Raw genomic sequence first — 72,089 nt, forward strand, 5'->3', positions numbered from 1 at the left:
ATTGGTATTTTAGATTTTTGTTTGCTAATTCATAAAAATGTTTACACTTGCGATAATAGGTGGGGTAAATCCCCACTAAACTGGCAGTACTGGCTGAGTTGTTACATTTGCTGGCTGAGTTGATACATTTTCTCCTGCAGAGACAACTAGTATAAAGGAGGCAGCCCCAGCATCCCTTTACATGTGCATTTTTCTGCCTCTCCTCCTGAATCTGCGCTGAATCTGTCTATTAGTCTTCCTAATCAATCTATTTAATTGCTGCAGCTTAGAAACAGTTCCAGAAATGTTACACATGCAGGCTTTCTGATGTGAAATTTATCTGAAAACAGGTACCCAAGGGGTTAAAAAACACAGCCTTGGTATTCCTGAATGCCTTGTCTGCTCTCCTCTCACTGCAGCTGCCTGGGAGGTCTGTCTCTCCATTAGCTTGCCTGTCATTGCTGGCTTATGCCTTATCTAAACAGCGGGGTTTCTCTGCACACATTCCACCTGCTCTAATCTTTATAAATTAACCTTCAGTGACATGTGTTGTGATAAATATCTCTGCACAAGGCGGTAATTTCCCGTAGTGCACAGAAATGTCAGATTTTCATGCGGAAACAGCCTTTATGAATGCCCACTTTGCTAAATGGTCGGGAAAGTCAGCTGTTTTGAGCGGAAAACTTGCGGTAAAGTTTTATGAATAGAGCCCATTATGAGTTCCCTGCTGTATGAGACAGTCCCACCCCTCAGTTTAGCCAGTTACTGCAACCCAGCCTCAGCCTTTGTCCCTCCCCTTGGCCAATGATCTCTCCAGTTTATTTTTCCCTCCGATTTGGCCCCATGAGGATGTGGTAGCATGAGGATGGTTATGAGAGTGGCTGACTGCAGGAGCATTTCCCAGCATTGCAGAGGCTAGATTGGATGGCTAAGGAAGCCTTTGTATAGACAATGTTCTCTTTGCTGCAACTCACATTTCAATGGCAGCCCTGATAATAGAGAGGCTGCAGCTGGGATATCACACACACAGAACCTGTAAGTTCGGGGGAGGGGGAGGGTGACTTACCTCGGGAGGGGGAAGCCTCTGGATCCTATCGAGGCTCTCCCTGTCCTCCATCCCACAGTGGCTGTGCTGGGCCCCAGAAATCACAAGGAAAGTCGGCTGTGGCAATATTAACCTTCCCCAGTGAAGGCGCAGTAGCGGCTCTCTGCTCGGGATCAGGTGGAAATAGCCGATCCTGATCGGGACCACTCTACTGTGCAAGCAAATTGCGTCTGTGCAGTAGAGCAGATCAGATTGGGATTGACTATTTCCACATGACCCCGAGCTTAGAGCCGCTACTGAGCTGGAGGCGGGAAGGTAAATATTTACATGGCTGCTGTTCGGGGACTGCTAGCACTGCGAACGTGGGATGGAGGAGGATGGGGAAGCCTCAATAGGATCCAGAGGCTTCCCCCTCCCATGGTAAGTACCCCCAGGAAACATTTTTTAAAGTTACAGGTCCTCTTTAAGGTGTCCATACATCAAGCAGTGATGGGCAGATTTGACCAAGGGATAGATCGCTCTCTGATCAGAGAGAGATCCATCAGCTGCCCATAAACCACAGGCCGATTTCCAATCAATTTCATGCTAAAATCTTTTGAAAATGGACCCAGTGCGCAGCCTTGCCGCTGTTCCCTAGTGTGCACGTGTGCATTTATACATTACCTCTGCTGTGTCGCAGTACCATCCAGTGTCCTAATCTGCCGCTGTTCCCTAGTGTGCACGTGTGCCTTTATACATTACCTCTGCTGTGTCGCAGTACAATCCAGTGTCCTAATCTGCCGCTGTTCCCTAGTGTGCACGTGTGCATTTATACATTACCTGTCCTCTGTCGCAGTACCATCCAGTGTCCTAATCTGCCGCTGTTCCCTAGTGTGCACGTGTGCATTTATACATTACCTCTGCTGTGTCGCAGTACCATCCAGTGTCCTAATCTGCCGCTGTTCCCTAGTGTGCACGTGTGCATTTATACATTACCTGTCCTCTGTCGCAGTACCATCCAGTGTCCTAATCTGCCGCTGTTCCCTAGTGTGCACATGTGCATTTATACATTACCTCTGCTGTGTCGCAGTACCATCCAGTGTCCCAATCTGCCGCTGTTCCCTAGTGTGCACGTGTGCATTTATACATTACCTCTGCTGTGTCGCAGTACCATCCAGTGTCCCAATCTGCCGCTGTTCCCTAGTGTGCATGTGTGCATTTATACATTACCTGTCCTCTGTCGCAGTGCCCATCCAGTGTCCTAATCTGCCGCTGTTCCCTAGTGTACACGTGTGCATTTATACATTACCTCTGCTGTGTCGCAGTACCATCCAGTGTCCCAATCCACCGCTCTTCCATCACACATGCTGATGGCATATATGGGGCTGATGGGAAAAGGGGCAGGACACCGTGACACGGGACAGGTAATGTATAAACGTACACGTTTTTACAATGTGGAAACCGCTCCGGGGGTTTCATCGCTCTTTGTTACTGCCGCACACCCGATCGAGGAAGTCGGCCCTACACCTTGCAGCTTGTCTGACCAATTCATGCACCAATTTCAGGACCAAATTAATCGCATCATCGATTGGGCGTGCACTTGGCAGCACCGATTTCCGTCCGATTTGATTATAATTGAATCGGATGATCGATTGGCCACCAAGTCCCCTAATGTATGGCTACCTTTATGGATCGTCGATAAATATATGGTAACATTTGTAACAGTCATGGATCCATTGTTAAAACTGTTGTAGTCACATTGGTTTATTTTGGAGGGAAACCGTTGCCAGATCATGTGTATGTTGGAGGGAATCTGCCAGATTACGTGCATTTTGTGTGAAATGCTGTCAGATTATGTATATTTTGGGGGGAAACACTTTGGCGGTGCTCAAACTTCCTCCGTAGGAGCACTTACATGGCTGCTAAGGTCATGTATGTTTGGTACCACTCATGACCGAGCCCATATTCTTTTGTATTGCCACACCCATTTTACAGCTGCATGGGGTGTCACTCTTCTCCTGTCACTACCTCTAGCTGCAGGTGAGCCGTCACTCCTCTCCTGTGACTACCTCTGGCTGCAGCTGTGCTGTCACTCCTCTCCTGTCACTACCTCTAGCTGCATCTGTGCTGTCACTCCTCTCCTGTCACTACCTCTGGCTGCATCTGTGCTGTCACTCCTCTCCTGTCACTACCTCTAGCTGCAGCTGTGCCATCACTCTGCTGCTGTCACTTCCTCCGGCTGCGAGAGAGCCGTCACTACATCTGACTGCAGGTGTGCTGTCACTCCTCACATGTCAGTACATCTGGCTGCAGCTATGCCGTCACTCCTCTCCTGTCACTACTTCTGGCTGCAGCTGTGCTGTCACTCCTCTCCTGTCACTATCTCTGGCTGCAGCTGTGCTGTCACTCCTCTCCTGTCACTACCTCTAGCTGCAGCTGTGCCATCACACTTCTGCTGTCACTTCCTCTGGCTGCGAGAGAGCTGTCACTACATCTGACTGCAGGTGTGCTGTCACTCCTCTCCTGTCACTACCTCTGGCTGCAGGTGTGCTGTCACTCCTCTCCTGTCACTACCTCTGGCTGCAGCTGTGCCGTCACTCCTCTCCTGTCACTACCTCTGGCTGCAGCTGTGCTGTCACTCCTCTGTCACTACCTCTGGCTGCAGGTGTGCTGTCACTCCTCTCCTGTCACTATATCTGGCTACAGCTGTGCTGTCACTCCTCTCCTGTCACTACCTCTGGCTGCAGGTGTGCTGTCACTCCTCTCCTGTCACTACCTCTGGCTGCAGCTGTGCCATCACTCCTCTCATGTCACTACCTCTGGCTGCAGCTGTGCCGTCACTCCTCTCCTGTCACTGCCTCTGGCTGCAGCTGTGCCGTCACTCCTCTCCTGTCACTACCTCTGGCTGCAGGTGTGCTGTCACTCCTCTCCTGTCAGTATCTCTTGCTCCAGGTGTGCTGTCACTCCTCTCCTGTCACTACCTCTGGCTGCAGCTGTGCTGTCACTCCTCTCCTGTCACTACTTCTGGCTGCAGCTGTGCCGTCACTCCTCTCCTGACACTACCTCTGGCTGCAGCTGTGCTGTCACTCCTCTGTCACTACCTCTGGCTGCAGGTGTGCTGTCACTCCTCTCCTGTCACTATATCTGGCTACAGCTGTACTGTCACTCCTCTCCTGTCACTATATCTGGCTACAGCTGTGCTGTCACTCCTCTCCTGTCACTACCTCTGGCTGCAGGTGTGCTGTCACTCCTCTCCTGTCACTACCTCTGGCTGCATGTGTGCCGTCACTCCTCTCCTGTCACTACATCTGGCTGCAGGTGTGCCGTCACTCCTCTTCTGTCACTACCTCTGGCTGCAGCTGTGCTGTCACTCCTCTTCTGTCACTACCTCTGGCTGCAGCTGTGCCGTCACTCCTCTTCTGTCACTACCTCTGGCTGCAGGTGTGCCGTCACTCCTCTCCTGTCACTACATCTGGCTGCAGGTGTGCCGTCACTCCTCTCCTGTCACTACATCTGGCTGCAGGTGTGCCGTCACTCCTCTTCTGTCACTACCTCTGGCTGCAGCTGTGCTGTCACTCCTCTTCTGTCACTACCTCTGGCTGCAGGTGTGCCGTCACTCCTCTCCTGTGACTACCTCTGGCTGCAGGTAAGCTGTCACTCTTCTCCGGTGACTACCTATGGCTGCAGCAGTGCCGTCACTCCTCTCCTGTCACTACATCTGGCTGCAGGTGTGCTGTCATTCCTCTCCTGTCACTACTTCTGGCTCCAGCTGTGCTCTCACTCCTCTCCTATCACTACCTCTTTGTGCGGCTGTGCCGTCACTCCTCTCCTGTCACTACCTTTGGCTGCAGCTGTGCCGTCACTCCTCTCATGTCACTACCTCTGACTGCAGGTGTGCTGTCACTCCTTTCCTGTCAGTTCCTATGGCTACAGATGTGCTGTCCCTCCTCTCCTGTCTCTACCTCTGGCTGCAGCTGTGCTGTCACTCCTCTCCTGTCACTATATCTGACTAAAGCTGTGCAGTCACTCCTCTCCTGTCAGTACCTCTGGCTGCAGGTGTGCTGTCACACCTCTTCTGTCTCTACCTCTGCTATAACCACTCTCCTGTGACTACCTCTGGCTGCAGCTGTGCTGTCACTCCTCTCCTGTCACTACCTCTGGCTGCAGCTGTGCCGTCACTCCTCTCATGTCACTACCTCTGACTGCAGGTGTGCCGTCACTCCTCTCATGTCAGTACCTCTGGCTGCAGGTGTGCTGTCACTCCTTTCCTGTCAGTTCCTATGGCTACAGATGTGCTGTCCCTCCTCTCCTGTCTCTACCTCTGGCTGCAGGTGTGCTGTCACTCCTCTCCTGTCACTATATCTGACTAAAGCTGTGCAGTCACTCCTCTCCTGTCAGTACTTCTGGCTGCAGGTGTGCTGTCACACCTCTTCTGTCTCTACCTCTGCTATAACTACTCTCCTGTGACTACCTCTGGCTGCAGCTGTGCTGTCACTCCTCTGTCACTACCTCTGGCTGCAGCTGTGCTGTCACTCCTCTCCTGTCACTACCTCTGGCTGCAGCTGTGCTGTCACTCCTCTCCTGTCACTACTTCTGGCTGCAGGTGTGCTGTCACTCCTATCCTGTCACTATAGCTGGCTACAGCTGTGCTGTCACTCCTCTCCTGTCACTACCTCTGGCTGCAGGTTTGCTGTCACTCCTCTCCTGTCACTATATCTGGCTACAGCTGTGCTGTCACTCCTCTCCTGTCACTACCTCTGGCTGCAGCTGTGCTGTCACTCCTCTCCTGTCACTACCTCTGGCTGCAGCTGTGCCGTCACTCCTCTCCTGTCACTACTTCTGGCTGCAGGTGTGCTGTCACTCCTCTCCTGTCACTATAGCTGGCTACAGCTGTGCTGTCACTCCTCTCCTGTCACTACCTCTGGCTGCAGGTTTGCTGTCACTCCTCTCCTGTCACTATATCTGGCTACAGCTGTGCTGTCACTCCTCTCCTGTCACTTAGTGTCGGGCGAACAGTGTTCACCACTGTTCGGGTTCTGCAGAACATCACCCTGTTCGGGTGATGTTCGAGTTCGGCCGAACACCTGATGGTGTTCGGCCTTTTAAGTTCGGGTTCGCCCCGAACTACTGAATGGCCGCCGAACAGGGCCGAACAGGGCCCCTGTTCGGCCGAACATGCCGCAATATGGCCCCCCTATGGGGTCGCAGGCATAAGGGGGGAGCATGCCCCGATCGCGTGGGGGGGGCGGTCGGAAATTCCCCCCACCCCCTCCGCTAGCGCTCCCCCCTCTGCCCGCTTCCCCATAAAAAAAGTTTAAGGCAAGTTAAATAGTACTTGGTGGCTGGCCTGGCACTGTCAGTGGAGTGAGGAGGAGGAGGAGTCCGAGTAGCAGGGTGACGCGTTGAGGCCGGGCAGCGGGCGGTTCAGCGGTAGTACCCTTGTGGTACTTCCGCCCTTTCTCTGACCTCACGTCCTCTACGTGATGACACATACGAGGGTACGCGTGACGCGTACCCTCGTATGCAGAGGACGTGAGGTCAGAGAAAGGGCGGAAGTACCACAAGGGTACTACCGCTGAACCGCCCGCTGCCCGGCCTCAACGCGTCACTCTGCTACTCGGACTCCTCCTCCTCCTCACTCCACTGCCAGTGCCAGTGCCAGGCCAGCCACCAAGTACTATTTAACTTGCCTTAAACTTTTTTTATGGGGAAGCGGGCAGAGGGGAGAGCAGTAGCGGAGGGGGTGGGGGGAATTTCCGACCCCCCCCCCCCCCCCCCCGCGATCGGGGCATGCTCCCCCCTTATGCCTGCGACCCCATAGGGCCCCAAAAATGGGCATGTTCGGGGGTCCCATTGACTTCCATTGAGTTCAGCGTTCGGGCCAAACATGCCGAACATCTGGCCCATGTTCGGCCTGTTTGGCCCGAACCCGAACATCCAGGTGTTCGCCCAACACTACTGTCACTACTTCTGGCTGCAGGTGTGCTGTCACTCCTCTCCTGTCACTATATCTGGCTACAGCTGTGCTGTCACTCCTCTCCTGTCAGTACCTCTGGCTGCAGCTGTGCCATCACTGCTCTCTTGTCACTACCTCTGGCTGCAGCTGTGCTGTCACTCCTCTGTCTCTACCTCTGGCTGCAGCTGTGCTGTTGCTCCTCTCCTGTCACTACCTTTGGCTGCAGCTTTGCTGTCACTCCTCTCCTGTCACTACTTCTGGCTGCAGCTGTGCCGTCACTCCTCTCCTGTCACTACCTCTGGCTGCAGGTGTGCTGTCACTCCTCTCCTGTCACTATATCTGGCTACAGCTGTGCTGTCACTCCTCTCCTGTCACTACCTCTGGCTGCAGGTGTGCTGTCACTCCTCTCCTGTCACTACCTCTGGCTGCAGCTGTGCCGTCACTCCTCTCCTGTCACTACCTCTGGCTGCAGGTGTGCCGTCACTCCTCTTCTGTCACTACCTCTGGCTGCAGGTGTGCTGTCACTCCTCTGTCACTACCTCTGGCTGCAGCTGTGCTGTCACTCCTCTGTCACTACCTCTGGCTGCAGCTGTGCTGTCACTACCTCTGGCTGCAGCTGTGCTGTCACTCCTCTCCTGTCACTACTTCTGGCTGCAGCTGTGCCGTCGATCCTCTCCTGTCACTACCTCTGGCTGCAGGTGTGCTGTCACTCCTCTCCTGTCAGTATCTCTTGCTCCAGGTGTGCTGTCACTCCTCTCCTGTCACTACCTCTGGCTGCAGCTGTGCTGTCAATCCTCTCCTGTCACTACTTCTGGCTGCAGCTGTGCCGTCACTCCTCTCCTGTCACTACCTCTGGCTGCAGCTGTGCTGTCACTCCTCTGTCACTACCTCTGGCTGCAGGTGTGCTGTCACTCCTCTCCTGTCACTATATCTATCTACAGCTGTGCTGTCACTCCTCTTCTGTCACTACTTCTGGCTGCAGGTGTGATGTCACTCCTCTCCTGTCACTACCTCTGGCTGCAGCTGTGCCATCACTCCTCTCCTTTCACTCTTTCTGGCTGCAGGTGTGCTGTCACTCCTCTCCTGTCACTACTTCTGGCTCCAGCTGTGCTCTCACTCCTCTCCTATCACTACCTCTTTCTGTGGCTGGGCCGTCACTCCTCTCCTGTCACTACCTTTGGCTGCAGCTGTGCCATCACTCCTCTCATGTCACTACCTCTGGCTGCAGGTGTGCCGTCACTCCTCTCATGTCAGTACCTCTGGCTGCAGGTGTGCTGTCACTCCTTTCCTGTCACTACCTCTGGCTGCAGGTGTGCTGTCACTCTTCTCCTGTGACTACCTCTGGCTGCAGCTGTGCTGTCATTCCTCTCCTGTCACTACCTATGGCTGAAGCTGTGCCATCACTCCTCTCCTGTCACTACCTCTGGCTGCAGCTGTGCCATCACTCCTCTCCTGTCACTACATCTGGCTGCAGGTGTGCCATCACTCCTCTTCTGTCACTACCTCTGGCTGCAGCTGTGCTGTCACTCCTCTTCTGTCACTACCTCTGGCTGCAGGTGTGCCGTCACTCCTCTCCTGTCACTACCTCTGGCTGCAGGTGTGCTGTCACTCTTCTCCTGTGACTAACTCTGGCTGCAGCTCTGCTGTCATTCCTCTCCTGTCACTACCTATGGCTGCAGCTGTGCTGTCACTCCTCTCCTTTCACTACCTCTGGCTGCAGCTGTGCCATCACTCCTCTCCTGTCCCTACATCTGGCTACAGCTGTGCTGTTACTCCTCTCCTGTCACTACCTCTGGCTGCAGGTGTACTGTCACTCCTCTCCTGTCACTATATCTGGCTACAGCTGTGCTGTCACTCCTCTCCTGTCACTACCTCTGGCTGCAGGTGTGCTGTCACTCCTCTCCTGTCACTATATCTGGCTACAGCTGTGCTGTCACTCCTCTCCTGTCAGTACCTCTAGCTGCAGGTGTGCTGTCACTCCTCTCCTGTCACTATATCTGGCTACAGCTGTGCTGTCACTCCTCTCCTGTCACTACCTCTGGCTGTAGGTGTGCTGTTACTCCTCTCCTGTCACTATATCTGGCTACAGCTGTGCTGTCACTCCTCTGCTGTCACTACCTCTGGCTGCAGGTGTGATGTCACTCCTCTCCTGTCACTATATCAGGCTACAGCTGTGCTGTCACTCCTCTCCTGTCAGTACCTCTGGCTGCAGCTGTGCCGTCACTGCTCTCTTGTCACTACCTCTGGCTGCAGCTGTGCTGTCACTCCTCTGTCTCTACCTCTGGCTGCAGCTGTGCTGTTACTCCTCTCCTGTCACTACCTCTGGCTGCAGCTTTGCTGTCACTCCTCTCCTGTCACTACCTCTGGCTGCAGCTGTGCCGTCACTCCTCTCCTGTCACTACCTCTGGCTGCAGGTGTGCCGTCACTCCTCTTCTGTCACTACCTCTGGCTGCAGGTGTGCTGTCACTCCTCTGTCACTACCTCTGGCTGCAGCTGTGCTGTCACTCCTCTGTCACTACCTCTGGCTGCAGCTGTGCTATCACTCCTCTCCTGTCACTACCTCTGGCTGCAGCTGTGCTGTCACTCCTCTGTCACTACCTCTGGCTGCAGGTGTGCTGTCACTCCTCTCCTGTCACTATATCTATCTACAGCTGTGCTGTCACTCCTCTCCTGTCACTACTTCTGGCTGCAGGTGTGCTGTCACTCCTCTCCTGTCACTACCTCTGGCTGCAGCTGTGCCATCACTCCTCTCCTTTCACTTTTTCTGGCTGCAGGTGTGCTGTCACTCCTCTCCTGTCACTACTTCTGGCTCCAGCTGTGCTCTCACTCCTCTCCTATCACTACCTCTTTCTGCGGCTGGGCCGTCACTCCTCTCCTGTCACTACCTTTGGCTGCAGCTGTGCCATCACTCCTCTCATGTCACTACCTCTGGCTGCAGGTGTGCCGTCACTCCTCTCATGTCAGTACCTCTGGCTGCAGGTGTGCTGTCACTCCTTTCCTGTCACTACCTCTGGCTTCAGGTGTTCTGTCACTCTTCTCCTGTGACTACCTCTGGCTGCAGCTGTGCTGTCATTCCTCTCCTGTCACTACCTATGGCTGCAGCTGTGCCGTCACTCCTCTCCTGTCACTACCTCTGGCTGCAGCTGTGCCATCACTCCTCTCCTGTCACTACATCTGGCTGCAGGTGTGCCATCACTCCTCTTCTGTCACTACCTCTGGCTGCAGCTGTGCTGTCACTCCTCTTCTGTCACTACCTCTGGCTGCAGGTGTGCTGTCACTCTTCTCCTGTGACTACCTCTGGCTGCAGCTGTGCTGTCATTCCTCTCCTGTCACTACCTATGGCTGCAGCTGTGCCGTCACTCCTCTCCTTTCACTACCTCTGGCTGCAGCTGTGCCATCACTCCTCTCCTGTCCCTACATCTGGCTACAGCTATGCTGTCACTCCTCTCCTGTCACTACCTCTGGCTGCAGGTGTGCTGTCACTCCTCTCCTGTCACTATATCTGGCTACAGCTGTGCTGTCACTCCTCTCCTGTCACTACCTCTGGCTGTAGGTGTGCTGTCACTCCTCTCCTGTCACTATATCTGGCTACAGCTGTGCTGTCACTCCTCTCCTGTCACTACTACTGGCTGCAGGTGTGCTGTCACTCCTCTCCTGTCACTATATCTGGCTACAGCAAGCAGAGAAAGTCCAGGTTAGCACACCATTGGAAGATTCAGGTTTCTTCAATTTATTGCTTCATAAGCACATAGATATGACAATTGTTTCGGGGCCAACAACGGGTCCCCTTCTTCAGATAGTGCAAACAAACAATACACCCATTGTGCACATCAAATATATACTCTATGAGGTGGAGATCCACCTATGACAATCAAAGCAATAGCCCCTCCCATCATTTCTGCTTCAGATGTAAACAAACAATGCTGCACATCCCAATCCAAACAATCAAAAGTGTCATAGCATTGTAACACAAATGTCATCAGAAGTTATCTATACCTGCACAGGCCTCACATGTTCAATATCCCAATTCTATGCAATATTGCTGCCAGTTAGTGGTTAAAGCCAGAGTCACGCTTACTTACCCATATGTGTCAATCAATGTCTATCAGGGTGGGAATCCATTCCCCTTCAAACCTGATAGGTTCCTAATTCGCGCCACGGCCGCTGTAGCCGTTACCGAGCGCTCTGAATATTCTCCGTTGGGGGAATGCATCCCTTCCGCAATGTGCGATGTCTCCATGATGCAGCTTCCGCTGTACATCAGAGGCATCGCGTAAGACGTTGCCATGGCCGCCGCTGTGAGTCCCAGATGCAGTGCGCCGTGACCACGGCAACCAAGGGGCGGGCCTGTCCCGTGCGCCCTGGACGTCACCACGGACGTCGCTAAGGGAAATCCCAGCCCATCCCACTATGCGAACTCCGTCACACAGTATATATATATCTGGCTACAGCTGTGCTGTCACTCCTCTCCTGTCAGTACCTCTGGCTGCAGGTGTGCTGTCACTCCTCTCCTGTCACTATATCTGGCTACAGCTGTGCTGTCACTCCTCTCCTGTCACTACCTCTGGCTGTAGGTGTGCTGTCACTCCTCTCCTGTCACTATATCTGGCTACAGCTGTGCTGTCACTCCTCTCCTGTCACTATATCTGGCTGCAGGTGTGCTGTCACTCCTCTCCTGTCACTATATCTGGCTACAGCTGTGCTGTCACTCCTCTCCTGTCAGTACTTCTGGCTGCAGCTGTGCCGTCACTGCTCTCTTGTCACTACCTCTGGCTGCAGCTGTGCTGTCACTCCTCTGTCTCTACAACTGGCTGCAGCTGTGCTGTTACTCCTTTCCTGTCACTACCTCTGGCTGCACCTTTGCTGTCACTCCTCTCCTGTCACTACTTCTGGCTGCAGCTGTGACGTCACTACTCTTCTGTGACTACCTCTGGCTGCAGGTGTGCTGTCACTCCTCTCCTGTCACTATATCTGGCTACAGCTGTGCTGTCACTCCTCTCCTGTCACTACCTCTGGCTGCAGGTGTGCTGTCACTCCTCTCCTGTCACTACCTCTGGCTGCAGCTGTGCCGTCACTCCTCTCCTGTCACTACCTCTGGCTGCAGGTGTGCCGTCACTCCTCTTCTGTCACTACCTCTGGCTGCAGGTGTGCTGTCACTCCTCTGTCACTACCTCTGGCTGCAGCTGTGCTGTCACTCCTCTGTCACTACCTCTGGCTGCAGCTGTGCTGTCACTCCTCTCCTGTCACTATATCTGACTACAGCTGTGCAGTCACTCCTCTCATGTCAGTACCTCTGGCTGCAGGTGTGCTGTCACACCTCTTCTGTCTCTACCTCTGCTATAACTACTCTCCTGTGACTACCTCTGGCTGCAGCTGTGCTGTCACTCCTCTGTAACTACCTCTGGCTGCAGCTGTGCTGTCACTCCTCTCCTGTCACTACTTCTGGCTGCAGCTGTGCCGTCACTACTCTCCTGTCACTACTTCTGGCTGCAGGTGTGCTGTCACTCCTCTCCTGTCACTATATCTGGCTACAGCTGTGCTGTCACTCCACTCCTGTCACTACCTCTGGCTGCAGGTGTGCTGTCACTCCTCTCCTGTCACTATTTCTGGCTACAGCTGTGCTGTCACTCCTCTCCTGTCACTACCTCTGGCTGTAGGTGTGCTGTCACTCTTCTCCTGTGACTACCTCTGGCTGCAGCTGTGCTGTCATTCCTATCCTGTGACTACCTATGGCTGCAGCTGTGCCATCACTCCTCTCCTGTCACTACCTCTGGCTGCAGCTGTGCCATCACTCCTCTCCTGTCCCTACATCTGGCTGCAGGTGTGCTGTCACTCCTCTCCTGTTACTATATCTGGCTACAGCTGTGCTGTCACTCCTCTCCTGTCACTACCTCTGGCTGCAGCTGTGGTTTGGCACAGTGGGAAACATAGTGGCACAAGAGGTGGTAGAGTGGGAAACATAGGGGCACAAGAGGTGACCAGGGGGAAACATAAGGGTACAAGACGTGAGCGATATGAGATATGATGTTATTTATTTGTTATTTTGGGGACATTTGCTCTAATGCTGGGAATACACAGTTCGTTTCTGCCGTGCGTTTCTGCTCTCAAACGTTTTTGCCACTCGATTCTGCGGTAGAGTCTCTTATCTTCCGCTCGTTTTTCGTACTTTTTTTCCAGTTACTTCTAACAGAAAACGAGCAGCCATTTCATCGAAAGGGAGATCGGACGTGTCGGAAATTATCTATTGAACCATCTAATCAGCTAAAAAATGAACCGTGTATTCCCAGCATAAGAGGTATACTTCACAGGCATAATACACCAGAACCAAAGGCCTCATGGCAAACTTAGTACACAGAGGACCAATTCTCTGGGCCATACAATAGAACAAAAACAGCCTAATCCAATTTGGGAATGTAAATAGAGACAAGCCAAAGACATAATACACAAATAGTGGCCCAATAGGCAACAAAATTGAATCACATCAGCCTAATCTAAGTGTTTGGGAGTGTCTGTATTTATATGTCCATATAGGATTAGGCTGAATTTGTTCTATTGTGTTGCCTAGACAATTGGTCTGGGAGTGTATGAAGAGGTAGGCAATAACTATACTAAAGCTGGCCATACACTGGCCCGATTTGCCGCCGTTTCGACAGCAGATTCGATCACTGGGATTGAATCTGCTGCCAATCGTTTGCGCTACACGCCGTATTTCGATCCATTTCGTCCGGTCCCGTCGATCGTTCCGTGCGGAAAATTACCGTCGATCGCCCGCGGGTAGGGAGCGCGTCGCTAGCGGCGTTTGAGTGCACGATGACCGACGCAATAGAGCGGCAATACATTACCTGCTCCGCCGGCGCGACTACCCCCGGTCACCGCTGCTCCGTGTCCGCGCTGGTCTCCGGTATGCTTCAGTTCCTCAGGAAGTTTAAACAGTAGAGGGCGCTCTACTGTTTAAACTTCCTGACGGGCAGGAAGAAGTAAAGCATGCTGGACCTGGATACCAGAGCGGAGAAGACAGCGGAGACCTGGGGACTGGAGTCGCGGCGGCGGAGCAGGTAATGTATGCGGGCATGCGGGCGGGGGAAGCGGCGGCAGCACCACCACCACCACAGATTGTGAACGGTTTCAGGCTGAAATCGGTTCACAATCTGTTTGCAGTAAAGGTAGCCATACGATCCCTCTCTGATCAGATTCGATCAGAGAGGGATCTATCTGTTGGTCGAATCTGATGGCAAACCGACCAGTGTATGGCTACCTTAAGTGGCAAAAAATAGTTTATGAATGATTCTTCATATGGAAATAATGCTTTGTGACCAGTAGTTGACAAAAAAACTCCAAACAATTCAAATGGGGTTTATGAGAGTGAACAAATAAAACATCAATTAAATTAATTGGATAGGAGTGTATAGAACAGGGCTGCCCAATGCCTCGATCAACATCTACCAGTAGGTCATGAAGGACTGCTAGGTAGATTGCGGTTGGCTCTCCTATCACTGTGCTCTGCTCCTCCGGCAGCAGGTGTGCCATCACTCCTCTGCTGTCACTTCCTCTGGCTGCAGCTGTGCCGTCACTCCTCTCCTATCACTCCTCTCCTGTCAGTACCTCGGGCTGCAGGTGTGCCGTCACTCCTTTCCCGTCACTATATCTGGCTACAGCTGTGCCGTCACTCTCCTGTCACTACCTCTGGCTGCGGTTGTGCTGTCACTCCTCTCCTGTCACTATATCTGGCTACAGCTGTGCTGTCACTCCTCTCCTGTCACTACCTCTGGCTGCAGGTGTGCTGTCACTCCTCTCCTGTCTCCACCTCTGGCTGCAGGTGTGCTATCACTCTCCTCGTGTCAGTACCTCTGGCTGCAGGTGCGCTATAACTACTCTCCTGTCACTACTTCTGGCTGCAGCTGTGCTGTCACTCCTCTCCTGTCTACCTCTGGCTGCAGCTGTGCTGTCACTCCTCTCCTGTCTCTACCTCTGGCTGCAGGTGTGCTGTCACTCCTCTCCTGTCACTACCTCTGGCTGCAGCTGTGCCGTCACTCCTCTCCTGTCACTACCTCTGGCTGCAGCTGTGCCGTCACTCCTCTCCTGTCACTACCTCTGGCTGCAGGTGTGCTGTCACTCCTCTGTCACTAAGTATGGCTGCAGCTGTGCTGTCACTCCTCTGTCACTACCTCTGGCTGCAGCTGTGCTGTCACTCCTCTCCTGTCACTACCTCTGGCTGCAGCTGTGCCGTCACTCCTCTCCTGTCACTACCTCTGGGTGCAGGTGTGCTGTCACTCCTCTCCTGTCAGTATCTCTTGCTCCAGGTGTGCTGTCACTCCTCTCCTGTCACTACCTCTGGCTGCAGCTGTGCTGTCACTCCTCTTCTGTCACTACCTCTGGCTCCAGCTGTGCTCTCACTCCTCTCCTTTCACTACCACTTATCACTACCTCTTTCTGTGGCTGTGCCGTCACTCCTCTTCTGTCACTACCTTTGGCTGCAGGTGTGGTGTCACTCCTCTCCTGTCACTACCTCTGGCTGCAGCTGTGCCATCACTCCTCTCCTTTCACTTCCTCTGGCTGCAGGTGTGCTGTCACTCCTCTCCTGTCACTACTTCTGGCTGCAGCTGTGCTGTCACTCCTCTCCTGTCACTACATCGGGCTGCAGCTGTGCCATAACTCATCTCCTGTCACTACCTCTGGCTGCAGATTTGCTGTCATTCCTCTCCTGTCACTACCTATGGCTGCAGCTATGCCGTCACACCACTCCTGTCACTACCTCTGGCTGCAGCTGTGCTGTCACTCCTCTGTCACTACCTCTGGCTGCAGCTGTGCCGTCACTCCTCTCCTGTCACTACCTCTGGCTGCAGCTGTGCCGTCACTCCTCTCCTGTCACTACCTCTGGCTGCAGGTTTGCTGTCATTTCTCTCCTGTCACTACCTATTGCTGCAGCTATGCCGTCACTCCTCTCCTGTCACTACCTCTGGCTGCAGCTGTGCCATCGATCCTCTCCTGTCACTACCTCTGGCTGCAGGTGTGCTGTCACTCCTCTCCTGTCAATATCTCTTGCTCCAGGTGTGCTGTCACTACTCTCCTGTCACTACCTCTGGCTGCCGCTGTGCTGTCACTCCTCTCCTGTCACTACTTCTGGCTCCAGTTGTGCTCTCACTCCTCTCCTATCACTACCTCTTATCACTACCTCTTTCTGCGTCTGTGCCGTCACTCCTCTCCTGTCACTACCTCTGGCTGCAGCTGTGCCATCACTCCTCTCCTTTCACTTCCTCTGGCTGCAGGTGTGCTGTCACTCCTCTCCTGTCGCTACTTCTGGCTCCAGATGTGCTCTCACTCCTCTCCTATCACTACCTCTTTCTGCGTCTGTGCCGTCACTCCTCTCCTGTCACTACCTTTGGCTGCAGCTGTGCCGTCACTCCTCTCATGTCAGTACCTCTGGCTGCAGGTGTGCTGTCACTCCTTTCCTGTCAGTTCCTATGGCTACAGATGTGCTGTCCCTCCTCTCCTTTCTCTACCTCTGGCTGCTGGTGTGCTGTCACTCCTCTCCTGTCACTATATCTGGCTGCAGCTGTGCTGTCACTCCTCTCCTGTCATTACCTCTAGCTGCAGCTGTGCTGTCACTCCTCTCCTGTCACTACCTCTGGCTGCAGGGGTGCTGTCACTCCTCTCCTGTCAGTATCTCTTGCTCCAGGTGTGCTGTCACTCCTCTCCTGTCACTACCTCTGGCTGCAGGGGTGCTGTCACTCCTCTCCTGTCAGTATCTCTTGCTCCAGGTGTGCTGTCACTCCTCTCCTGTCACTACCTCTGGCTGCAGCTGTGCCATCACTCCTCTCCTTTCACTTCCTCTGGCTGCAGGTGTGCTGTCACTCCTCTCCTGTCACTACTTCTGGCTTCAGCTGTGCTCTCACTCCTCTCCTATCACTACCTCTTTCTGCGGCTGTGCCGTCACTCCTCTCCTGTCACTACCTCTGGCTGCAGCTTTGCTGTCACTCCTCTCCTGTCACTACTTCTGGCTGCAGCTGTGCCGTCACTCCTCTCCTGTCACTACCTCTGGCTGCAGGTGTGCTGTCACTCCTCTCCTGTCACTATATCTGGCTACAGCTGTGCTGTCACTCCTCTCCTGTCACTACCTCTGGCTGCAGGTGTGCTGTCACTCCTCTCCTGTCACTATATCTGGCTACAGCTGTGCTGTCACTCCTCTCCTGTCACTACCTCTGGCTTTAGGTGTGCTGTCACTCCTCTCCTGTCTCTACCTCTGGCTGCAGCTGTGCTGTCACTCCTCTCCTGTCAGTACCTCTGGCTGCAGCTTTGCCGTCAGTCCTCTCATGTCACTACCTCTGGCTGCAGCTGTGCCGTCACTCCTCTCCTGTCACTGCCTCTGGCTGCAGGTGTGCTGTCACTCCTCTCCTGTCACTACTTCTGGCTCCAGCTGTGCTCTCACTCCTCTCCTATCACTACCTCCTTCTGCGGCTGTGCCGTCACTCCTCTCCTGTCACTACCTTTACCTGCAGCTGTGCCGTCACTCCTCTCATGTCACTACCTCTGGCTGCAGGTGTGCCGTCACTCCTTTCCTGTCAGTTCCTATGGCTACAGATGTGCTGTCCCTCCTCTCCTGTCTCTACCTCTGGCTGCTGGTGTGCTGTCACTCCTCTCCTGTCACTATATCTGGCTGCAGCTGTGCTGTCACTCCTCTCCTGTCACTACCTCTGGCTGCAGCTGTGCTGTCACTCCTCTCCTGTCACTACCTCTGGCTGCAGGGGTGCTGTCACTCCTCTCCTGTCAGTATCTCTTGCTCCAGGTGTGCTGTCACTCCTCTCCTGTCACTACCTCTGGCTGCAGCTGTGCTGTCACTCCTCTCCTGTCACTACTTCTGGCTCCAGCTGTGCTCTCACTCCTCTCCTTTCACTACCTCTTATCACTACCTCTTTCTGCGGCTGTGCAGTCACTCCTCTTCTGTCACTACCTCTGGCTGCAGCTGTGCCGTCACTCCTACCCTGTCAGTACCTCTGGCTGCAGCTGTGCCGTCACTCCTCTCCTGTCACTACCCCTGGCTGCAGCTGTGCTGTCACTCCTCTGTCACTACCTCTGGCTGCAGCTGTGCTGTCACTCCTCTCCTGTCACTACCTCTGGCTACAGCTGTGCTGTCACTCCTCTCCTGTCACTACCTCTGGCTGCAGGTGTGCTGTCATTCCTCTCCTGTCTCTACCTCTGGCTGCAGGTGTGCCTTCACTCCTCTCCTGTCAGTACCTCTGGCTGCAGCTGTGCCATCACTCCTCTCCTGTCACTAACCCTGGCTGCAGCTGTGCTGTCACTCCTCTGTCACTACCTCTGGCTGCAGCTGTGCTGTCAATCCTCTCCTGTCACTACCTCTGGCTGCAGCTTTGCTGTCACTCCTCTCCTGTCACTACTTCTAGCTGCAGGTGTGCAGTCACTCCTCTCCTGTCACTATATCTGGCTACAGCTGTGCTTTCACTCCTCTCCTGTCACTACCTCTGGCTGCAGGTGTGCTGTCACTCCTCTCCTGTCACTACCTCTGGCTGCAGCTGTGCCGTCACTCCTCTCCTGTCACTACATCTGGCTGCAGGTGTGCCGTCACTCCTCTTCTGTCACTACCTCTAGCTGCAGGTGTGCTGTCACTCCTCTGTCACTACCTCTGGCTGCAGCATTGCTGTCACTCCTCTCCTGTCACTACCTCTAGCTGCAGGTGTGCTGTCACTCCTCTCCTGTCACTATATCTGGCTACAGCTGTGCTGTCACTCCTCTCCTGTCACTACCTCTGGCTTTAGGTGTGCTGTCACTCCTCTCCTGTCTCTACCTCTGGCTGCAGCTGTGCTGTCACTCCTCTCCTGTCAGTACCTCTGGCTGCAGCTTTGCCGTCAGTCCTCTCATGTCACTACCTCTGGCTGCAGCTGTGCCGTCACTCCTCTCCTGTCACTGCCTCTGGCTGCAGGTGTGCTGTCACTCCTCTCCTGTCACTACTTCTGGCTCCAGCTGTGCTCTCACTCCTCTCCTATCACTACCTCCTTCTGCGGCTGTGCCGTCACTCCTCTCCTGTCACTACCTTTACCTGCAGCTGTGCCGTCACTCCTCTCATGTCACTACCTCTGGCTGCAGGTGTGCCGTCACTCCTTTCCTGTCAGTTCCTATGGCTACAGATGTGCTGTCCCTCCTCTCCTGTCTCTACCTCTGGCTGCTGGTGTGCTGTCACTCCTCTCCTGTCACTATATCTGGCTGCAGCTGTGCTGTCACTCCTCTCCTGTCACTACCTCTGGCTGCAGCTGTGCTGTCACTCCTCTCCTGTCACTACCTCTGGCTGCAGGGGTGCTGTCACTCCTCTCCTGTCAGTATCTCTTGCTCCAGGTGTGCTGTCACTCCTCTCCTGTCACTACCTCTGGCTGCAGCTGTGCTGTCACTCCTCTCCTGTCACTACTTCTGGCTCCAGCTGTGCTCTCACTCCTCTCCTTTCACTACCTCTTATCACTACCTCTTTCTGCGGCTGTGCAGTCACTCCTCTTCTGTCACTACCTCTGGCTGCAGCTGTGCCGTCACTCCTACCCTGTCAGTACCTCTGGCTGCAGCTGTGCCGTCACTCCTCTCCTGTCACTACCCCTGGCTGCAGCTGTGCTGTCACTCCTCTGTCACTACCTCTGGCTGCAGCTGTGCTGTCACTCCTCTCCTGTCACTACCTCTGGCTACAGCTGTGCTGTCACTCCTCTCCTGTCACTACCTCTGGCTGCAGGTGTGCTGTCATTCCTCTCCTGTCTCTACCTCTGGCTGCAGGTGTGCCTTCACTCCTCTCCTGTCAGTACCTCTGGCTGCAGCTGTGCCATCACTCCTCTCCTGTCACTAACCCTGGCTGCAGCTGTGCTGTCACTCCTCTGTCACTACCTCTGGCTGCAGCTGTGCTGTCAATCCTCTCCTGTCACTACCTCTGGCTGCAGCTTTGCTGTCACTCCTCTCCTGTCACTACTTCTAGCTGCAGGTGTGCAGTCACTCCTCTCCTGTCACTATATCTGGCTACAGCTGTGCTTTCACTCCTCTCCTGTCACTACCTCTGGCTGCAGGTGTGCTGTCACTCCTCTCCTGTCACTACCTCTGGCTGCAGCTGTGCCGTCACTCCTCTCCTGTCACTACATCTGGCTGCAGGTGTGCCGTCACTCCTCTTCTGTCACTACCTCTAGCTGCAGGTGTGCTGTCACTCCTCTGTCACTACCTCTGGCTGCAGCATTGCTGTCACTCCTCTCCTGTCACTATATCTGGCTGCAGCTGTGCTGTCACTCCTCTCCTGTCACTACCTCTGGCTGCAGCTGTGCTGTCACTCCTCTCCTGTCACTACCTCTGGCTGCAGGGGTGCTGTCACTCCTCTCCTGTCAGTATCTCTTGCTCCAGGTGTGCTGTCACTCCTCTCCTGTCACTACCTCTGGCTGCAGCTGTGCTGTCACTCCTCTCCTGTCACTACTTCTGGCTCCAGCTGTGCTCTCACTCCTCTCCTTTCACTACCTCTTATCACTACCTCTTTCTGCGGCTGTGCAGTCACTCCTCTTCTGTCACTACCTCTGGCTGCAGCTGTGCCGTCACTCCTACCCTGTCAGTACCTCTGGCTGCAGCTGTGCCGTCACTCCTCTCCTGTCACTACCCCTGGCTGCAGCTGTGCTGTCACTCCTCTGTCACTACCTCTGGCTGCAGCTGTGCTGTCACTCCTCTCCTGTCACTACCTCTGGCTACAGCTGTGCTGTCACTCCTCTCCTGTCACTACCTCTGGCTGCAGGTGTGCTGTCATTCCTCTCCTGTCTCTACCTCTGGCTGCAGGTGTGCCTTCACTCCTCTCCTGTCAGTACCTCTGGCTGCAGCTGTGCCATCACTCCTCTCCTGTCACTAACCCTGGCTGCAGCTGTGCTGTCACTCCTCTGTCACTACCTCTGGCTGCAGCTGTGCTGTCAATCCTCTCCTGTCACTACCTCTGGCTGCAGCTTTGCTGTCACTCCTCTCCTGTCACTACTTCTAGCTGCAGGTGTGCAGTCACTCCTCTCCTGTCACTATATCTGGCTACAGCTGTGCTTTCACTCCTCTCCTGTCACTACCTCTGGCTGCAGGTGTGCTGTCACTCCTCTCCTGTCACTACCTCTGGCTGCAGCTGTGCCGTCACTCCTCTCCTGTCACTACATCTGGCTGCAGGTGTGCCGTCACTCCTCTTCTGTCACTACCTCTAGCTGCAGGTGTGCTGTCACTCCTCTGTCACTACCTCTGGCTGCAGCATTGCTGTCACTCCTCTCCTGTCACTACCTCTAGCTGCAGGTGTGCTGTCACTCCTCTCCTGTCACTATATCTGGCTACAGCTGTGCTGTCACTCCTCTCCTGTCACTACCTCTGGCTTTAGGTGTGCTGTCACTCCTCTCCTGTCTCTACCTCTGGCTGCAGCTGTGCTGTCACTCCTCTCCTGTCAGTACCTCTGGCTGCAGCTTTGCCGTCAGTCCTCTCATGTCACTACCTCTGGCTGCAGCTGTGCCGTCACTCCTCTCCTGTCACTGCCTCTGGCTGCAGGTGTGCTGTCACTCCTCTCCTGTCACTACTTCTGGCTCCAGCTGTGCTCTCACTCCTCTCCTATCACTACCTCCTTCTGCGGCTGTGCCGTCACTCCTCTCCTGTCACTACCTTTACCTGCAGCTGTGCCGTCACTCCTCTCATGTCACTACCTCTGGCTGCAGGTGTGCCGTCACTCCTTTCCTGTCAGTTCCTATGGCTACAGATGTGCTGTCCCTCCTCTCCTGTCTCTACCTCTGGCTGCTGGTGTGCTGTCACTCCTCTCCTGTCACTATATCTGGCTGCAGCTGTGCTGTCACTCCTCTCCTGTCACTACCTCTGGCTGCAGCTGTGCTGTCACTCCTCTCCTGTCACTACCTCTGGCTGCAGGGGTGCTGTCACTCCTCTCCTGTCAGTATCTCTTGCTCCAGGTGTGCTGTCACTCCTCTCCTGTCACTACCTCTGGCTGCAGCTGTGCTGTCACTCCTCTCCTGTCACTACTTCTGGCTCCAGCTGTGCTCTCACTCCTCTCCTTTCACTACCTCTTATCACTACCTCTTTCTGCGGCTGTGCAGTCACTCCTCTTCTGTCACTACCTCTGGCTGCAGCTGTGCCGTCACTCCTACCCTGTCAGTACCTCTGGCTGCAGCTGTGCCGTCACTCCTCTCCTGTCACTACCCCTGGCTGCAGCTGTGCTGTCACTCCTCTGTCACTACCTCTGGCTGCAGCTGTGCTGTCACTCCTCTCCTGTCACTACCTCTGGCTACAGCTGTGCTGTCACTCCTCTCCTGTCACTACCTCTGGCTGCAGGTGTGCTGTCATTCCTCTCCTGTCTCTACCTCTGGCTGCAGGTGTGCCTTCACTCCTCTCCTGTCAGTACCTCTGGCTGCAGCTGTGCCATCACTCCTCTCCTGTCACTAACCCTGGCTGCAGCTGTGCTGTCACTCCTCTGTCACTACCTCTGGCTGCAGCTGTGCTGTCAATCCTCTCCTGTCACTACCTCTGGCTGCAGCTTTGCTGTCACTCCTCTCCTGTCACTACTTCTAGCTGCAGGTGTGCAGTCACTCCTCTCCTGTCACTATATCTGGCTACAGCTGTGCTTTCACTCCTCTCCTGTCACTACCTCTGGCTGCAGGTGTGCTGTCACTCCTCTCCTGTCACTACCTCTGGCTGCAGCTGTGCCGTCACTCCTCTCCTGTCACTACATCTGGCTGCAGGTGTGCCGTCACTCCTCTTCTGTCACTACCTCTAGCTGCAGGTGTGCTGTCACTCCTCTGTCACTACCTCTGGCTGCAGCATTGCTGTCACTCCTCTCCTGTCACTACCTCTGGCTGCAGCTGTGCCGTCACTCCTCTCCTGTCACTACTTCTGGCTGCAGGTGTGCTGTCACTCCTCTCCTGTCACTATATCTGGCTACAGCTGTGCTGTCACTCCTCTCCTGTCACTACCTCTGGCTGCAGGTGTGCTGTCACTCCTCTCCTGTCACTATATCTGGCTACAGCTGTGCATTCACTCCTCTCCTGTCACTACCTCTGGCTGCAGGTGTGCTGTCACTCCTCTCCTGTCTCTACCTCTTGCTGCAGGTGTGCTATCACTCCTCTCCTGTCAGTACCTCTGGCTGCAGCTGTGCCGTCACTGCTCTCCTGTGACTACCTCTGGCTGCAGCTGTGCTGTCACACCTCTGTCACTACCTCTGGCTGCAGCTGTGCTGTCATTCCTCTCCTGTCACTACCTCTGGCTGCAGCTTTGCTGTCACTCCTCTCCTGTCACTACTTCTGGCTGCAGCTGTGCCGTCACTCCTCTCCTGTCACTACTTCTGGCTGCAGGTGTGCTGTCACTCCTCTCCTGTCAATATATCTGGCTACAGCTGTGCTGTCACTCCTCTCCTGTCACTACCTCTGGCTGCAGGTGTGCTGTCACTCCTCTCCTGTCTCTACCTCTGGCTGCAGGTGTGCCTTCACTCCTCTCCTGTCAGTACCTCTGGCTGCAGCTGTGCCGTCACTCCTCTCCTGTCACTACCCCTGGCTGCAGCTGTGCTGTCACTCCTCTGTCACTACCTCTGGCTGCAGCTGTGCTGTCACTCCTCTGTCACTACCTCTGGCTGCAGCTGTGCCGTCACTCCTCTCCTGTCACAACCCCTGGCTGCAGCTGTGCTGTCACTCCTCTCCTGTCACTACCTCTGGCTGCAGCTGTGCTGTCACTCCTCTCCTGTCACTACTTCTGGCTGCAGCTGTGCCGTCACTCCTCTCATGTCACTACTTCTGGCTGCAGGTGTGCTGTCACTCCTCTCCTGTCACTATATCTGGCTACAGCTGTGCTGTCACTCCTCTCCTGTCACTACCTCTGGCTGCAGGTGTGCTGTCATTCCTCTCCTGTCTCTACGTCTGGCTGCAGGTGTGCCGTCACTCCTCTCCTGTCAGTACCTCTGGCTGCAGGTGTGCCTTCACTCCTCTCCTGTCAGTACCTCTGGCTGCAGCTGTGCCGTCACTCCTCTCCTGTCACTACCCCTGGCTGCAGCTGTGCCGTCACTCCTCTCCTGTCACTACCTCTGGCTGCAGCTGTGCTGTCACTCCTCTCCTGTCACTACCTCTGGCTTCAGCTTTGCTCTCACTCCTCTCCTGTCACTACTTCTGGCTGGAGCTGTGCCATCACTCCTCTCCTGTCACTACCTCTGGCTGTAGGTGTGCTGTCACTCCTCTCCTGTCACTACTTCTGGCTGCAGCTGTGCCGTCACTCCTCTCCTGTCACTACTTCTGGCTGCAGGTGTGCTGTCACTCCTCTCCTGTCAATATATCTGGCTACAGCTGTGCTGTCACCCCTCTCCTGTCACTACCTCTGGCTGCAGGTGTGCTGTCACTCCTCTCCTGTCTCTCCTGTCTCTACCTCTGGCTGCAGGTGTGCCTTCACTCCTCTCCTGTCAGTACCTCTGGCTGCAGCTGTGCCGTCACTCCTCTCCTGTCACTACCCCTGGCTGCAGCTGTGCTGTCACTCCTCTGTCACTACCTCTGGCTGCAGGTGTGCTTTCACTCCTCTCCTGTCACTACCTCTAGCTGCAGGTGTGCTGTCACTCCTCTCCTGTCACTACCTCTGGCTGCATCTGTGCCGTCACTCCTCTCCTGTCACTACATCTGGCTGCAGGTGTGCCGTCACTCCTCTTCTGTCACTACCTCTGGCTGCAGCTGTGCCGTCACTCCTCTCCTGTCACTACTTCTGGCTGCAGGTGTGCTGTCACTCCTCTCCTGTCACTATATCTGGCTACAGCTGTGCTGTCACTCCTCTCCTGTCACTATCTCTGGCTGCAGCTGTGCCGTCACTCCTCTCCTGTCACTACATCTGGCTGCAGGTGTGCCGTCACTCCTCTTCTGTCACTACCTCTAGCTGCAGGTGTGCTGTCACTCCTCTGTCACTACCTCTGGCTGCAGCTGTGCTGTCACTCCTCTCCTGTCACTACCTCTGGCTGCAGCTGTGCCGTCACTCCTCTCCTGTCACTACATCTGGCTGCAGGTGTGCCGTCACTCCTCTTCTGTCACTACCTCTAGCTGCAGGTGTGCTGTCACTCCTCTGTCACTACCTCTGGCTGCAGCATTGCTGTCACTCCTCTCCTGTCACTACCTCTGGCTGCAGCTGTGCCGTCACTCCTCTCCTGTCACTACTTCTGGCTGCAGGTGTGCTGTCACTCCTCTCCTGTCACTATATCTGGCTACAGCTGTGCTGTCACTCCTCTCCTGTCACTACCTCTGGCTGCAGGTGTGCCGTCACTCCTCTCCTGTCACTATATCTGGCTACAGCTGTGCCGTCACTCCTCTCCTGTCACTACCTCTGGCTGCAGCTTTGCTGTCACTCCTCTGTCACTACCTCTGGCTGCAGCTGTGCTGTCACTCCTCTCCTGTCACTACCTCTGGCTGCAGCTGTGCCGTCACTCCTCTCCTGTCACTACATCTGGCTGCAGGTGTGCCGTCACTCCTCTTCTGTCACTACCTCTAGCTGCAGGTGTGCTGTCACTCCTCTGTCACTACCTCTGGCTGCAGCATTGCTGTCACTCCTCTCCTGTCACTACCTCTGGCTGCAGCTGTGCCGTCACTCCTCTCCTGTCACTACTTCTGGCTGCAGGTGTGCTGTCACTCCTCTCCTGTCACTATATCTGGCTACAGCTGTGCTGTCACTCCTCTCCTGTCACTACCTCTGGCTGCAGGTGTGCTGTCACTCCTCTCCTGTCACTATATCTGGCTACAGCTGTGCTGTCACTCCTCTCCTGTCACTACCTCTGGCTGCAGGTGTGCTGTCACTCCTCTCCTGTCTCTACCTCTGGCTGCAGGTGTGCTATCACTCCTCTCCTGTCAGTACCTCTGGCTGCAGCTGTGCCGTCACTGCTCTCCTGTGACTACCTCTGGCTGCAGCTGTGCTGTCACACCTCTGTCACTACCTCTGGCTGCAGCTGTGCTGTCATTCCTCTCCTGTCACTACCTCTGGCTGCAGCTTTGCTGTCACTCCTCTCCTGTCACTACTTCTGGCTGCAGCTGTGCCGTCACTCCTCTCCTGTCACTACTTCTGGCTGCAGGTGTGCTGTCACTCCTCTCCTGTCAATATATCTGGCTACAGCTGTGCTGTCACTCCTCTCCTGTCACTACCTCTGGCTGCAGGTGTGCTGTCACTCCTCTCCTGTCTCTCCTGTCTCTACCTCTGGCTGCAGGTGTGCCTTCACTCCTCTCCTGTCAGTACCTCTGGCTGCAGCTGTGCCGTCACTCCTCTCCTGTCACTACCCCTGGCTGCAGCTGTGCTGTCACTCCTCTGTCACTACCTCTGGCTGCAGCTGTGCTGTCACTCCTCTCCTGTCACTACCTCTGGCTGCAGGTGTGCTGTCACTCCTCTCCTGTCTCTACCTCTGGCTGCAGGCGTGCCTTCACTCCTACCCTGTCAGTACCTCTGGCTGCAGCTGTGCCGTCACTCCTCTCCTGTCACAACCCCTGGCTGCAGCTGTGCTGTCACTCCTCTGTCACTACCTCTGGCTGCAGCTGTGCTGTCACTCCTCTCCTGTCACTACCTCTGGCTGCAGCTGTGCTGTCACTCCTCTCCTGTCACTACTTCTGGCTGCAGGTGTGCTGTCACTCCTCTCCTGTCACTATATCTGGCTACAGCTGTGCTGTCACTCCTCTCCTGTCACTACCTCTGGCTGCAGGTGTGCTGTCATTCCTCTCCTGTCAGTACCTCTGGCTGCAGGTGTGCCTTCACTCCTCTCCTGTCAGTACCTCTGGCTGCAGCTGTGCCGTCACTCCTCTCCTGTCACTACCCCTGGCTGCAGCTGTGCTGTCACTCCTCTGTCACTACCTCTGGCTGCAGCTGTGCTGTCACTCCTCTCCTGTCACTACTTCTGGCTGGAGCTGTGCCATCACTCCTCTCCTGTCACTACCTCTGGCTGCAGGTGTGCTTTCACTCCTCTCCTGTCACTACCTCTAGCTGCAGGTGTGCTGTCACTCCTCTCCTGTCACTACTTCTGGCTGCAGCTGTGCCGTCACTCCTCTCCTGTCACTACTTCTGGCTGCAGGTGTGCTGTCACTCCTCTCCTGTCAATATATCTGGCTACAGCTGTGCTGTCACCCCTCTCCTGTCACTACCTCTGGCTGCAGGTGTGCTGTCACTCCTCTCCTGTCTCTCCTGTCTCTACCTCTGGCTGCAGGTGTGCCTTCACTCCTCTCCTGTCAGTACCTCTGGCTGCAGCTGTGCCGTCACTCCTCTCCTGTCACTACCCCTGGCTGCAGCTGTGCTGTCACTCCTCTGTCACTACCTCTGGCTGCAGGTGTGCTTTCACTCCTCTTCTGTCACTACCTCTAGCTGCAGGTGTGCTGTCACTCCTCTGTCACTACCTCTGGCTGCAGCTGTGCTGTCACTCCTCTCCTGTCACTACCTCTGGCTGCAGCTGTGCCGTCACTCCTCTCCTGTCACTACTTCTGGCTGCAGGTGTGCTGTCACTCCTCTCCTGTCACTATATCTGGCTACAGCTGTGCTGTCACTCCTCTCCTGTCACTATCTCTGGCTGCAGGTGTGCTGTCACTCCTCTCCTGTCACTATATCTGGCTACAGCTGTGCAGTCACTCCTCTCCTGTCACTACCTCTGGCTGCAGGTGTGCTGTCACTCCTCTCCTGTCTCTACCTCTGGCTGCAGGTGTGCTATCACTTCTCTCCTGTCAGTACCTCTGGCTGCAGCTGTGCCGTCACTGCTCTCCTGTGACTACCTCTGGCTGCAGCTGTGCTGTCACACCTCTGTCACTACCTCTGGCTGCAGGTGTGCTGTCACTCCTCTCCCGTCACTATATCTGGCTACAGCTGTGCAGTCACTCCTCTCATGTCACTACCTCTGGCTGCAGCTGTGCTGTCACTCCTCTCCTGTCACTACTTCTGGCTGCAGCTGTGCCGTCACTCCTCTCCTGTCACTACTTCTGGCTGCAGGTGTGCTGTCACTCCTCTCCTGTCACTATATCTGGCTACAGCTGTGCTGTCACTCCTCTCCTGTCACTACCTCTGGCTGCAGGTGTGCTGTCATTCCTCTCCTGTCTCTACCTCTGGCTGCAGGTGTGCCTTCACTCCTCTCCTGTCAGTACCTCTGGCTGCAGCTGTGCCGTCACTCCTCTCCTGTCACTACCCCTGGCTGCAGCTGTGCTGTCACTCCTCTGTCACTACCTCTGGCTGCAGCTGTGCTGTCACTCCTCTCCTGTCACTACCTCTGGCTGCAGCTTTGCTGTCACTCCTCTCCTGACACTACTTCTGGCTGCAGCTGTGCCATCACTCCTCTCCTGTCACTACCTCTGGCTGCAGGTGTGCTTTCACTCCTCTCCTGTCACTACCTCTAGCTGCAGGTGTGCTGTCACTCCTCTCCTGTCACTACCTCTGGCTGCAGCTGTGCCGTCACTCCTCTCCTGTCACTACATCTGGCTGCAGGTGTGCCGTCACTCCTCTTCTGTCACTACCTCTAGCTGCAGGTGTGCTGTCACTCCTCTGTCACTACCTCTGGCTGCAGCTGTGCTGTCACTCCTCTCCTGTCACTACCTCTGGCTGCAGCTGTGCCGTCACTCCTCTCCTGTCACTACTTCTGGCTGCAGGTGTGCTGTCACTCCTCTCCTGTCACTATATCTGGCTACAGCTGTGCTGTCACTCCTCTCCTGTCACTACCTCTGGCTGCAGGTGTGCTGTCACTCCTCTCCTGTCACTATATCTGGCTACAGCGGTGCAGTCACTCCTCTCCTGTCACTACCTCTGGCTGCAGGTGTGCTGTCACTCCTGTCCTGTCTCTACCTCTGGCTGCAGGTGTGCTATCACTCCTCTCCTGTCAGTACCTCTGGCTGCAGCTGTGCTGTCACACCTCTGTCACTACCTCTGGCTGCAGGTGTGCTGTCACTCCTCTCATGTCACTATATCTGGCTACAGCTGTGCTGTCACTACTCTCCTGTCACTACCTCTGGCTGCAGGTGTGCTGTCATTCCTCTCCTGTCTCTACCTCTGGCTGCAGGTGTGCCTTCACTCCTCTCCTGTCAGTACCTCTGGCTGCAGCTGTGCCGTCACTCCTCTCCTGTCACTACCCCTGGCTGCAGCTGTGCTGTCACTCCTCTGTCACTACCTCTGGCTGCAGCTGTGCTGTCACTCCTCTCCTGTCACTACCTCTGGCTGCAGCTTTGCTGTCACTCCTCTCCTGTCACTACTTCTGGCTGCAGCTGTGCCATCACTCCTCTCCTGTCACTACCTCTGGCTGCAGGTGTGCTGTCACTCCTCTCCTGTCACTTTATTTGGCTACAGCTGTGCTTTCACTCCTCTCCTGTCCCTACCTCTAGCTGCAGGTGTGCTGTCACTCCTCTCCTGTCACTACCTCTGGCTGCAGCTGTGCCGTCACTCCTCTCCTGTCACTACATCTGTCTGCAGGTGTGCCGTCACTCCTCTTCTGTCACTACCTCTAGCTGCAGGTGTGCTGTCACTCCTCTGTCACTACCTCTGGCTGCAGCTGTGCTGTCACTCCTCTGTTACTACCTCTGGCTGCAGCTGTGCTGTCACTCCTCTCCTGTCACTACCTCTGGCTGCAGCTGTGCTGTCACTCCTCTCCTGTCACTACTTCTGGCTGCAGTCGTGCCTTCACTCCTACCCTGTCAGTACCTCTGGCTGCAGCTGTGCTGTCACTCCTCTGTCACTACCTCTGGCTGCAGCTGTGCTGTCACTCCTCTCCTGTAACTACCTCTGGCTGCAGCTGTGCTGTCACTCCTCTCCTGTCACTACTTCTGGCTGCAGGTGTGCCGTCACTCCTCTTCTGTCACTACCTCTAGCTGCAGGTGTGCTGTCACTCCTCTCCTGTCACTACTTCTGGCTGCAGCTGTGCCACCACTCCTCTCCTGTCACTAACTCTGGCTGCAGGTGTGCTGTCACTCTTCTCCTGTCACTATATCTGGCTACAGCTGTGCTGTCACTCCTCTCCTGTCACTACCACTGGCTGCAGGTTTGCTGTCACTCCTCTCCTGTTACTACCTCTCCCTGCAGCTGTGCCGTCACTCCTCTCCTGTCACTACCACTGGCTGCAGGTGTGCTGTCACTCCTCTCCTGTTACTACCTCTGGCTGCAGCTGTGCAGTCACTCCTCTCCTGTCACTACATCTGGCTGCAGGTGTGCCGTCACTCCTCTTCTGTCAGTACCTCTGGCTGCAGCTGTGCCGTCACTGCTCTCCTGTGACTACCTCTGGCTGCAGCTGTGCTGTCACACCTCTGTCACTACCTCTGGCTGCAGGTGTGCTGTCACTCCTCTCCTGTCACTATATCTGGCTACAGCTGTGCAGTCACTCCTCTCCTGTCACTACCTCTGGCTGCAGCTGTGCTGTCACTCCTCTCCTGTCACTACTTCTGGCTGCAGCTGTGCCGTCACTCCTCTCCTGTCACTACTTCTGGCTGCAGGTGTGCTGTCACTCCTCTCCTGTCACTATATCTGGCTACAGCTGTGCTGTCACTCCTCTCCTGTTACTACCTCTGGCTGCAGGTGTGCTGTCATTCCTCTCCTGTCTCTACCTCTGGCTGCAGGTGTGCCTTCACTCCTCTCCTGTCAGTACCTCTGGCTGCAGCTGTGCCGTCACTCCTCTCCTGTCACTACCCCTGGCTGCAGCTGTGCTGTCACTCCTCTGTCACTACCTCTGGCTGCAGCTGTGCTGTCACTCCTCTCCTGTCACTACCTCTGGCTGCAGCTGTGCTGTCACTCCTCTCCTGTCACTACCTCTGGCTGCAGCTGTGCTGTCACTCCTCTCCTGTCACTACCTCTGGCTGCAGCTTTGCTGTCACTCCTCTCCTGTCACTACTTCTGGCTGCAGCTGTGCCATCACTCCTCTCCTGTCACTACCTCTGGCTGCAGGTGTGCTTTCACTCCTCTCCTGTCACTACCTCTAGCTGCAGGTGTGCTGTCACTCCTCTCCTGTCACTACATCTGGCTGCAGGTGTGCCGTCACTCCTCTTCTGTCAGTACCTCTGGCTGCAGCTGTGCCGTCACTGCTCTCCTGTGACTACCTCTGGCTGCAGCTGTGCTGTCACACCTCTGTCACTACCTCTGGCTGCAGGTGTGCTGTCACTCCTCTCCTGTCACTATATCTGGCTACAGCTGTGCAGTCACTCCTCTCCTGTCACTACCTCTGGCTGCAGCTGTGCTGTCACTCCTCTCCTGTCACTACTTCTGGCTGCAGCTGTGCCGTCACTCCTCTCCTGTCACTACTTCTGGCTGCAGGTGTGCTGTCACTCCTCTCCTGTCACTATATCTGGCTACAGCTGTGCTGTCACTCCTCTCCTGTTACTACCTCTGGCTGCAGGTGTGCTGTCATTCCTCTCCTGTCTCTACCTCTGGCTGCAGGTGTGCCTTCACTCCTCTCCTGTCAGTACCTCTGGCTGCAGCTGTGCCGTCACTCCTCTCCTGTCACTACCCCTGGCTGCAGCTGTGCTGTCACTCCTCTGTCACTACCTCTGGCTGCAGCTGTGCTGTCACTCCTCTCCTGTCACTACCTCTGGCTGCAGCTGTGCTGTCACTCCTCTCCTGTCACTACCTCTGGCTGCAGCTTTGCTGTCACTCCTCTTCTGTCACTACTTCTGGCTGCAGCTGTGCCATCACTCCTCTCCTGTCACTACCTCTGGCTGCAGGTGTGCTTTCACTCCTCTCCTGTCACTACCTCTAGCTGCAGGTGTGCTGTCACTCCTCTCCTGTCACTACCTCTGGCAGCAGCTGTGCCGTCACTCCTCTCCTGTCACTACATCTGGCTGCAGGTGTGCCGTCACTCCTCTTCTGTCACTACCTCAAGCTGCAGGTGTGCTGTCACTCCTCTGTCACTACCTCTGGCTGCAGCTGTGCTGTCACTCCTCTCCTGTCACTACCTCTGGCTGCAGCTGTGCCGTCACTCCTCTCATGTCACTACTTCTGGCTGCAGGTGTGCTGTCACTCCTCTCCTGTCACTATATCTGGCTACAGCTGTGCTGTCACTCCTCTCCTGTCACTACCTCTGGCTGTAGGTGTGCTGTCACTCCTCTCCTGTCACTATATCTGGCTACAGCTGTGCTGTCACTCCTCTCCTGTCACTACCTCTGGCTGCAGGTGTGCTGTCACTCCTCTCCTGTCACTATATCTGGCTACAGCTGTGCTGTCACTCCTCTCCTGTCACTACCTCTGGCTGCAGGTGTGCTGTCACTCCTCTCCTGTCACTACCTCTGGCTGCAGCTGTGCTGTCACTCCTGTCACTACCTCTGGCTGCAGCTGTGCCATCACTCCTCTCCTGTCACTATATCTGACTACAGCTGTGCAGTCACACCTCTTCTGTCTCTACCTCTGCTATAACTACTCTCCTGTGACTACCTCTGGCTGCAGCTGTGCTGTCAATCCTCTGTAACTACCTCTGGCTGCAGGTGTGCTGTCACTCCTCTCCTGTCACTACTTCTGGCTGCAGCTGTGCCGTCACTACTCTCCTGTAACTACTTCTGGCTGCAGGTGTGCTGTCACTCCTCTCCTGTCACTATATCTGGCTACAGCTGTACTGTCACTCCACTCCTGTCACTACCTCTGGCTGCAGCTGTGCTGTCACTCCTCTCCTGTCACTACCTATGGCTGCAGCTGTGCTGTCACTCCTCTCCTGTCACTACCTCTGGCTGTAGGTGTGCTGTCACTCCTCTCCTGTCACTATATCTGGCTACAGCTGTGCTGTCACTCCTCTCCTGTCACTACCTCTGGCTGCAGCTGTGCCGTCACTCCTCTCCTGTCACTACTTCTGGCTGCAGGTGTGCTGTCACTCCTCTCCTGTCACTATATCTGGCTACAGCTGTGCTGTCACTCCTCTCCTGTCACTACCTCTGGCTGCAGGTGTGCTGTCACTCCTCTCCTGTCTCTACCTCTGGCTGCAGGTGTGCTATCACTCCTCTCCTGTCAGTACCTCTGGCTGCAGCTGTGCCGTCACTGCTCTCCTGTGACTACCTCTGGCTGCAGCTGTGCTGTCACACCTCTGTCACTACCTCTGGCTGTAGGTGTGCTGTCACTCCTCTCCTGTCACTATATCTGGCTACAGCTGTGCTGTCACTCCTCTCCTGTCACTACCTCTGGCTGCAGCTGTGCCGTCACTCCTCTCCTGTCACTACTTCTGGCTGCAGGTGTGCTGTCACTCCTCTCCTGTCACTATATCTGGCTACAGCTGTGCTGTCACTGCTCTCCTGTCACTACTTCTGGCTGCAGCTGTGCCGTCACTACTCTCCTGTAACTACTTCTGGCTGCAGGTGTGCTGTCACTCCTCTCCTGTCACTATATCTGGCTACAGCTGTGCAGTCACTCCTCTCCTGTCACTACCTCTGGCTGCAGCTGTGCTGTCACTCCTCTCCTGTCACTACTTCTGGCTGCAGCTGTGCCTTCACTCCTCTCCTGTCACTACTTCTGGCTGCAGGTGTGCTGTCACTCCTCTCCTGTCACTATATCTGGCTACAGCTGTGCTGTCACTCCTCTCCTGTCACTACCTCTGGCTGCAGGTGTGCTGTCATTCCTCTCCTGTCTCTACCTCTGGCTGCAGGTGTGCCTTCACTCCTCTCCTGTCAGTACCTCTGGCTGCAGCTGTGCCGTCACTCCTCTCCTGGCTGTCACTACCTCTGGCTGCAGCTGTGCTGTCACTCCTCTGTCACTACCTCTGGCTGCAGCTGTGCTGTCACTCCTCTCCTGTCACTACCTCTGGCTGCAGCTTTGCTGTCACTCCTCTCCTGTCACTACTTCTGGCTGCAGCTGTGCCGTCACTCCTCTCCTGTCACTACCTCTGGCTGCAGGTGTGCTGTCACTCCTCTCCTGTCACTATATCTGGCTACAGCTGTGCTGTCACTCCTCTCCTGTCACTACCACTGGCTGCAGGTGTGCTGTCACTTCTTTCCTGTTACTACCTCTGGCTGCAGCTGTCCTGTCACTCCTCTCCTGTTACTACCTCTGGCTGCAGCTGTGCAGTCACTCCTCTCCTGTCACTACATCTGGCTGCAGGTGTGCCGTCACTCCTCTTCTGTCACTACCTCTGGCTGCAGGTGTGCTGTCACTCCTCTGTCACTACCTCTGGCTGCAGGTGTGCTGTCACAAGCCAAAGACATAATACACAAATAGTGGCCCAATAGGCAACAAAATTGAATCACATCAGCCTAATCTAAGTGTTTGGGAGTGTCTGTATTTATATGTCCATATAGGATTAGGCTGAATTTGTTCTATTGTGTTGCCCAGACAATTGGTCTGGGAGTGTATGAAGAGGTAGGCAATAACTATGCTAAAGCTGGCCATACACTGGCCTGATTTGCCGCCGTTTCGACAGCAGATTCGATCACTGGGATCGAATCTGCTGCCAATCGTTTGCGCTACACGCCGTATTTCGATCCATTTCGTCCGGTCCCGTCGATCGTTACGTGTGGAAAATTACCGTTGATCACCCGCGGGTAGGGAGCGCGTCGCTAGCGGCGTTTGAGTGCACGATGACCGACGCAATAGAGCGGCAATACATAACCTGCTCCGCCGGCGCGACTACCCCCGGTCACCGCTGCTCCGTGTCCGCGCTGGTCTCCGGTATGCTTCAGTTCCTCAGGAAGTTTAAACAGTAGAGGGCGCTCTACTGTTTAAACTTCCTGCCGGGCAGGAAGAAGTAAAGCATGCTGGACCTGGAGACCAGAGCGGAGAAGACAGCGGAGACCTGGGGACTGGAGTCGCGCCGGCGGAGCAGGTAATGTATGCGGGCATGCGGGCGGGGGGGAGCGGCGGCAGCACCACCACCACCACAGATTGTGAACGGTTTCAGGCTGAAATCGGTTCACAATCTGTTTGCAGTAAAGGTAGCCATACGATCCCTCTCTGATCAGATTCGATCAGAGAGGGATCTATCTGTTGGTCGAATCTGATGGCAAATCGACCAGTGTATGGCTACCTTAAGTGGCAAAAAAGAGTTTATGAATGATTCTTCATATGGAAATAATGCTTTGTGACCAGTAGTTGACAAACAAACTCCAAACAATTCAAATGGGGTTTATGAGAGTGAACAAATAAAACATCAATTAAATTAATTGGATAGGAGTGTATAGAACAGGGCTGCCCAATGCCTCGATCAACATCTACCAGTAGGTCATGAAGGACTGCTAGGTAGATTGCGGTTAGCTCTCCTATCACTGTGCTCTGCTCCTCCGGCAGCAGGTGTGCCATCACTCCTCTGCTGTCACTTCCTCCGGCTGCGAGAGAACTGTCACTACCTCTGGCTGCAGCTGTGCCGTCACTCCTCTCCTGTCACTACCTCTGGCTGCAGCTGTGCCATCACTCCTCTCCTGTCACTACCTCTGGCTGCAGCTGTGCCGTCACTCCTCTCTCGTCACTACCACTGGCTGCAGCTGTGTCGTCACTCCTCTCCCGTCACTACCTCTGGCTCCAGGTGTGCCGTCACTCCTCTCCCGTCAGTATCTCTGGCTCCAGGTGTGCCGTCACTCCTCTCCCGTCACTACCTCTGGCTGCAGCTGTGCCGTCATTCCGTGTGTGTGTGTGTGTGTGTGTGTGTGTGTGTGTGTGTGTGTGTGTGTGTGTGTGCGTCCAGAGCCGGCTCTAGACTTTTTTCCGCCTGAGGCAAATTTTGAAAAAAAATTGATGGGGGGGGGGGGGGGGGGGTGCCGCCGCCGAGCTGGAGGGGGTAGCGGGCGGGGGTATTAGGCCTAGCGGCAGGGAGGGGGGGGTTCGGTTTCCCCCCTCCCTCGGCTGGGTCCCCCGTCCTCCGCTTCCCTCCAGCCTTAAATACATCAGAAGCTCAACTCTCGTAAGAGGCAGTGGGCGGGGAGGACTCATCTCTTCCTTGCTCGATCCAGCGTGCGCTCCACTGACGTCCCTTCCTGCAGCGCCGTCCATTTACAATACAGTGGGCGGCGTTGCAGGAAGTGACGTCAGTGGAGCGCACGCTGGATCGAGGAAGAGGTGAGTCCTCCCCGCCCACTGCCTCTTACGAGTTGCGCTTCTGATCGGAGCGGAGAACGGGGGACCCAGGCGAGGGAGGGAGGGGGGGGGGGTGATGTTTTTGCGCTCCTGTCATTTTGGCTGCGCTGCTTCCGCTTCGCAGGTTGTTAAATCAACCTCAGTGCCTCACCCAAGACAATTGTATTACTTGTAAATATGTGTTTTTTTTTTTTTTCAACAGGTCAAGTTTCATTTATTCATATCGTTCTTAGTTGTTTTTAAAAAAAAGTTGTACAATGTTTTTTTTTTTTTTTAGATGTACACTTATAGATTTCATTTTTACCTTACAAAGAAACCACTTTGGCTTTGTTCTCCTTTGCAGCAGCCCATTTCCATCAGAGCACAAGTCAGTCTTTAGCCTACATTTCTCCCAGGGCGATGATGTAAAAACTGTGGCCTCCTCTCCCACCACCCACCCACACCTAACATAGTTTTGCTCTTTTCATGTTCAATATTGTTCTTCCAGGAATGTTACTGCCGCACAACCCATAGGATTTTATTTATCATTCTAATTAGAAATCTTGTGGAAAGACCACATTTTTAATAAAACAATCGATAGGATGGGGCACAAAAATTTAAGATTCAATTAAGGGTTGACAAAGGTGGAGTTTCTCCAACTGGAGAATCTAAAAGTGTATATTCAAATTTAAACAACAAATAAGACAGTTGAAACAGCCATTAGTGGATCGCCCAGAGCCGGCCCGCCCATGAGGCGGGGTGAAACTTTTGCCTCAGGCGGAACTTCTGGGGGAGCGGCACCCGCCCCGTGGGTGTGAGGGGCCGCCCGAGCTGGAGGGGATAGCGGGCAGGAAGGGGGTATTAGGCCTAGCGGCGGGGGGGGGGGGTCCCCCCCCCCTCACCTGGGTCCCCCGTCCTCCACTTCCCTCCAGCTTTAAAGAGTTACGTCGCTGGCTGCATTGTAAGAGGCAACGGGCGGGGATCACTCACTTCTTCCTCGTTCCAGCGTGCGCTCCACTGATGTCACTTCCTGCTACGCCGCAGGAAGTGTCGTCAGTGGAGCGCACGCTTAACAAGGAAGAGGTGAGTGATCCCCGCCCGTTGCCTCTTACAATGCAGCCAGTGACATAACTCTTTAAAGCTGGAGGGGGAGTGGAGGACGGGGGACCCAGGTGAGGGAGGGGGGGTCTGACCCCCCTCCCCGCTGCTAGGCCCAATACCCCCTTCCTGCCAGCTATCCCCTCCAGCTCGGGCGGCCCCCCCCACACCCACGGCCTGGGCCTGGAGGGGGGGGGGGGGGGGCGATTTCTTTCAAGATTGCCTCAGGCGGCAAAAAGTCTAGGGCCGGGCCTGGGATCGCCTAACAGGGATCAGAAAGGATTTTTTTTCCCCATGCTATACTTATATTGTCCTTTTAGTGTGTCATGGGTTTTTTCGCCTTTCTCTGGTTTAAGTCTTATTTTTTTTCTTTTTTTGAGGGTTTCCATATTGGTCTATTAAATTTTCCAAATTACATTGTAATGACATGTTAGATGGTTTGTGTTAGTGTTCTGAATAAATCTATTACAAAACCCTCAGAATCTGTGTTTCTGTGTAAATTTGATCACAACATGAATATAATGGAGAGATATAGATATATATATACAGTAATTCTAAATATATACAGTACATTCTAGATAGATATCTAGAATGTACTGTATTTCGGGGATTCCCTGCCTGTGTGCGTCCTCGTCTCCTCCTCCTGTCTAACCACCTGTCACTTCTGTCCTCGCCAAGGTCCTCCTGTCCGCCAGCGGTGAAATCAGCTGCAGCCGGTAGCATATAGGCAGCCCCGGGTCCTCACAGCTAGGGAAGAACGGAGAACAGGGGCCAGCAGGACATGGAGCGGGGACAGTGGAACAGAACGCAGAGCAGGGGACAGCGGCACAGCACTAAATAGGTGAACTTCGGGCCTTGGCCAGCCACATGTAGTCAGAACGCGTTCTGGCTGGCCAAAGTCCGAAATTGTGCAGCATTTTGTACATTGGCCGCATCAGGCAGCCACTTCGCATTGTGACCGGCCAGAACTTGAAGTGGCCAGACTTCGGGTTCTGGCCGTAACATATATAAAAGAATCCAGTGTACACATCATATATACAGTCACAATCAGATATGTTTATTTACTTTAAAAATATGGGGACTACTTTATTGAAGCAGGACAAGTAACTTTTTTTATTGGTGTATTTCATTTTTGTGGGCTATACACAGCTATTGCTGTATATATAATTTATGATGACTATTATCTGAGAAATAGAACATTTTATCATATTTTCTATTTTAATTACAGTTTAAATTCATTAGGCGTCTGAGTCGGTGCATTCTACTTCGCGTATTGGAAAACCAACAGTATTAAAAAATGATAATACAAATAAAGCTTGACTTTTTATTAGGAAGTAAATATTTAAAACAATTAGTAATCAAGCATTTCAGCCGCATCAAAATCGTTGCCATAATAAAACCCCTTGTAAATTCCCTGAGGGTCTGGAAAAGTGTTTCACACACTTTTTACGGTGCAAGATGGGATTGGACGCCTCCTCCCTTTCCCAAGATAGCCATAAATCCATGACGCAAAAGAACGATATGCGGTTCTATGGAGTTTTCTGAAAAATAAAATTGTAGTTAATGAAGAGTACACTTCTTTATAGAGAAGAAGAGAACTGTAAAGGTAGCCATACACTGGTCGATTTGCCATTAGATCGACCAACTGACAGATCCCTATCTGATCGATTCTGATCAGAGAGGGATCGAATGGCTGCCTTTACTGCAAGCAGAGTGTGAATCGATTTCAGCCTGAAACAGATCACAATCTGTTGAGCTGCTCCTGCCGCCTGTCTCCCCCCCCCGTATATATTACCTGAAGCTAGCTCCGGGTCCTCTTCTCCGTGCTGCACCGCATCCCACACCGCATCCCAGCGTACACTGTGTCACTCCGTGACCAGGATGTTCAAATACAGCACCCTCTATTTGAACTTCCTGGTCACTGGAGTGACACAGGAAGTTAAGCTAGCCATACACTGTACGCTGGGATGGAGCAGGAACAGAGTGGTGCAGCGTGGAGAAGATGCCCGGGAGCCAGCGTCAGGTAATGTATACCTGTATCAGATCGGCCGCCGCTAGCGACGCGCTCCCTACCCGTGGGCGATCGATGTTAATTTCCCGCACGGCGCGATTGATGGACCAATCCGATTTCGGGAGGAAATCTGGTCGGCGGGTGCGTTTAGCGCGAATGATTGGCAGCAGATTCGATCCCAGTGATCGAATCTGCTGTCAAACGGCGACAAATCGGGCCAGTGTATGGCCAGCTTAAGGATAGAGATTAGTTACCTGTGATATACATCGGCAGGAGGATGAGTTGTATTGTTCGGATGAGTCCTAAAAAGAGCTTCCACAATAATTGGGTTTGTGCAAAGGTGATGAAAGTCTGAGATTTGTGTAATACATTGTAAGTCATCAGGTATGAAAGACTTGACGTCCTCGGCATCCTGGCAGCAGATGCTTGCTAAGTCCGTTGGCATGGAAATACAGTTTCCACATAAACACCAGTTGCTGTTCCCAATTCTACCTGTAACTGGTGCATGGTCAGATGTTGATGCTTCTGACCCTTCATTGTCTGTCTGTAAGGGCCTTCTTGGATTGAATGGGAAGCTGCAATCTTCATCAAAATATGGGAAAGTAGCGTAGATCTCGTCCATAACCATTTGTGTCTAAATTAAGAAAACACACACATTACACTCTATAAAAGTACTAAAATTGATATAGACTTTGCAAATGATAAAAATAGCAAAATAATTAAACGGGTATAAAAATACTGTTTGTGGCTAACAAGATCCTTCCATTCATTCAGGTTTCCGAAGCAATTGAATTACCTTTCTAAACCACTATACATTTTTTCAACCACAATTGTCATTTTCACTAAATTAGGATCTCTTGTGCTCCATGCTTGTGGTGCGTTTCTACTGTTTGGCGAAGGGTTAAGGGCGCTGCCACATGACATATTTTACTATTCCGTTATCGAATTGCATTTATTTCCCCATTGCAAGTACACTGGGCCATCACAAGGCCACCCTCATCAGTGGTGCGTGGTTTATTTCACTTTACAATTGCAGTGTCTGATGCAGTGTTGCTGTGTTTGTCAAGTCAATGGGAGTGCATGCAACTCGCATTGCAAACATAGTGTTATGCGATTTGTACTGCGATTTCACATTGGGAACATTTTACATCAACCTTTGCATGTCAGGAAACACAATAGTGCACACAGATCAAACATGAAACTCACTGTGAAACATGCACTTGCCAGGAGCTGCTATCACAATGTCATTCTATGTCATCATGACATCACTAACGCAGAGCTAGTGATAGGCCCACTGCACCTGATGGGGTGCTGGCAGGCAGAAGGATACTTTCCAAGCCTCCAGTAACATCTAGCAGCCTTGCTCTAACTCCTCGTGGTGTCTTTATCGGGTTCCAGCATCCAAGTACATAAGCTGGCCTGTCACCTGACCCAATGCAGGTCATGTGCGGGAGAAGATGGAAAGATGCTTGCAAGGAGATACATAAAGGCTGCTACTAGATGTCACTGTATTATCAGTGACTATTTCAGGGTGATTTTTTTTTTCCCTGGATGCTCAAGCAACTGGCATGCACATATCTTTCATCAGGCTATCCCTGCTTATGCCAGATGCTCGGAACTCTACTCTATTATACAAAGTAAACTTACCCTTTGTGCTCTCTCCTCAGCAGTCATTTCTGAATCCACATATTCCGGTCATCCTGCTGCTTGGAATTCAGTCTGAAAAAAGATTATGTAATAAAAAAAATTAAATAAAAAAAGTATATTGCTTGATAGAGATACATACATTCATGTGTATTTAAACATACTGTCACATGAGCCAGGACTAAATGGATTGGGAAACATTTAGGGGTCCCCAAAGTATACAGCATTCCTCTGATTCACTGGCCAACCCATGCGTTGGAGAAACATGCATGGGTTGGAAAGAAATAGACTTCCACATTACAAACAGTGGTTCCGGGCTGTCTTGGACTTATGGCCCATACTCACGGGCTACAATTGTCACCGCAACCACGTGGCACGCGTGTTGCGGCAACAGGTCACCCATAAGCATGGCGTGCGCCCCCCCGAACCATCACTGTTGTCGCCAGGCGATTGGCGCGGTCAATCGCCTAGCGACAGTTGGCGCCGCAACTGCCGCTAGTCCGCATGTGTATGCCGACTAGCGACAGAAACCTAATAGCCGGAGCACTGAGTTTCTGGCGGGGGGGGGGGGGGGGGGGGGGGGGGGGGGGGAGGAGGAACGTCGGCAACAGCTTCCGCCGCATCACTGATCCCTCTTCCGCGGTATGTATGCGGAGGGACCTGGCGACGAGCTGTCGCCGAACTGTCGCGCACACGCTCCCGTGTGCTAGCGACAATCTACAAAAGTAGCCCGTGAGTATGGGCCATTACTTAGCCCTGTGATGTCACAGGCCCTTGGAAGGTGCCAACATGGCTTGAGACATTTAACACCTTGAGAGACAGTGTGTCTCTAAAAGGACTATAGGTCCAGGAAGATTATCACCTGATTTAATTATCTCTGTGGGGAGCCGTTGTAATGTGTACAGTAGTGTATTCCAGGTGCTGGACCTTATTGTGTACAGATAGATAAGATAAACTGTTTAAAAGATAAACTGGTTGGGATGGACAATCCTTCCCAAAGGTGGGGGCTCTGCTGTTGTGTATAAAATGTCTTGTTTGACTGAATAAAGGGAGTTACTGTTTAGAATCACAGAAGTTCAGAGTGCTGTCTCTTGCTTCTGTGCTGGCTTGCTTAAAGTGAACCTAAAGCCTGGAAAAAAAAAGTTGATATTAACTCACCTGGGGCTTCCCTCAGCCCCCTGCAGCCGATCGGTGCCCTCGCAGCCCCGCTCTGACGCTCCAGGACCGGCCGACGAACACTTCCGGTTTGGCCGTCACCGGCCGACAGGCATAGGAACGTGAATGATTGTTCGCGTTCCCAGCCTGTATATCGCCCCCTATGCTGCTATTGTGGCCAGGAGGGAACGCGAACAATCACTCGCATTCCCATGCCTGTCGGCCGGTGACGGCCAAACCGGAAGTGTTTGCCGGCAGGTCCTGGAGCGTCAGAGCGGGGCTGCGAGTGCACCGATCGGCTGCAGGGGGCTGAGGGAAGCCCCAGGTGAGTTAATCTCATTTTTTTTCCAGGCTTTAGGTTCACTTTAATGACATTGGTTCTGCCCAATGCATAGGTTTATCCCAGTACTGTCCTGCAGCTGAGTTAGTTCCTGAGGTTCTGGTAGCGTTGACTTGACGGAGTGGCCCGGGTCAGGGTCTAGCAAGCGGTTCCGTCACACATACCTCTTCCAGGATGGAACATTCATAAGAACTTTCTTCCACTTCTGTGTGGATACTACTCATGTGTAAAATCTTCAGACTCACTGGAAGTGTATGACTCATCCAGATTTACTAGATATCCAAGAGTTTCTGGTTCACATTCAGTACTGGAACTTGACATTTTGAACCTATTGGATGATAATCTTACATAATTATAGATTTATTTATTTTTTTATTATTTTTCAAAAACCAGTAATTATATGCCCCGAACTACAAAGATAAGTAACATATGGCATGTTAGTACAATGTGTTTCTCAATCAAACACCTGCTTGATAGTCAAACACAGTACACTATTTTCCACTCACCAGTTGGGCTAATTTGACACTGGGCTATTTTTATTCAGAGAACAGGGTTACAGTGTAGGTAGAAAAGGCATATTGAGTGCGTTTTGCACACCAATACAACGGATACATGTCAATGCATACTACGCCACCATGGACAGCATGGTGGCATAGTGATTAGCGCTCTTGCCTTGCAGCGCTGGGTCCCTGGTTCAAATCCCAGCCAGGTAAACATCTGCAAGGAGTTTGTATGTTCTCCCGTGTCTGTGTGGGTTTCCTCCGGGCACTCTGGGTTCCTCCAGCACCCCAAAACATACAGAGAAGTTATTTGACTTCTCCCTAAATTGGGCCTAGACTACAATACATATATACTACACGATCGATGCATAGACATAGGACTATGGTAGGGATTAGATTGTGAGCTTCTCTGAGGGACAGTTAGTGACAAGACTATATACTCTGTACAGCGCTGTGGAAGATGTCAGCACTATATAAATACTAAATAATAATAATGCTACTGTAAAGGCTTCTGCAGGCAGTGGATGCACCTGCACAGCCCACGTGCTTGGTACTAGCGCTTGACAGGAACCCCCTCTCTGCCCCCAGAGTCTCACATCTGAGCGTGGCCGCAGCCAGGCTCAAGTGTAACAAGTTGTGGTCCTCTGCTGCCAGGTTACTTCACCACTTGACACGCGTGGTGCTACAACCGTTGCCATATGGCTGTATTATCATTGAAAGGCAGAGACTAGCAGAGACGGAACTAGACTACAGGTTATAAACCTGTTCTAGTCATATGGTGGAGGGCTGGTGGCGCCAACAGAGCACCACAAGAGTGATGTTATGTGGGGGCTGGATAGTGGGGAGAACCAGGGCAGATAGTCCCCCAGTATATGTAGCCACGCATGAGAGCTCCCAGTATAGGTTAGCCAGGGATAGGTGCTCCTGGAGGATGTAGCAGTAGGTGAGCGTGGGCACAGAGCAGTTACAAATCACCTTCCGGCATGCACACTGCATCCATCTTCTCCCTCCTAGGCATCCATTGCATTTGTAACAGGCCCCCGTGAGGTCATACCTGCATGTCATCACAGTGGCCACGCGTGTGTGGATCCCGGAAGGTAATATGTAACTGCTCTGTGTCCACGCTCACCCACCTCTACACTTCGGTCAGTCGCCCACTCCAGCTACCTCTACAAATGGCCATGGGGAGAAAACCACTCAGCCAATCGACCCAAGTGATCCACCAGTTTGCCAAGCAGCGGATTAATCTTGCCCGAGTCGTCCAATAACGACTGCCTGTGCTGGGAATCCAGCATTTGCATATTATTATTAATTTATTTAGCGCCTACATCTTCCGCAGCACTGTACAGAGTATATTGTCTTGTCACTAACTGTCCATCAGAGGAGCTCACAATCTAGTCCCTTCCATAGTCATATGTGTATGTATGTATCATGTAGTGTGTGTATCGTACTCTAGGGCCAATTTATGGGGAAGCCAATTAACTTATCTGTATGTTTTTGGAATGGTTGAGGAAATCGCAGTGCCCGGAGGAAAATCAAGTCGATACAGGGAGAACATACAAACTCCTTGCAGATGTTGACCTGGCTGGGATTAGAACCTGGGACCCAGCGCTACAAGGCGAGAGCGCTAACCATGACGCCACCATGCTGCCCATGTCAGCCCCTGATGTGCAAATGTTGCATTCCCGGCACAAGCAGTCCTTATTGGACAACTCGGTCAACATTCATCAAGCTTGTGGACAGAGCTTTACAGTATAGCAACATATTCAACCACACTGCTAGCAAAGGTGTGTTCAAACATGGGCATGAAATAACAGCAATTGAATATTTGAAATTTTTACATTATTATACAATCCACTATTGTAAATTATCGGGTAATTTACTGATATTCTACCATCACCCTCTGTACTTCACACTATGCAATGTGACTATACAATCTTACAAACATCCATGTACTATAAACACCAATAAGTTTCAGGTAGTGTCTTATACTACATAAAAGTAGTAAGATTGGAGATTGATTGTACAGTCAGACTGCATACAGTGTGGCCATCCTTTACTCTCAAATGAACTCTCCTCTATCTAAAGCCTAATACACACAATGAGATTTTATTGCCGATTTACTGCCAGATCTAGTATGTCCAGCATGACCCTTCTTATTTCCAATCGATTTTCCTTAGACGTGAATGGGAAATCAATCGGAAATCAGATCGGCCATGCAGTGGCGTAGCTAGAAACCTCTGGGCCCCGATACGGAATCTGGATGTGGGGCCCCTCCCTCCCGGCAACAACAGCCCCCCCCCTCGCAACACCCGAAGCACACACATATCCAAATCCCCATAGCTGTGCATGGCTATATCAATTCCGCTTTCCAGCAGCATGGCTGCCATGTTCAATTTGCAAACATACGCAGCACCCACAGGAAATAGGGCAATTAGTAGCAAAATGCCAGTCTGAAGGAAAATAATTGTTATGTGCGCAGCATACACCAGAAAATAATCGTTATGGGGGCAGTCACCAGAAAACAATTGTTATGTGGGGGCAGTCACCAGAAAATCATCGTTATGTGGGGGCAGTCACCAGAAAATAATCGTTATGTGGGGACAGTCACCAGAAAATAATCGTTATGTGGGGGCAGTCACCAGAAAATCATTGTTATGTGGGGACAGTCACCAGAAAATAATCGTTATGTGGGGAGAGTCACCAGAAAATAATCGTTATGTGGGGTTAGTCACCACAAAATAAACCTGTACAAATAAAAAAAAAATTCACTCACCTGGCCAGCCTCTGACGTGAGCTCCCCGACGTGCAACCAGCCTCCCTCGTGCAGCTCCTCCAGCGACGATCCTGCAGCGGAGCAGCCAGTTTCTCCCTAGCTGACAGGCAGAGTGCAGGGCTACGGGAAGATGGCGCCCGAAGCCCTGTACTGGAGACACAAATAGTCTCTAGTGCAGGGCTTCGGCAGCAATCTTGCCGTAGCCCTGCTCTGCCTCCGGGAGCCAGTCCCCACAGTGCGCTGCGGGGATTTCAACACCTGGGGGGGGGGGGGGGGGGGTCCAGGCCCCTGGGCCCCTCCCCTGCCTCTTTAGGAGGCAGGCCCAGCCGCCACCGCGACCCCTACGCCCATGCTGGAAATAGTTTATCTGGCAGCACATCTGCCGGAAAATCTCATTGTGTATATTAAGTATTAGCCTAAAGCCCAATCTACAAGATATAATTCTTTATTCAATTACGATTCTATTTACGATCCGATTAAATTGGACATGTCCGATCGGGATTCGATTGTTTTGCAATGGCAAATCAAATTGAATAGAATCCAGAACGGACATGTCGGATTTAATCGGATCATAAATAGAATCGTAATTGAATAAAGAACCGTATTGTGCTGATTGGGGTTAATACGAACCAAACACACTACAGCCCGGAGTACGAACTACAATGTAGCCTACCTCTGCTGCACTACTTCTCCCAGCAAGTTACTATCGATCCGCACATCCACTGCAGCAGCAGCACGATTATTCAATTCTACCATTCTCCATATGCTCTCTCCCGCACACCTCTGGTATTTATAGCCAGAGAAGTGTTGGTGATGCTATAGATGACAATGTAAAGGCACACCAGTAAATTCAGGAGGTGCCTGATAAAGTAGCACTGCAAGATCCCCTAATGAATAGCCTCCATTTTCAGGCTCAGGTGACCACTATCTGTTGACCTAACATCTCCGGCACATCGATTGTAGTCGAACGTAGATTGATGGTCCATACCATTATAATAAATCATATTGGGTGGCAATCTATACTTGCATGGGCACCTCTATACAGAACACATCACATAACTGGATGCAACAACAGTTACAATTCACTCCTAGCTCTGCTGAGATGGACCGGTTCTGAAAAGACCTGCTGCCACCATTATAAAAATTAAAAATAAGCAGAAAAAAAAAATCATTATGTCACTGCAGAGTAATACTATTATCTGGATTGTATAAAAAAAAAAAAAAAAAAAAAAAAAAAAATTATAAATGAAAGTAGGTTTGGTAACCAGGATTAGTCTTACCTTGAATGTATCTGTGTAAATCCAGGAACAGATGTATCTGCAGGTATGTCTGTCTTCTTCCACAGTTTGTGTTCCAATACACTGCTTCTTAAGAACAAGCGACACCCATGCTAACCTAGAAATAAAAAAACACATATATAAGTAGATAAATACTACTTCTACTTGCATAACAGATGTATTGTGCTATCCACGTACTGATTCCTGTGAATTTTATAAAGGAAAAGCAGAAAATTCTATTCAAGGCAGTGGCCATCTTGCCAAGCTAATGCTGACATCATATCCCCCCCGACTTGTTTTCCCCCCTCCCTTCTCTTGCTCATTGTGTATTCATTAGCTGCCCTCCTCCGAGTCTTCAGACACTCCCACTGAGGTGTATACTAGGAACTACACTGTCTCTTCCTCCAATCGCTGATTCACCTCAGCCTTGCTTGTAAACACAAGTGAGCAGAGGTGTTTCAGATAAGAAAGCTAGGCAGGGAAATAAATGGAAGAGGAGGAATATATTATAGATAAAAAGAACTCCCAGCATTCAACTCTTTGGCACTGTTTGGCACATTGTTCATACATTGCTTTCAACTTTAAAAATGATAGTAATTTCACGTAACTATCACTTAAAATATTATTGATATTTCATTTAGTATTACATTCACTGCCTATTTATGAATAGAGATGGGCGGAACCTTTTTTTATGTTCGCGAACCGGGTTTGCAAACTTCCGCTGAAGGTTCGGTTCGCGTTAAAGTTCTCGAACCACAATAGACTTCAATGGGGATGCGAACTTTGAAAAAAAAAATTATGCTGGCCACATAACTGATGGAAAAGATGTTTAAAGGGGTCTAACACCTGTAGCGGGGGGCATGGCGGAGTGGGATACATGCCAAAAGTCCCCGGGAAAAATCTGTATTTGACGCGAAGCAGCGTTTTAAGGGCAGAAATCACATTGAATGCTAATTTGGAGGCCTAAAGTGCTTTAAAACATCTTGCATGTGTATACATCAATCAGGTAGTGTAATTAAGGTACTGCTTCACACTGACACACCAAACTCACCGTGTAACGCAACGCAAACAGCTGTTTGTGCAGTGACGGCCGTGCTGGACTAGTGCGCGCACCATGGCGAGAGTGCAGGTTTTGGTGGCTTTACAGCCCATATGGTTCACTGAACAGAACAGGTATGCAGTGTCGGGTTCACTGAACAGTACAGGTATGCAGTGGTGGGTTCACAGAACAGGTATGCAGTGGCGAGTTCTGTGAAGAGATGTCTGCATACCTGTACTATTCAGTGAACAGGTATGCAGTGGCGGGTTCACTGAACAGAACAGGTATGCAGTGGCGGGTTCACTGAACAGAACAGGTATGCAGTGACGGGTTCACTGAACAGAACAGTTGAACCCACCACTGCATACCTGTACTGTTCAGTGAACACGTCACTGCATACCTGTTCTGTTCAGTGAACCCGCCACTGCATACCTGTTCTGTGAATAGATGTATGTGAGGAGTGATCAGCAGTCTGTGGAGGAAGGTGACATGAGGACAAGTAAAGAGGAAGAAGAGGAGACATATGTGAGGAGTGACTGATCAGCAGTCTGTGGAGGAGGGTGACATGATGAGGACAAATAAAGAGGAGGAAACTGTTACAGAGAGCAATACAGGGTGGAGTCCCGGCATCAGGAACCTCTCAGAGAGTCGTCTCTCTGTATCCACAGACTGTACAACGAATGATGATGTCATTGGACAAGAGTCTCCTGCAGATATCCTGTTTACCCCAAATATTCTCCCAGACTCCCCTCATTTGTCTAACCCTGAAAGGCCCCATACCCAGCACAGCTCTCCCCCTGCTGGAGGGTCTCATTCCTGTTCCACATGTGGGAAATGTTTTGGAGAGAAAGGAAACCTTATCAGACATTAGAGATCTCCCACTGGTGAGAAGCGCTATTCATGAGCTGAGTGTGGGAAATGTTTTGGAGAGAAAGGAAACCTTATCAGACATGAGAGATCTCCCACTGGTGAGAAGCCGTATTCATGTGGTGAGTGTGGGAAATGTTTTGGAGAGAAAGGAAACCCTATCAGACATGAGAGATCTCCCACTGATGAGAAGCCGTATTCATGTGCTGAGTGTGGGAAATGTTTTGGAGAGAAAGGAAACCTTATCAGACATGAGAGATCTCACACTGGTGTGAAGCCGTATTTAATGTGGTGAGTGTGGGAAATGTTTTGGAGAGAAAGGAAACCTTATCAGACATGAGAGATCTCCCACTGGTGAGAAGCGCTATTTATGTGCTGAGTGTGGGAAATGTTTTGGAGAGAAAGGAAACCTTATCAGACATGAGAGATCTCCCACTGGTGTGAAGCCGTATTCATGTGGTGAGTGTGGGAAATGTTTTGGAGAGAAAGGAAACCCTATCAGACATGAGAGATCTCCCACTGATGAGAAGCCGTATTCATGTGCTGAGTGTGGGAAATGTTTTGGAGAGAAAGGAAACCTTATCAGACATGAGAGATCTCCCACTGGTGAGAAGCCGTATTCATGTGCTGAGTGTGGGAAATGTTTTGGAGAGAAAGGAAACCTTATCAGACATGAGAGATCTCCCACTGGTGAGAAGCCGTATTCATGTGCTGAGTGTGGGAAATGTTTTGGAGAGAAAGGAAACCTTATCAGACATGAGAGATCTCCCACTGGTGAGAAGCGCTATTCATGTGCTGAGTGTGGGAAATGTTTTGGAGAGAAAGGAAACCTTATCAGACATGAGAGATCTCACACTGGTGAGAAGCCGTATTCATGTGGTGAGTGTGGGAAATGTTTTGGAGAGAAAGGAAACCTTATCAGACATGAGAGATCTCACACTGGTGAGAAGCGCTATTTATGTGCTGAGTTATTATCAATATTATTTAAATATGTGACAATGAATGTATTATGTACTGCGCAGGCGCAGAACCGGCGGACGTCCGATGACGTCAGCGCGCCGGCGTTGGACGTAGAAGTGCCAAGAAATGGAGCGCAGAAGAGCCCGACCTGGCAGCCGCCCTGGCCAGGTCGGGCACCGGAGACCACCGGGAGCCTGCGGAGCGGCGGCGAGGGCACCTCCTGCCTGCCACGGGCTGCAGGAAGCCCCAGGTAATTGGAAATTTATTTTTATTTTTTTAATCCTCTCCCTGAACCTTCCCTTTAAGGCAAATACAAAATTGATTCGAAAAGAAAACCTTCATAACTATATTTCATTTAAACAGTAGATGGCACTGTTTGTAGGATATATTAACACAATAAACACAAGTATTGAAATAGTGTAGTGGATTAGTCAGATGCCTGTGGTTAGCAGACTCGTAATTTTGCGAGTTCAAATCTCAGGAGACTTAAAAAAAATGTTTTAATATATATTTTAAAAACACAGAACATTCTTAAATAGATGCTTTTCATTCTATAATTATTTTCATAGAAAAAGATATATAAATGATAGATGATGCATAATATTTAATAAATTTCATGAACTGATTTAATTGATGTAAATAAAGAAGAGTAAAAATACTACATTCATTGATTGTCACATATTTAAATAATATTGATAATAACTACAATGGTTTTAACCACTTCGCCACTGAGGGGTTTTACCCCCTGACCACCAGAGCAATTTTCACCTTTCAGCGCTCCTTCCATTCATTCGTCTATAACTTTGTTTTTTCCGCCACCAATTAGGCTTTCTTTAGGTGGGACATTATGCCAAGAATTATTTTTTTCTAAATGTGTTTTAATGGGAAAATAGGAAAAATGTGGGGAAAAAAATAATTATTTTTCAGTTTTCGGCCATTATAGTTTTTAAATAATGCATGCTACTGTAATTAAAACCCATGAAACGTATTTGCCCTTTTGTCCCGGTTATAAAACCATTTAAATTATGTCCCTATCACAATGTTTGGCGCCAATATTTTATTTGGAAATAAAGGTGCATTTTTTTCAGTTTTGCGTCCATCCCTAATTACAAGCCCATAGTTTATAAAGTAACAGTGTTATACCCTCTTGACATAAATATTTAAAAAGTTCAGTCCCTAAGGTAACTATTTATGTATTTTTTTTAATTGTAAATTTTTTAATTTTTTTTTAATTACAAAAAAAAAAAAAAAATGGGGAGTGTGGGAGGTAATGAGTTAATTTTATGTGTAAAAGTCATGTATTTGTATGTGAAAAATGTGTAGGGTGTAGTTTACTATTTGGCCACAAGATGGCCACAGTAACTTTTTGTTTTAATGCGACCTCCAAGCTTCCTTCCGGAAGCTTGGAGGAAGAATAAGGAGGCTGGACACGTGAGTTTTTTCTCACAATGATCGCGCTGCCCATAGGAGAGCAGCTGATCATTGCGGGGCTTAGATCAACGAACGGGAATGGATTTTCCCGTTCATTGATCTCTGGGCGAGCGGGCGGTGGCGGTTTTACTAGCGGCGGGCGGCGTGTTTACGAGCGGGAGCGCGGGCAGCGTCGGGAACGCGGAAAGTACGTGTTTCTCCGTCCCTGGTTTTTAAAGGATGGAAAAAGGGGCGGAGAAATACGTACGCGCGGGGGTAAAGTGGTTAAAAAATAAATAAATAAAAATTTGTTAACTAAGAAAGGACGAAAAATATCGTTTAGGAGAAATGTTTGCCAAAAAATTATTAGAAGGCGGGTCGAAATAAACTATTAAAGAACGAAAAATATCGTTTAGGAATTGAATAATTAGAAGATGGGTCGAAAGGAACTATTAAGGAACGACAAATATCGTTTTGGAGAAATGATTACATAAACTATAAATACCGTTCAAAACCACGGACTAATTGTCACCTAAACGAAAAATAGCGTTTTGGACGGCGGCGCCATTTTTTAACAGTATAAAACGAAAAATAACGTTCAATAATGCATTTATATGGGGCGCCATTTTTTAAAAACGGTAAATGGCGCCATTTTTAACTAGACGCGAGCAGAGGTGTTTCAGATAAGAAAGCTAGGCAGGGAAATAAATGGAAGAGGAGGAATATATTATAGATAAAAAGAACTCCCAGCATTCAACTCTTTGGCACTGTTTGGCACTAGGGCCAGTGCTCCTAAAGTATGTGATAATTCCAAACCATAATATAAAGTGGCTGGATAGAGTACTGGTTAAGGGCTCTGCCTTTGACGTGGGAGACCAGCAGGGTTCAAATCCTGGCTAGGTCAAGTACCTATTCAGTAAGGAGTTCAAGGCAAGACTCCCTAACACTGCAGGGTGGCCTTTTGAGCGCGTCCCAGTGGCTGCAGCTCTTGAGCGCTGAGTCCGACAGGAGAAAAGCGCTATACAAATGTTCAGATTATTATTATTATTATTATTATTATTATTATTATTATTATTATTATTATTATTATTATTATTATTATTATTATTATTATTATTATTATTATTATTATTATTATAGAAAAAGTTTTGCAAGTTTTGAATGCAGGGTTAGCATCTTTAGGTGGGGGTGATGACTCCCTGGTGGGGGGGGGGGTGGCATCTGGGAGTCCCCTTTAACAAGGGGACCCCAGCCCAGATGCCCACCCCCTCCCAGCAGAAATGAGTATAGGGTTACAAAGTACCCCTTACCCATCTCCACAAAGGGTTAAATGAAATAAAAACACAACCACGAAAAAAATCCTTTAATGTTCTTAATTAACCAGAAATACTTACCTGTAGCTTTAAAAAAAAAAAATTCCCACACCAATATCCTCGGTAAATGATCCCACATATACAGTATCCTCTTATCTTGCTATCTTCAATTAAGTTGATTGATCTCTGCCGCCCCCCACGTAGCAGAGAATGCGTTCTTTGGGACGCATAGCTGCCATCTCCCGCTGTCTCTCCCCACCTGCCTTCACCCGTCACCCTCACACCAGGTGCCAGCCTAGCCGAGGGTGACAGGTAAAGGCAGGTGGGGAGAGACAGCGGGAGACGGCAGCTATACGTCCTGCACAGGACGCATTCTAAGCTATACTAACGGTTCATGAATGATCCAGTTCTTTTTTAATGAATCGGCTCTTTAATGAATCAGCTCTTTTTTCTTTGAAAAACTTTAAAATCGATTTTCTCAAAAAGTAGAAGGTCTTTTTGACATTTTTATTTTCCCTCTTGTAGTCACTGAAAAAAACTCAGGTGTTACACCACTTGAAACATCTTTTCCATCACTTTTCTGGCCAGCATTAATGTTTCTAGTTTTCAAAGTTCGCCTCCCCATTAAAGTCTATTGCGGTTCGCAAAAGTTCATGCAAACCAAACTTTTGCGGAAGTTCGCGGTTCCGAACTGAAAATCGGAGGCCATCTCTAGTCCTGACAATCTTGGGAGTTGATGGGACTTATCTTCTTCTGAGCACTGTACTTTGGTCCAGGGCCGCACAAAAATCACATCAGCACGACCTCGCACAGAGCTGCCGGGTGGCCTTCCTCTGGGTTTGCCTCTACCTTTTTCGTCCATATGGGGGGGGGGGGGGGGGTGAAGTGAAAGATGACTTTCACTGACTTGACTAATACAATGTGTAGTCACACAGGTGCAGTTAACAGGTATTCACAGAGTGGTATATCCCACTGCGTGCACTCACGTAGGTAGGTGGGTGGGTGCACGCAATATGCACCCACCCACCATATATGGTATATGCAGTGATGGGTATTACAAATGTGCACCTGGCACACGCACGTACCGTGAACAGGTACAGTGACTGGTGGTATTAAATATCACACTGCGTGCGCTCACTTAGGTAGGTGGGTGCACTGTGAACAACAGGTAGGTATATGCAGTGATGGATGGGTATTATAATGTACACCTGTCACACACAGACAAGTACCAGTCAGGCACAGTGACACTGCTTGCGCTCACGTAGGTAGGTGGGTGCACTGAAGTGAACAACAGGTAGGTGTATGCAGTGATGGGTATTATAATGTGCACCTGGCACAGTAGTAATTATACCACCAAGGAGCCAAAGGCCAGCTGCAACTGACTGACAGGGCTGTATATAATGCAAGTGGGCCACACACAAAAAAAAAAAAAAAAAAAAATCACAAGAAAAAGATTAGCTCTCAAAAGAGCTGTTCATGGGTGCTTTTTTTTGTGTGTGTGCAATAAGGATTAGCAAGGAGCAAGCTAACAAGCCTACAAGAGCCCAAGTAAGCTTTCCCTATAGGTCTCTGCACAGCAGCTCTCCCTTCTCTAATTACTGCAGGCACACAAGTGAATGAAAATCCTGACACTGCCTGCGTTTTATAAGGGGGTAGGGCTCCGGGAGTGTAGCCTGATTGGCTACAATGTGCCTGCTGACTGATGTAGAGGGTCAAAGTTTACCCTAATGATGCACTATGGGGGGCCAATGAAACTTCCTGAAAAGTTTGCGGTTCTCCGTGATGGCGAACCACGGAAGTTCACCGGGAACCGGTCGGGCCATCTCTATTTCTAAATGTTTTCAAGTTCCAGTGGCTACAATGCAAAGTGTTATTAAAAAGATGTCCTGCACTGTAGAAAATCTCAGAGGACGTGGTTGAAAGCCAAAAGTGACACCTGTGCTGTCCAGGAGGACAGTGAGAGGTGAAAAACAATCCAAGGATCACCACCAAAGCCATCCTGGTGAATCTGGGCACTTCTGGTGGCAATGTCTCAAGGCAGACAATAAAACGGACACTGCACACTGCTGGGTTCCACAGATGCAGACCAAGGAGGACACCACTTTTCCAGATAAAGGCACACAAAAGCTCATTTGGCCTTTGCAAATGCTCATCTGGACAAAGAAGAAGACTTCTGGTCTTCTATGTTATGGTCAGACGAAACAAAAACACACAATATTTTATTAGCAGAAGTTGGCACTAAGGAGACTAGAACACCTAAGCTGCAAGTTCCAAAGAGGGGATCCCAGGACCCTCAAAAATCAACTATAAACAATTTATAAATAAGGAACACGCGCTAATGATGATGATTTAATCTATAAAATTCTCATGTACATAGATAAAATGCTAAAAAAAAACACACCTATAACAAAACACTCATGCCTTTCATACTATTCACAATCATACCATAAATTCATCAGGTGTATCAAAAACCTCTTCCTAACAACCTGAGCTAATTAAGATCTACACCTAGACTCTAGATTGCTTGTTGGCAGTCCTTAATAGCATAGGATTCCTGGAGCATAGAAAAAAGGCTTTTTTCTTTTCTTTCTTTCTTTCCAGCAACTATTCCAAAAATAGATCGTATATTAAGATCCTATTCATGAGAAGAGTTGATCAATTTTGTGCAATAAACAGGTGTCAGTTCCAACAGTGCATCACTCAGCCTCAGTGGATTCAGCCCGTTTGATATGTGCTGTCAGTTTTTCACACAGGCATCTTTTAAGACTTTATAAGTCACAATGCATAGATCAGCCTCAGTGGATTCAGCCCGTTTCATATGTGCTAACAGTCTCGTTTACAAGCGCTTTTTCAAGCGTGACTTTACAGCAAACTATGTTCAATCAGAGTACCTCTATGTCTTAGAAGCTCCTCTCCCCGATCTTCAAGCTATAGACTCAGCCGGGTACTTCAGAGCTCCCTTTTCCGTTCAGCTCTCGGCAATGCCTTCTTCAGGAGGATTGATTTTACTCGACATAGTTCATCCACTTTTTAAGTGGATGAACTATGTCGAGTAAAATCAATCCTCCTGAAGAAGGCTAACGTATTATAGCTGAAACGCGTAGAGGTTCTCTTGTAACTGAATAAACCGTTTCTGGAGCATTTAGGAACTAAACTGGCCGCAATAGCGCTTAGCGACCATTTGCACATCAAAGGATCCTATTGCTTTAAGGTGACGTCACCAGAAAGAGCAGCTTACGGCTTGCTGGAACAGACAGCGGGCGTCACGCTGAACTTGTCAGCAGGAAGTGACGTATGCGACCAAGCATTGCCGAGAGCTGAACGGAACCCAGCAGTGTGCAGTGTCTGTTTTCCTTATTTATAAAAAACACACAATACATGAGAATTCTCAACGACAACATCAGGCAGTCTGCTTAGAAACCTGGCCTTGGGCACCAGTGGATATTTCAGCATGGCAATGACCCAAAACACACAGCAAAAGTGGTGAAGAGATGGTTAGCAGACAACATAAACGTTTTGAAGTGGCCCAGCCACAGTCTTGACTTGAATCTAATTGAGAATCTGTGGAGGGAGCTAAAGATCAGGGTGAGGCAAGAAGACCAGGGATGCTCATCCGGATCCGGGTACAATATCCGACCATTTTTCCGCTATCCGGGTCGGATCCGGATAACTGGGCCACTATCTGGATAGCACCCGGATACCTGGGCCACTATCTGGATAGCTGCATAATCCGGATACCCGCTGGTATCCGTCCAGATATTGTAACTAGTAAGGAGATGATTTCATTCTGCCAATCAGAGGGCTCCCAGCAGAAGCCCTAGCAACCAATCACAGAGGGGAACCCTGGCCAGCCCCACCTGACCTCATTGAGCCAATCAGAGGCCTTCAAGCCTAAGCCCTGGCACCCAATCACAGAAGGGAACCCTGGCCAGCCCCCCTGTATAGCAAGGAGGACTGGCATGATGAGACAGATCGTCCTTGCTTGTGTGGCTGGCTGGTCACTGACAGACTTGCTCCAGTGCTGGCTTAGCAAGTGCATCATACAGTGATAAACCTTAAGCTTTGAGTGCTAAAATCCTTCACTACACTATTGTTCTATTGTGTTTTTAGCTAGCTAGCTTGTAATTGTTTGCTTTCATTCACTCAGGTCCTGTCTGTGTAGGCCAGCAGGACAGTATATGGAATAGGATTACTGTGTTATTGTATTGTACTTAGTACTGCAGTTAGATGTTATGGCGGCGGCCTGGCGGGTACACACGGTGCGTTCCCGCACTCGATTTCCTGCTCGATTCCCCTCGCCGACATGTCTGATTTGCGTTTCGATGGATCGTTAGGTCGATTCGCATGTAAAGTATGCCAAATCGACCTAACGATCCATCGAAATGCAAATCGGACATGTCGGAAATAATCGAGTCAACGGGAATCGAGCGGGAAATCGAGTACAGGAATGCACCATGTGTACCCGCCAGGCCGCCACCATAACACAGTGTGCACTGTCTGTCCTCTACTCTGCGGTCTGTCACTCCGTGCTGATTTGATGCAAAGTACAACCCCGATTTTATTAAAGTAAGAGTACCCCACATCATCTGGTGACATCATCACGTATAAGTTGTACTATGTCTGCTGACACAGGCAGCTGGGGGAGGGGAAGCAAGGGCAAGAGGACAGGGAGCAACATTACAGCCACCCTCAGAAGATCTGCTGTGTCAGTATCGATCCCAGCGGGCAGCCTACCCTCAGTCAGCGAGCTTTTCGCTCCAGGCGCCGCGATTGAACTCAGGGCTGTTAGCCGCAAGGAGTTTGAGGAGGATGTTCTGGGTTTTGGAGGAGGGGGGGGGTACGATGATGATGGCATGAAGGACCGTGACTACCATCCACAGGATGGGGATGTCAGCTCTGACTGAGGAGGAGGATGCGTCGGTGGGTTTGGCACGGAGGATCAGCATTGCAGACAGTGGCCGTGGAATGCGGGACCCACCACATCCTTCTGCCGCTACCACCAGCCGCACCACTCAACCCCCACAGGGAGAAAAGCCGCAGCATCCCATTCAGGCCGCAGGGGAATCTTCACCTCCCCAATCTGGCCACCACGGTGCCACAGGCCACTGCTGCTGATACCGCCACCTATATTCAACCCAAAAGACAATTGCGGTGTCATTTTTTTGGAGGTGTCTGGGCTGAAAACTGTCATGTCCCAGTTGTGCGATTGGACTTTGGACACAATGTGGTCTGCACGACCGCTGTCTGGAACCTAGTCCTGATGTTAATTGACAGTTTTTGTTTTGTTTTTTTCCCCATTTTATGTCCACCAAATAATTAGTATTTCCCTTTAAAAAAAAAAAAAAAACATGATGCTGCATGCATCATTTACCCTAAAAACCATTTTAAAGCTATTTAAAGGGCACTTCCGGGTTTTTTATCTGGATACCCGAATAGGTCGGGTACCCGCGGGTGATTTGATCGGATATCCGGATCGGATATCCGGGTGGGAACTAAAAAGCACTACCCGAGCATCCCTGAAGAAGACCCTCCAACTTGAATGATTTGGAGCTTATTGCTAAAGATGAATGGGCAAAAATACCTGTGGAGACATGCAAAAAGCTGGTCTGCAATTATAGGAAGTGTTTGATCGCTATAATAGCCAATGGAGGTTTTTCTATTGATTATGGTATGAATAATATTGGACTGGACACTTGCTCAAATGAAAATAAAAGCTGAGATTCTACCCCCCCCCCCCCCCCACAAACACACGTACATACACACACACACACAATAATGCCTCTTGTACATAGTCTTATCCTTTGGGAGACGCATTTCCTGTCAAAAAAAAAAAAAAAAAAAAAAAAAACACTTGCTGGTTGAATAAAAGTAACTTTAAGTCAAAATTTGTCAGGGATATGAATAATTATGGGCAGCACTGTAAATAGCATCATCCTGATTCAAATCTTCTTGTATTTACTGATGGCTGACATGGTACAATACTCTACAGTCTATATCAGTGTCACCGGCCTTCAGAGAGCTTTCCCAGGCCAGGGTTTGTCTGACTTACCTTTGAAATGATAAAGAGGAATTTGAAGGTCAGGTGGAAGATAAGGCAAGGATGATTTATCCTGTATAAATTTCCAGCAGCAACTCCAACATCCACCCTGCAAGACAAAGCAGGACTACTATCACTGCACTGAGCCAGGAGAGAGAGGAGAGCTCTAGAGACTCCTAGTGGTAAAACATGAGTAATGCACCCATCAGCACACTGCTATGCAGGGCTTCGGACAAGCAAAACTCCCAACTCAGATTTCTTTATCCACAGCACTTCCAACCTCCTCCAATTACACATACATACAGGAAATAAATGGTAAATATACATTTCTTACCATAAAGGTGTGTTATCCCTGCCAGTGTGAATACTCCAGATAATATACAATCCTCACAAATGAAAGGCTATAGATGAGTCAGTGGTTAATAAGATGCAAATAAAACTGAGATTATGCAGAATTATGCAAATATATGCCATTTCAATGTTGCATAATTCGACATCAATGAATTATTTGAATCTTATTGGCTATTCAGTAACCTTATAACAAAGGACAGAGTTTGTATGTTCACCCGTGTCTATATGTGTTTCCTCCGGGCACTACAGTTTCCTCCCACATCCCAAAAACATACAGACTATGATACATACACTACACAATATAGACGTGGGGCTATGGTAGGCATTCAATTGTGAGCCCCTCTGAGGGACAGTTAAATAGGAATTGTAGTGAAAATACTACAATTGCTTATTGTGAGTTTCTTAAACCTGTCCTTGTGGCTCCCCAAAAGTGCATGGATTGCAGGCAACCTCACTTATGCACAGGTGGGGTAATTAGTGTCTCAGCTACATGAAATCCACCAAGCGGAGACAGATTTAGTCAGTGTTGGCCCATTGTAAAATCTTTCCTCTCCCTGGTTAACATTCTGAAATATATCACTGGTGTTGACGTGTTCAGTTCTGCCAGGTGATCTATGCGGAATGTTCATTACTAAGAGTTCTATGCACAGAGTGAAATACTGCTTGCTTGGCCGTTGGAAAAAGCCGTTATTTCCCACAATGCAATGAGGTTCTCAGAGAGCAAACGGTTAAGACCATGGTCATGACATTACACTGTGGGAGGGGTTTCACCACAATATACAGACTCCCCTGATGATCTATTAGAGAAAAGGTAAAGCTTTCTCATGGGAAAGGGGGTATCAGCTACTGACTGGAATGGAGTTAATTCCTTGGTTAATGACAAGACACTATACTGTGTACAGCTCTGCGTAAGGTGTCGGAGCTATATAAATACTAAATAGTAATAATAAAAACTTTATAACTGAACGGGTTCACTTTTGATTACATACAAATTTTATTATGCATCAGAGTCAGAAATTGGTTCGAAACGTAAACACCATTATCCTGATCTGAACCCATGATTTGGATATAGAGATGAGCGTAATGACTTAATTACGATTTTGCGAAATTTCACGTAATTAGTGTAATTACGATTATGGCCGTAAGTACATAATCGTAATGAAGGATTTCGCGAAATTCCGCGCAAGCGTAATTTTCGCGTAATTTTCGCATTACAGTGGGTATTGTGAAATTACGTTTGCCTTGCATGCAACCGTTTGTAAGCGTAGTTACATAACATAATTTCGCGATAGTTCATATTACTGTAAGTGTTAATTTTCGCGTCGTTTTCGCGTTACGGTATGCTACTTCGCATATAAAATTCGCCATGTAGTGATATTTCGCATCAAAATTCGCCATGCAGACGAAAATGCCTTTGGCGAAAATTTGCGAGCAACCCTGCTAACAAGTAATTACGAAAATCGTGAAATTACGAATAAATGCGAAATTACGTTATGGTTTAACGCGAAATTACGTTATGAACGAAATGCGAAATTACACGTTGAAAATTACGCTTACGGTATTTTCAATTACGATTTTATTGGCAATTACGCTACCATAATTTCGCATCGTAATAGCAAATTTCGCATGCGTAATTATAGTAACGCGAAATTTCGAAAATTTCGGCTCAACACTACTCGGATATGAACCCATGACTGACGCCATGACCTTGAACTGAACCCATGACTCAGTAGCCACGATCCTGATCTGAACTCACAACACTGTAGCCATGACCCTGTTCTGAACCCACGACTCGAAGGCATGACTTATCCGAGCCACTGACTGGAGTCCTGACCCTGATCTGACACCATGAACCTGATCTGAAGCAATGACTCTGTAGCCATGACCCTGATCTGAACCTATCACTTTGAAGCCATGATCCTGATATAGCGGCCCTGATCAAAGTGATCTGTGTACAAAGTGAAGTGTCAACTGGCTCCACACTGTTATTAACATTAGCAACATTTCTCTGCAGCCTGGAGGTGCCTTGCTGGCCCCGACTCTTGTCTATGGTAATGAAAATAACTTACCTAGATGTGGATCCAGAAGGTGAGGCTGCTCCTGATAATTGTCCATAATAACTACAATGAAAGAAGAGAGGATGGTGAGACTCAGACAAGGAACATACAGGCTTCTTGTCTCCTACCCCTGCCTAATCCCCAAGCGCAGAGTTCAATCTATTACCCCAGCAATCCCCCCTCCACCTCTACCCACAAACAGATTCTGGATCTGCAGGACTCACTATGTCCCGCAGTCACACACATATGGATCTAGCGATTCACAGTCTGGTTTGCTCACCTTTACACCTCTGTGCACACACCTCTCTGCTCACCGGCTCCATACAGGACATCTGCAGGTTGACAATCAGGTCTTGTGTGTTTGCTCTCTGTAAAATATCCCAAGATGTTACCGCTCAATACAATCTCCGGGCTGCCATCTTCCTCTCACTCAGCACGGTCTGCCGCCATCGTGAGGATTCTGAACTAGAGACGCTAACGGCTCCCATCTAAACACACAGAACAAAGGCTTTCCTGAGCAGTCATTATGTTGCTAGTTACAGTTGAATGACCTCTGTATGAGCACAGCACCATCGCAGGAATATAGTCTCCTCCACATCACACATTACAAAAGTCTAACTTGGTCAGGCAGATCTGGCTCCTGATTGGCTGCTACGGATGTCAGAATAATGTCAGCAGCTGCACATACAGAGGGGATTATTCAGTTCCAAACACATCCAAATGCCAGCAGGAAGTATGCGGCCCCTTTCACACTGCATGGGTTTCCATCTGATTATTGAGCCACATGCAACCGCAAGAACACCAGCGCTGATCCCAGATCCCGAGAACAGCTGATCCCAGTCTCTGAATGTGGCATTTGTGCCATAATGCCATACACCATTCAATACAACTTTTACTGCCGGTACAATTGCATAGTACAAGTGCACAGGAAAACAATTGCCCCCTTCCTACACACTTTATACTGTGAGAGGGCCCGTTTTGTCTGGTTCAAAAAGAGTGGGGAGAGACAATATAGTGTAGTAGGTCCTGAGGTCCTTTGTCTTAGCCATGACTGTCCACAAACCAACTGCAGAGAGCCACTGATTTTAATCTGTTCAGTAGATTACAGCAGCTGTTCTAAAGCATCCTAATTACCCTGATTAATTTGGAACAGCTTGGACTATTTGGAATGGTATAGAACTTTGGATTTCCCCTCAGACTGACGGTTTGAAGGGTATGAATAATTTTGGACTGGTCACTTTCTGTTTAACTGTCTGTTATTTTTCCCCATAATGCCTCTTGTACATCAGCTTATCTTTTGGGAGACACCCATGTCCTTTCACATCAAAAAAAATTACTTGTTGGTTGAATAAAAGTAACAAAGTCAACATTTCCCAGAGGCATGAATAATTATGGGCAGCACTGTATATGACTAAACCTTGTTAGCAGTTGCCTGTGATTAGGAGTGGCTGAACACCACAACACATTGTGATGCCCCATTGACTAATGATAGGCAAATTTCTAAACCTTCACGGTATCCCTGCAGCTACAATTACTTAAAAAAAAAAAAAAAAAAAGTTTGCAGTGTCCAAAAACCCAGATAGAGTCACTGCAGGGGGGGGGGGGGGAAGAAATCAAAAGCAAACATTTTAGCCAGTTGAGGACTACAGGCTTACACCCCCCTCGCGACCAGGCAAATTTTTTACACTTCTGCACTCTGCACTGTCTGCAGCTTTAACAGCTCGCAGCAGGGCCATACAACTTAGCAAACAAATTAATCTTCCCTCCATTTCTTCACACAAATTGGTCTTTCTTTTAGTGGTCTGTGATAGCTGCTGCAATGGTTTTTATATTGTTTGTTTAATTTCTACATTTCTCCCTCCACCAACCCCCCCCCCCCCCCCCCCCCCAATTGGCCCTAGGCTGCAAGAGCTGGCTGCTGCTGCTATGTGGTTCAGTGAGTCAGGCTGTAATTACGGTTTACTAATATGACCATGCCATACTAACGATCACAACAATGTGATGGACTCTGACCTGCTGGAGCATGGTCGGAGGAGATTTGTACAATTGAGAGATTGAGAGGTGAGAACCACTGGAGACGAGCAGTGGAGGCTGATATCCCATGGCAAGAGGGAGGAGCAGCAGATTAACATTACTGGCGCTGCAATAGGAACTGGGAAGCAAAGGTTTTATTTAAACAGACACACAGCACAAAATAGCCTTTATGGACGACCTGTCGACTCAACAGCACTCCAAGAGTTCAAAAAACACACTGCAGGTATCCACATTATTTTAGAATTCTGAAAAAGCAGCTGAAAATGCGCAGGCCTGGGGTGCCGACGCTGCGGACCGCGGGTCGGGGCCAGCGAGGCACCTCCAGGCCGCAGGCCTGGGGTGCCGACGCTGCGGACCGCGGGTCGGGGCCAGCGAGGCACCTCCAGGCCGCAGGCCTGGGGTGCCGACGCTGCGGACCGCGGGTCGGGGCCAGCGAGGCACCTCCAGGCCGCAGGCCTGGGGTGCCGACGCTGCGGACCGCGGGTCGGGGCCAGCGAGGCACCTCCAGGCCGCAGGCCTGGGGTGCCGACGCTGCGGACCGCGGGTCGGGGCCAGCGAGGCACCTCCAGGCCGCAGGCCTGGGGTGCCGACGCTGCGGACCGCGGGTCGGGGCCAGCGAGGCACCTCCAGGCCGCAGGCCTGGGGTGCCGACGCTGCGGACCGCGGGTCGGGGCCAGCGAGGCACCTCCAGGCCGCAGGCCTGGGGTGCCGACGCTGCGGACCGCGGGTCGGGGCCAGCGAGGCACCTCCAGGCCGCAGGCCTGGGGTGCCGACGCTGCGGACCGCGGGTCGGGGCCAGCGAGGCACCTCCAGGCCGCAGGCCTGGGGTGCCGACGCTGCGGACCGCGGGTCGGGGCCAGCGAGGCACCTCCAGGCCGCAGGCCTGGGGTGCCGACGCTGCGGACCGCGGGTCGGGGCCAGCGAGGCACCTCCAGGCCGTTCTTGGTTCTTGTCTGTAATGTAAACCCCAAACGTGTTGTGTTGTGTTGTGTTGTGTTGTGTTGTGTTGTGTTGTGTTGTGTTGTGTTGTGTTGTGTTGTGTTGTGTTGTGTTGTGTTGTGTTGTGTTGTGTTGTGTTGTGTTGTGTTGTGTTGTGTTGTGTTGTGTTGTGTTGTGTTGTGTTGTGTTGTGTTGTGTTGTGTTGTGTTGTGTTGTGTTGTGTTGTGTTGTGTTGTGTTGTGTTGTGTTGTGTTGTGTTGTGTTGTGTTGTGTTGTGTTGTGTTGTGTTGTGTTGTGTTGTGTTGTGTTGTGTTGTGTTGTGTTGTGTTGTGTTGTGTTGTGTTGTGTTGTGTTGTGTTGTGTTGTGTTGTGTTGTGTTGTGTTGTGTTGTGTTGTGTTGTGTTGTGTTGTGTTGTGTTGTGTTGTGTTGTGTTGTGTTGTGTTGTGTTGTGTTGTGTTGTGTTGTGTTGTGTTGTGTTGTGTTGTGTTGTGTTGTGTTGTGTTGTGTTGTGTTGTGTTGTGTTGTGTTGTGTTGTGTTGTGTTGTGTTGTGTTGTGTTGTGTTGTGTTGTGTTGTGTTGTGTTGTGTTGTGTTGTGTTGTGTTGTGTTGTGTTGTGTTGTGTTGTGTTGTGTTGTGTTGTGTTGTGTTGTGTTGTGTTGTGTTGTGTTGTGTTGTGTTGTGTTGTGTTGTGTTGTGTTGTGTTGTGTTGTGTTGTGTTGTGTTGTGTTGTGTTGTGTTGTGTTGTGTTGTGTTGTGTTGTGTTGTGTTGTGTTGTGTTGTGTTGTGTTGTGTTGTGTTGTGTTGTGTTGTGTTGTGTTGTGTTGTGTTGTGTTGTGTTGTGTTGTGTTGTGTTGTGTTGTGTTGTGTTGTGTTGTGTTGTGTTGTGTTGTGTTGTGTTGTGTTGTGTTGTGTTGTGTTGTGTTGTGTTGTGTTGTGTTGTGTTGTGTTGTGTTGTGTTGTGTTGTGTTGTGTTGTGTTGTGTTGTGTTGTGTTGTGTTGTGTTGTGTTGTGTTGTGTTGTGTTGTGTTGTGTTGTGTTGTGTTGTGTTGTGTTGTGTTGTGTTGTGTTGTGTTGTGTTGTGTTGTGTTGTGTTGTGTTGTGTTGTGTTGTGTTGTGTTGTGTTGTGTTGTGTTGTGTTGTGTTGTGTTGTGTTGTGTTGTGTTGTGTTGTGTTGTGTTGTGTTGTGTTGTGTTGTGTTGTGTTGTGTTGTGTTGTGTTGTGTTGTGTTGTGTTGTGTTGTGTTGTGTTGTGTTGTGTTGTGTTGTGTTGTGTTGTGTTGTGTTGTGTTGTGTTACCCTAAATTAATGTCCAGTGCTGCATAATATGTTGGTGCTTTATAAATACAATAAATAAACATACATAGATAGACATACATACATACATACATACATACGAAAAACTATTTGCCCCTTCCTGATTTCTTATTCTTTTGCATGTTTGTCACACTTAAATGTTTCTGCTTATCAAAAACCATTAACTATTAGTCAAAGATAACAATTGAACACAAAATTCACAACAGTGGAGTCGTGAACACTGACCTTAATTGAGGCAAGTGAGGCCTGCAGTTCTTTCGATGTTGTCCTCGGGTCTTTGGTGGCCTCTCGGATGAGTTTTCTCGGTGCTCTTGGGGTAATTTTGGACGGCCGGCCACTCCTGGGAAGGTTCATCACTGTTCCATGTTTTTGCCATTTGTGGATAATGGCTCTCACTGTGGTTCACTGGAGTCCCAAAGCTTTAGAAAGGTCTTTATTTCCTTTACCAGACTAATAGATCTCAATTACTTAATAATTCATTAATAATGATCTTTTGAATGTGTACAGGCATCTTTGTGTGCAGCATCTTGCAAAGATTTTATCTGATGGGGAGTGCAGCTCCATAGAATAGACTGTGTAGAGTATGGCTCTCATACTACATGGAAGGGGGTAAAATTGGTCTGTGATCTTGCCTTTTCCAAAGACTTATCTCAAGTGTGTATGTAGCACAAGACAGATTCAGCGCAAATTCAGGGCAAACAGAAGCAGTTTTAAAAAAATGCACATGTAATGGGAATCTGGGGCTGCCTCTTCTGTAGTAACGCTGTCTCTGGAGGAGAAAGTGTATCAACTCAGCAGCTTCTAGTGTTTCCGCAAGCCTACCAACTGCCTAGAGCCAGCCTAGTTCGGGAAAATACCGCAGTGCTATCGCAACTGTAAACATTTTTATGAATGAGCACACAGAAGTCTAAAATACGGAATGCGATATTTTCACACACAGATTTTCTTTTTACTGCAATGCTTTTATGAATGATAGCCAATGTGGGCTGCACTGCCGCTGTCTGGAACCTAGTACTGATGTTAACTGACAGCTTTTTTTTTTTTTAATGTATTTTAAGGCCTCGTTCACATCAGGGCCGTTTCTGTGCGCGTTTTACAGCGCACTGCCCTCTGCGATCAGCAAGGTATTTATTTTCCCATGTAACTAAATGTAGCTGGTTCACATCTATGCGCTGCGCTGAGCAGCGTTACAGAAACGTAGGGTTGCATGTATTTCTGTGCGTTGAGCTGGAAAGCGCACATCAATGCAAGTGAATGGGTGCGTTTGTAGCGCATAGAAGCGCGTACAAGCGCATGGAAGCGCATGCGTTTTTTACCCCTAATTGGAGAAAAAAATACATTTACATACAAAAACAAAGTTTTATTGACAACTGCTGCTGGTACACCAAGCAAAACGTGCTTTAAAGAAGCGCAGCGCAACGCACAGAAACGCGCACTAAAGCGCATGCGTTTTTTACCACGTGCTTTCACGCGTTTTTCAGCGCAGCAGATGTGAACGAGGCCTAACTCCCCACATAATCAATTAGCGTTTCTCTTTAATAAAACATGATGATACATGCATCATTTACCCTAAAAAACGTTTTAAAAGCAATTTAGAGGCCACTTCTGGTTTTCTATGCGGATATCTGAATAGGTCGGATATTCGCGGATAACGCGTTCGGATATCCACATGAACGCGAATAGCAGAACGTTTGGATGCGGATATCCAATCCAGATATCTGGGTATCAGGATCAATTCGGATTTTGAAAAGGAGTATCAGAGCACCCCTGAAAACCAATAGAAAGTGTATTATATTGATCCAGGCCCCATATAATATACACACACACACACACACACTTAATACAGACCTGTTATCCACCACAGCAGCATATCCACCATGTGTACTGATGTATAACCCACCTGCCTTCCAAAATAACACATCACCCCTCCCCCCCCCAAAAAAACAACCTTTAGGAATGCACTTCACACCAGACCAATTCCCCTGGTAGTCAGAAAACAGCTTATAGTTGGAGCTAAGACCACCTGTGTGCAGGAGGCGGGAACTCCCACAATGCAGTAGTAGGGAGGGTCAATAAGATGCAAATGCTAACAAGTTGATGCAGGATCATGCAATTTTATATGCAAATATATTATATACAATATATATTATATACAGCTTGGAAATTGGCCAGATAAATCCTGCCATGGTGATTATCCATTTTCAAGATGCATACATTTGCATGTAAATTTTGCATAATACTACACCAGCTTGCTATCATTTGCATTTCATTGCCGATCCCTAGTCAGGGACTCTGTAACAAATACTGGCTATATTTTAATGGTCAAATTCTAAGCAGCAAAAAATTGCCTCCAATCAATATAAAATTGACATCAACACAAAATTGTTACCATTTCATTGACCAGGGGCATTGCTAGGGCCCTGGGAGATCTGGGGCACCAGGCCAGAGTCAAGCTGTGACATGTGTTCCCACATAGAAATACCATAAACAGGCAGCATTTTACAATAATGGCAGAGCTTCTGTGTTGGCCTGGGTGTTGTGCTCGGCTGGCCTGCCGGTGATGTTGTGCTGGCTGGACTGGCAGTGATGGGAGCAGTGCTGGCTTAACAAGCTTGTGGTACTGTGCTGCCTGGCTTAATGAACTGCTGATGCGGACTGTGTTGTGTCAGCTGGCTGAGTGACCAACTGACCTGGTGATGCTATGCTGTGTGAGGCCCAGTGCACACCAAAACCGCTAGCAATTTTTGGTGCAGATTTCAGAGATTTGGCCCAGTGCACACCGAGCGGATTTGGATGCGATCTGTCAGCCACATCCGCCTGTAAATCCGCTTTGCTATTGTATGTCAATGGGCTGGTGCAAACCGGCGGTTTGAGGTTTTTAGCAAACTGCAAATGTGCAGCAGGAGGCACGTTTGCAGTTTGGCAAAAAAAAAAAAAACCGCCTGTGTGCACCAGCCCATTAAAATACATTAGCCAAGCGGATTTACAGGTGGATGCGGCTGGCGGATCGCATCCAAATCCGCTTGGTGTGCACTGGGCATGACCTAAAGTACTGCAGGATGGCTGACCCATACCAACTGGCAGGCAGCAGACGGTACAGTGAACGGTTCTTTTCCCTTAGCTGGGCGCATCCTGTTGGAGGCAACAAATCTCGGTACTTATCCGTTAGCCGGGCGCATCCTCTAGGTGGCGACAAAACTCCACCAGAGTTACATCTTTCCATACTATCCATGTCGGCCTGGAGGGGGAATAGTAATTAGCGCCACTGCCGGATGCGCTCGGCTAACGTATAAGTACCCAAATCTCTACCAGAGTTACATCTTTCCCCACTATCCATGTCGGCCTGGAGGGGGAAATAGTAATTAGCGCCACCTGCCGGATGCGCTCGGCTAACGGATAAGTACCCAAATCTCTACCAGAGTTACATCTTTCCCTACTATCCATGGCGGCCTGGAGGGGGAATAGTAATTAGCGCCACTGCCGGATGCGCTCGGCTAACGGATAAGTACCCAAATCTCTACCAGAGTTACATCTTTCCCTACTATCCATGGCGGCCTGGAGGGGGAATAGTAATTAGTGCCACCTGCCGGATGCGCTCAGCTAACGGATAAGTACCCAAATCTCTACCAGAGTTACATCTTTCCCTACTATCCATGGCGGCCTGGAGGGGGAATAGTAATTAGCGCCACTGCCGGATGCGCCCGGCTAACGGATAAGTACTCACGGAACTGCCCAACAAGCACACAGTTCAACCTCCTGTTTGTAATTAAGGAAACCCAAGACTTCCAGACTGCAAGCATTTATAGTTACCTGGGTGCTTTCTCCAGCCGTGGGCTTCCTCATCATCCTCCCAGTCCCATCCATTTATCTGCTGTCCAGCTCGGTAGTCTGGAAGTTCTGCAAATGCATGACTGTGAGCATCCGTGGCCGCACTCCTGTGGCTAGGAGTATTCTGCGCAGACAACCGGCCACAGAAGCACCATTGGGGCTGCACACAGTCAGGTATACACAGGGGAACATGACTGAGCCCAGTCACAGCTTTAAAGGGAACCTAAACTGAGAAGTATATGGATTTTTCCTTTAAAAATAATACCAGTTGCCCGACTCCCCTGCTGAGCCTATGTCTCTAATACTTTTAGCCACAGCCCCTGAACAGACATGCAGATCAGGTGCTCTGACTGAAGTCAGACTGGATTAGCTGCATGCTTGTTTCAGGTGTGTGATTCAGCCACTACTGCAGCAAAAGAGATCATCAGGAGTGCCAAGCAACTGGTATTGTTTAAAAGGAAACATCCATACCCCTCAGTTAAGGTTCCCTTAAACCAGGCCAGCCAGCGGAGGAACGGAGCAGCCCTGGAGGATGGCGAGGGAGCCCACAGGGGGCTGGAGGAAGTGCCAAGTATAAATGCTTGTACACTGTAAAGTAGGGATGACCAATGAGATGCAAATATTTGAGTTCATGCAGATTTATGCAGAGCTGTGGAGTAGCTACAAAAATCATCCAACTCTGACTCCTCAGTGTAGTGAAACCAATGATTGCAGGTACCAAAATTGCTTCAACAGACTTCGGCTCCACAGCTCAGGATGTATGTAAATTTGTATGCAAATATATTCAGCTTGGAATTTGACCAGTCAAGTCCCACACAGGTTCAATTGATTGGTTCATTTTCAAGCTGCATATATTTGCATAAACATTTAGACAAATACGCATGAACTTATTTGTGTTTTATTGATCATCCCTACTTTAAAGTACAGTGGGCTCTATTCAGAAAGCACTATTGCATTTGTTAATGCTCAAAACAGCTGATTTTTCTGATCACCTTAATAAATTACAATTCACTAAACTTGTTACCACAGAAACAAAAACAGAAACAAACCAGTTCCCGACTAGTGAGGTAAATTACCGACTTATGCCGGGAAATGTCAATTCACAATGCTTTGCACACTTCATTTACCGGACAAAAGCATTTGGTAATTTTCTCCAGCCCACAGCAGCCAACAACCTGCTCTCCTCATGCTGTCTCTGTGCAGTAACTTGACAGACAGCCTTTGGGGAGAACCTGGCAGCCAATATGGAGAGCCACACAGCCTGCTTCTCATGCTAATTGGATGCAGGCCCGTTTCTAGGGCCGTGCGGCCCGTGCGGGCGCCCTGGGCGCCGAAGGACTGTGGGCACAGTAACGGAGGGGGGAGCCGCTGCTGCGGGGAGGGCAGCCCGACCTCTCCCTCCCTTCCTCTCCGGGCGCCCTCCGTGCTCCCCCCTCCGAGTCTGTCTGCACAGGAAGCGCTGTATACAGAGCGCATTAGCGCAACTCACCTCCCTCCCTGGTTCCAATCGCCGCCGGTCTCCTCTTCTCTTCATAGCCGCTCATACACACACTGCTTCCTGTTTACCTGGAAGCAGCGTGTCAGCGGCTATGAGGAGAAGACAGAAGAGGAGACCGGTGGCGATTGGAACCAGGGAGGGAGGTGAGTTGCGCTAATGCGCTCTGTACACAGCGCTCCTGTGCAGTCAGACTCAGAGGGGGGAGCACAGAGGGTGCTCGGAGAGGAAGGGAGAGGTCGGCTGTCCTCCCCGCATCTGCGGCTCCCCCCTCCATTATGGGGGGCAGCTTCCTATCTAACCTATACTGGGGGGCCCCTACCTAATCGAACCTATACTGGGGGGCACCTACCTAATCTAACCACACTGGGGGGGGGGGACCTACCTAATCTAACCTATACTGGGGGGGCACCTACCTAATCTAACCTATACTGGGGGGGCACCTACCTAATCTAACCTATACTGGGGGGGCACCTACCTAATCTAACCTATACTGGGGGGCACCTACCTAATCTAACCTATACTGGGGGAAGCTACCTATCTAACCTATACTGGGGGGCACCTACCTAATCTAACCTATACTGGGGGGCACCTACCTAATCTAACCTATACTGGGGGGCACCTACCTAATCTAACCTATACTGGGGGGCACCTACCTAATCTAACCTATACTGGGGGGCACCTACCTAATTTAACCTATACTGGGGGGCACCTACCTAATCTAACCACACTGGGGGGCACCTACCTAATCTAACCTGTATTGGGGGCACCTACCTACCTAGCTTATACTGGTGGCAACTATACTGGCTACCTATATTGGAGGCACCTACCTAACTAACCTATACTGGGGGCACCTACCTATCTAATCTAGGATGGGGGCAACTATTCTGACTCCCTATATTAGGGGCACCTACCTATCTAACCTATACCGGGGGGCAACTATACCGGCTACCTATACTGGAGGCACCTACCTGGCTAACCTATACTGGGGCACCTATGCCTGGCTACCTATACTATGCCTAGCTACCTATACTGGGGGGACCTATAGCTGGCTACCTATACTGAGTGCAACTAGACCTGGCTAACCTACACTGCGGACATGCACTGGCTTCGCGGGAGGGGGGGGGGGGCACAATTTTAACCCTCGCCCTGGGTGTATTTTAGCCTAGAAACTGCCCTGATTGGATGCAATAGGTATGCAGGTGGGACTTTCAGTGTATCAATGCAGAGACAAGCTACAACTCTGCCGACATGCATTTAGATGTGCATATTTGTATTTTAGCACATAGAAGAGCTCCCCCTGGTGGCTCCAGCACATCTACAGGAATGACAGGCGGCACAGTCTGGAAAACCTCTGAGTCACACACACACAGCTCCCTGCCTGCTGCCCTGCTAGAAGGCTGCTAAGTGACACTTACTGACCAGGGCTTAGTGGATTGAGGCAGTTTGTTCGGTAAATTACCAAACTTCTGCCTCATGGGAGAAAATGTTTGTGGATTTGGAATAAAAAGTGTAAAATACCGCATGAGGTATTTTATCTCCAATTTTTTTTTTTCTTACCGAACTGCTTATTGTGAATAGAGCCCATCGAGCACTAATTCATAAAAAAGATAAACCTCTATTTTCTTGCAAACAGAATTACCATAAGTGAGGTTCCTAACTTAGTATACTTTGGGGTGGGGGTGTTAAGGGCAGCACCATGACTTACCTACTGGGGGCTGCTTCAAAGAATACCGCAGTA

General features: G+C 50.3%; 1 long non-coding RNA gene across 1 annotated transcript; it reads right to left on the reverse strand.

Moving 5' to 3' along the window:
• Positions 1-39,202: 39,202 nt before the first annotated feature.
• On the reverse strand, positions 39,203-58,415 carry LOC137538291 (uncharacterized). Its single transcript, XR_011024736.1, has 4 exons — positions 58,343-58,415; positions 46,708-46,822; positions 40,660-40,731; positions 39,203-39,646 (listed from the first exon to the last, which is right to left on the reverse strand). It is a non-coding gene; the product is annotated as an uncharacterized lncRNA (long non-coding RNA).
• Positions 58,416-72,089: the final 13,674 nt, after the last annotated feature.

Source organism: Hyperolius riggenbachi, chromosome 11, assembly GCF_040937935.1.
Source record: "Hyperolius riggenbachi isolate aHypRig1 chromosome 11, aHypRig1.pri, whole genome shotgun sequence".
Taxonomy (NCBI): domain Eukaryota; kingdom Metazoa; phylum Chordata; class Amphibia; order Anura; family Hyperoliidae; genus Hyperolius; species Hyperolius riggenbachi.